Genomic DNA, 72,089 nt, shown 5'->3' on the forward strand with positions numbered 1-72,089 from the left:
AGTCAGAAGGATATAAAATATTAACATTTCATAAAACATGTTGTGCTGTTGTGACATGTTATTGCGATACTAGTAATCATTATCCACATACTACTCTCCCTTAGCCATAATACTTTAACCAGCATTGTTACAATATTTGACCCAAGTGACCTTGATCTTGATCATTAGCCATAAGCCATCAAGTGGTTAATGACAGTAAGTTTTAATAGTACGTCTATTTGAAGTCTAGTTGTCCCACAAAGGGTCAAGTGTCTGCAGTTGAATAAAATAAAGGGAAAAACGTTAATACATAATTAAATATAATAATACTACTGATCAAGTTTGACGGGGGATCAATATGCGTTTCATGAGAAGATGTCGTTTAAATGTACTTCCATTTAATGCTGTATGTCTGTATCAAACGGTTCACGTGAAGAAGTTGTACAAAGGTTTCCAAATTTTAGCCTTAGTGACCACTATAGGTAGCCAAGTATCCCCATATGAATAAAATTTGGTGAGGAATTTTTAGTAATGCTATAGACCAAGCTGTTTATGTTTAAAGTCTTTTTTTTCTATTTTGTAGCGTAAGCGGTCCTTTTAAGGGGCCCACTGCTGCCATAGGAGAGAATTCTACAAGAACGTCACACGCTAAGTTTGTTGTAGTTCATTCATAAATTATGAAAAGAGGTCGTTTAAATGTTTGTTCGCTGTTGATGTTTTCTCTCTTTTTTTAGCTGTAGTAGTTCCTAAAAGGGATTCCCATTTAAACAAAATTAGGAAAGAATCTCACACTGCTCTTCGTGATAAGAAGTAGTTTAAATGTATTTCCATGTTTGGTTCTACCAGACCCTTAAAGGGGACAGGATCACCCATTTGATCAAATTTGTGTGCGGACCTTAGAATGATGTTTCATGTCAAGACTTAAAATATAATCGTTTTTAAAGGTCTCCTCTAGCTGACGCCTCCCTACTTAAAAGGAGTCAAACAGAAAAAATTAGATAAATGTCATGAGAAATCTTTGCGAGAATGCTACACACCAAGTTTGGTACAATTCTGACCAGCATATGTATGAGTTGTGAACGATGAACGACGGACCTTCAGCATATACTAACAGAGCTAAGGGAGACAAGAATCTGCAGGAACCATTGTTAAAAGAAATTTATCGTTTTCAATATGTGCTTTTGAGTAAGAAGAGTGCTAGGGGGATATGATACAGGTAATTTAAACGCAAACATTAAATCTCCCCTATTGAATGTGCGCACACCTTGAGAGTACAATGAACAATTTATTAACAGGCGTTAATTCTCCCGTCGCATTGATTGTACAATTAATAATTATTTAATAGGCGACAGTGCGAGTGTTACAAGAGTGCGAGCCGCGTATTGGCGGGCAGGTTATTGAACAGTGACTTTATGCTCCCCGAAAGGAGAAGCATATAAGTCGCCGGTTCGTCCATTTGTTCGACCGTCCGTCCCTACGTCTATCTGTCCCGCATTCATGTCCGAAAGTATTTTTCATCAACTACTCTCTGGGAATGAGCGAAACTCCACAGGAAGCTCAAGTCTTAAGAGGAAATATGCATATTATCTTCTTGTTTCAATCAGATGACTCTTCATTGACTTATTGCCCTGTGATTATTCAACATTAATTTACTATAGCACATTTTATTGTGCAAAATATTCCTCAACAACTGTTGCTTGAATCTAATTGAACTTCATAGAAAGCCTTACTCTCAAGAGGAGCTGCGCATATTGTCTTCATATTTCGGTCGGGTAAGTTTACTGAGTTATTGCCCTTTGTTTATTTAACGTTAGTAAACTATAGTGACATCCTTGTCCGAAATATTTCTCAAAAATTCTTTTTCTGGAATCCAGCAAATATTCATAGTAAGCGTCACTCTCAAGAGGAGATGCACATATTATCCTAATATTCCGCTCAGATGATTTTTCATGGAGTAATTGCCCTTCCATTGTGCCACATTAGTACAATATAGCATCATTTCTTTTTCGGAGTATTTCTCAGCAGCCGCTGGTCGGAATTCAGCGAAACTTCATCGAAACGTCCATCCCTTGAGGAGATGTGCATATTTTCTTCATGTTCCGGTCAAATGATTTTTATTGAGTTACTACCCTTTGATAATTCAATATAAGTTTATTATAGCACAATTTCTTGTCTGCAGTTTTCATAAGCAACCGCTGGCTGAAATTCAGCAGAACTTAATATACGAAGTTTCACTCCCAAGAGAAAATGCGCATATTTATTTTCACCAACATTATATCGCCCCTTTGGATGTCCGCTAAAAGTTTAGGGTTAGGTTTAACATATGTTTACTAGTGTACATTCGATGCGTGCGTACACTTAATGCGGGAGAATTAATGCCAACCTATTAATTTCATGTTCTTGTCGTATGATTTAGCACTGAGTAATTGCCCTTGGATTATTCAACATAAGTATACTATAGTGCCATCCTTATACGTAGTAATTAACAGAAACCTTTGGCTGGAAGTCAGTGAAAATTCATAGGAAGCTTCTCTCTCAAAAGAAGATGGACATGTTGTCTTCATCCTCCTTTTATTAATCGACATTAGTAAACCATAGCGGCATCTGCAGTATTGAGAATTTCTCAATGAATTTCCATGTTTATGCTTTTTAAAGGCAATAACCATACATTTGGTGACATCCGTCAGTGTTACTGTTCACTTTGTGGTGGCCATATAGGTCTAAATTTAAGTGAAATATTTAAATTTTTGACAATACTTCAAATCTTCACGACTTAACGAAGTGCCAAAATGTACAGTATATTGGAAGATGTGAAAGAAATAAGTTTATCGCCTACACAAGTAATATACATGATCCTAAAAAAAAATCAGTATGATAGATCCGTCTTTGGGTGTCGATATGAATAGCAGGCACTTCCTGATATTTGATTAATTAAATTTGACAGTTGTAAACAAGCATTGTATGACCTACATTGGTTGTCGGCAAGATACTTATTTTCTTGTATAGCTGCCACATTGGCAGAGTACCAATGTATTTAATAGAATGGCTTACGCAGTATACTCCTATTAGACAAGGTTTGAGATCGTCAGAAAATTCTGAATGTCGTTATGTTGTTCCATACAACAAATGCAAAACATTCAATGATAGAAGTTTCTGTACTATTAGTCCAAAACTGTGGAATGAACTGCCGTTAGAACTACGCAAAAGTAAATCACTTGACACATTCAAAAAAATTCTTAAGACACTCTATTTCAGATACTTCATGTCATTGTTCTAAATTTTTCAATAACTGTTTTATATGCGATAGCAGCAGGTGATTGTTTTTAAATTTTTGTAAAAGGTTTTCATTTCAGCATATATATTTTCAAGGTTTGCTTAATTCAAAGTAATTGTTGGTACAGGCTCTATGGGTAGGGTAGTCTGTAGTATTTCTCTTTATTTTTAAATGGTCTGTGAGGTGATGGCATCATTAACCAGGGGCCTTTAACCTCTATATGTTGCCTGTCTGGGCGTACCATGTAAGGCTTTAAGCACTGGTATTCTCAATAGTGATAAAATAACCTCATCGGGAGGGGTGCGGTCATGGCTTTTTGTTTAAATAAGGCTGTTATGAGTTTCAGTTTCAATTGATTTCAAGCGATCATCGTTCTATTCATGCCTTGCAGGTCTATTTGTGCCTTACATGTCCATTCTGATTTATTTTTTAATTGATACCATGAAGCATAGTACAGTTTAGAAGAAAATGAGACAAGTAGAAGGAAAACATTACTATACTAGAGCGTCCTTATCTTATGAATTATCTCCTTTGCTGGTAAAACACATGCTTCTATTACGGCACTGATTATGGCAATTTCTTTACTGTTTTCCGTTACAAGAGAAGGGTTAAGAGTAATACACGCCATAACCTTTTGTTTTATAATCAGTTATAATATGAATAAGCTGTGCGTCAAACAAATTTATTACCTAGGCATGTTTAAGACATGCAATGATGTGACGATTTCTTTATTGGTTTTTGCTATACATTAGTCACAAATTTAATGTACCTCCGTTATTGTACTGTTATCATACATGGAAAGAGGCTGTAGAAGAATTGCTAGTACAGAATGAATGGCTCACGTGACTTCACATGGAAACATTGGTTTTACTGGAGGGAAAATCCAGTTCTAGGCTTGACTTCGGCTACGTAACACGTACTTTTCAAATTCGGAAAATATGTGAATATGTATACTTACATATATGTAAAGATTAGTAATTAGATGTACTCAGTTTACGAAAGTTATTTGCATACTCGGATAGAGTCCTATTTCTGATATTTTGAGGAATGAATTAGGTTTTATATGTTTTAGTTAAACCCTACGTGTATAAGCTACGGTCACACGTTTTGTTGTTTTTTGTTGTTTTTTTCTTTGCCTCACAGAGGATTTGGTTCGTTGGCGGCTCTCATTTCTGTGACGAATATCCGATGGGTTCTGCCATAGTTACCAGTGTATAGTTTATAGAAGCATAAAATAAAATTTTAACATAGGTTTTCTTCGGATCCAATCGAAGTATGCAATTTATAGTTATGGACGAACTTAATGTAATAGTTTTAAATAGAAGCAATATGTTTTCAACTTGCAAAATATGTTTGTTAAATTGGATAATCTTGTATCATGTGACCGCTCCTTCGTCCAAAATAAAAGTCTTGCCCACTGCAATTTGTGTTGATTTTGTTGTACGCAGGTGCGTTGAGACATACGCTCCTTTACCAGCGTTGAGTATCCACTACCGTTACTTCACATGAGAGATATGGAAATGTATTGTAATACTCGATCGATGCGTGGGAAGAGTAGTTGAGACACACTTTTATCCCTTAGACCAACTAGTACGGTACATGATCCTATAACATCGCTGACTGTGTCGGGGTATTTATTGGTTGTCGATATAGCCGTGTTAAGTATTAATCAAGCATTAAAAGTAGCCCTTACCTTTGTTAGAAAAGAAATTGTATCCCATTATTACAAAACATGACCCTTACCACTACTTGTGAAGACTTCTTAGTAAGTTGCCCATATGTATCACGCATATACTGTGCATATTCACTGGGATTTAAATAACAATAGAAATGTTGGACATGAACAAGTTTTATGTCCTAGGGCAGTACAACCCATAATTCTATAACAGTAGACATTGACCATTTCATCACTGGATGGGGCTTAACAATAGTGTAAATTTCACAACATGTAATTAATGTAATCTTTATGTTTCTGGGACATAAGCAACAATAAACAATCTGCACATGAAGTTATTTCACCTAAGCTAGTATTACACCTGATCTTATAACAGCACCGTCAGGATTGTTTCACTGACAGTGGGTATGAAAGAATTTATAGTATCCAACACACATTGAATGTATGCACTTATTTTTCATGGATATAAGCAACCATAAACAATTGGTACATGAAATCCCTTAGTACAACATATGATCCTATAACAGCATGGTCTGTCAGGATTTCTTCACTTTTCACTGACTGTAGGTATGAAGGGATTTACAATTTCCAGCAGACATTGAATGTACACATTTATTTGTCGTGGATATATATAATAATAAACAAATGGAACATGAAATGAGTTCATCAACATACTATCTTATAATAGCACCGTTTAATGCGATGTCTTCAATGGTTGAGGATATGCAACAGTTTACGGTATACAGCACGCATGAAATATACGTCCGTTTCTTATTTTTCAATATAATCAACAATGAATAAAAATCATGCGAAATAATTTTAACCCCTACCCTAGTAAAATGCATGAACCAATTCGACATTTTCCTGTGATGAGTTCTTGTGGATGCGACCAAGTGTCCTCAACGGCCATTTGTCTTTAACGATCACTTTGGATGGTGCCTTCGAGATAAGGAACCGTACAGTGGTAAGCGTATCTGTCCTTGTTTCACTTTTTGCTTACCATGCAGTCATTGTCGGTGTAAAGCAGGTTAACAATTTTGACTAGTCTTACTCATTTGGCTTATCGACTGGTTTATTTTATGGTTCTGATATTTTATAGTTGCCATCCCTACAAGCCGTGGAGGACAGCGATCATTCAAAATTTATAACGCTGTCCTAAACGTTCTATTTATTGGATTGAAGCTGTACATGATTCAATCTGACCCAAGAACCCTCATAACTAGTTTGGTTTCATATTTTAATATTAGGATTATTTATTGGAAGCTCTCATATTTTAAAAGAAACTGTTTGTTAGAAAGGTTCAGGGAACCAGAGAAACATTCAGATACAAGGAACCTGAGTTCTCAGTGTAAAGCAGCAGCAGACGCAATACCCTCTTTCCTTGGTAGAACCAGTAGTGGCCTATCATTTTGGTTGGGCATCTCGGAAAATTCCAGTGACAGGAACTTGAATATAAGTCTCAACCTGTCCATTGACATTAAAGCTTGATGTTTAAAGAAATATACATACGAAGAAAGGATCGGGAAAAAGTCAGTTTCCCCAGATGTTTAAACATTTTTGTATAACTAAATATTTTTCCAAAAAAAAGAAATTTTATTCAGTTTCGAAATGCCTAAACAGACATTTTGATTAAAAAAAAAAAAAAAACAACAGTTTTTACGAGTTACAAATTTATTTTTTGCCGTTGTTTACAAAAATCTATTAATTCTTAACTGAAAGCAGGTACCATCAATGAATGTAGAAAAAAACCCACACCTCTGCTGAATTTGACCAAGGCGGACTAAATCCACCCTAAGTGAAAAAAATAACTGAAACTTTAAAAGGGAAAAAATCATTTTTTTTAGATCATCCCCTATAAACGACTGTACTCCCCCTCTGGTAGTATAACAGATGAAACAAACAAGTAATGTTTACAAAATGCTGACAAAGTGTTGACTGATCACACTCATTGCATGGAAATTCACCCGACCAAGTCACAAAACTGATGAATAACATGTCAAATTTATGTGTATAATGTCATTTAATGTCGATTCCCTCGTGCTATGCATGTACAAAGCCATTGGGGGGGGGGGGGGGGGTGGGGGTGTTGGAGGGAGTGGGGGCGGGGGGGTGGAGTCTGTGACTCGCTGTCCTACCTTATTATATAATGCAATTGAATGCTTCAGAATCATTTACATGCAAGTATTCCGTGTTGGTTTTACAGACATATACTCTCATAAAATACAGAATTAGAAACCGAAAATATACACAGGGTCCTTAGTATGTCACGCAAGAAATTACCTTCGGAAGTCACGCGAAGAAATGTTTCCTGACGACTTCAAAAAGCCGATGAGGTGACACACGAAAAATGAACCGACCCTATTTTTGACATATGACCTCTAAGTGTGACCTTGACTTGGAGCTAGGGAACTGTGTCTTGTGCGCGACATATTGTCTCATGATGGTGAACGTTTATGCCAAGTTATTTCAGAATCCCTTAATGCATAAAGAAGTTATGGCACGGACAGGAAAAATGGACCCTTGTTTACCTTTGACCTCTTAAGGGTGACATTGACTTGAAAGAGAAAAGAAAAAGAAGAGGATGGATATTAACTAAATATTGCCTATGTGTGTGTGCGAAGTTTTAGAGAGGTAGATATAATAGTATTCAAGTAATTGCAGGACCAAATTTATGAGGACACACATACAAACAGACCGGACAGCCAGACCGCCGCATGGTGACTCCTATATACCCCCTCCTTTAAACTTCGTTTTCGGGTTATAGTTATGGAGCAAGGGAAAGCCGATATTAATAAATAAGTCAGTTGCTAAAAGGCATACAGTCTTTTATACGAAAGTTGCAAACATTTGTACAGTACTGCAAGCAAAACATACAGTAAATCCTCTTTCATTGGCGGTTTTAAACAAATTGGAGGTTTAAGCAGTGATATTTACTAGTATTGTGTCTTTATCCACGAAACAGTGGGATTTATATGTAGATCATTCTTTAAGCAAGAAAATATGTACTTCTGACGCCGACAATGTGCAGACAAAATCAGTGATCAATCGAGTTTTTTCTTTTTTTGTTTTTGCTATAATTTTACCTGTAATCAGACTAACACATTATATACAGAAACAAATCATGTTTAGCTTCCAATAAAATATAAATATACACACCAACAAGCAAATTAATCACTTAAAGATAGGTTTTCCAACTTTTAGCGGTCAGCTTATTGTTTTGATCGGTCGCAACAGGAAGAAGGGGAGTACAGCCGTTTATAGGGGCCGAAGATGATTATTATCAATTTTTAAATGGAACGGAGTAAATATTTGGATATAATTTTTTAAAAAATCAAAGGGGGGATTTTGTCAGAATGAGCAAGAAGGATTTAATCCTGGGGGATATTTAACTTATTCTACCCAAAAATAACTTTTCGTTATTATACGTCACGGCATAAATGTGATAACTAGTCAAAGAGCCATTACATTTGATGGAATAATTCTAAAAGCGATTTAAGGGACGATTTCCAACCCCATCATTGGAAAATAAGCGATCACATTGTTTCGGTGTAGCTTTGGTTTTATAACACAGTTTATATGCTGAGCCCAGAGAAACAAAACTTAGGAGAGATACGATTAACTCAGTAGGAGGAGCGCAAATCTACGGATCTCAGGATCGTATGATTAATACCCGGGTGAGGTGTATGTTTTCCATGACGACTGATAAAACGAATTGAGTCTGAAATCGTTCGTCCTTCACGTCTGATTCATATGGGGAAGTTGTCAGTTCTTGCGGAGAACAGGTTAGAACTGGTAAAGAATCCAGGAAAACTGGTTAGTTTTCTGCCCGCAGTTACATAACTAAAGTACCGTCGAAAAACGGCGCTAAACGCTAAGCAAACATTAAACAAATACAGCTGCACCTCCACATATTGATATTTATCTCGCCTTCTGCAAGTTTCTTTTATTTCTATTTGTCAATAGATGTCACGTGCAGACAGGATATATTCCATATCCTGTTTGTAGTTTTCCAATGTAGCACAATATCACAGTTATTTGCCCTTGGTTTACCACAATAAGGAAGTGGTTACGCGGAAAAGAGATCCACTATTTGATGGTGAATAGAGTGAAAGACCTGCAATAAATGGCATAATTGAATAGAGGAGATATGAAATAGTAGGAACATGTACCATGTTTGCAGAATGAGAATGTCAGAATATGCATAACATGACTTTTTGATAGGGCCAGTTTTGCCTGTTTGTGGCCATTTATAGAGTATTCTTCTCACGCATGTGATTTCGTTCAAAATTGTGGAAAAAGAGGCGGTCAGTCCCATGTTAACTGTGGCTGTAATGTTTTCTCTTGAAAATTCTTTTGAGTGCATTTATTTTCGGGGATTTTGAAAGCATGCAAAATTGCAATGGTGTCCAGTGTCTATATAGAACATATAGTAAACATAACTGTGATCTTAGACCATATGAATTTTGATTAAAACCAAATGGCTGCCGCATCGCTGGGGTTATCGAATCAAGTCAGATTATTAGCTCCTGTTATAGATGTCTTAGTGTGATTTTAACCTCTTACTTAGTTTAACGTGGCTCGCTACTTTCCTCACGGATTTTGGCACCATCTCAGATTGTGATGATTTTCGGCATAACTGAACATTAATGCATCCCCTTTCAAATGGTGCATTTTTTAAATAAATGTCTGATATAGTTTTGACGTCGAAGCGCCCCCTAGCGGCAACAGTAAATTTGCGTCTTTTTGGCGTTAAACGCTCATGGTTTTGACAATTTTTATCCGATTTCGCCGATAAAACGTTCATTTCACTCTACAGATATTCTATTTTATCACTGTATCTATTTTCCAATGACACGGTTACGTTGAACTCAGGAAAATAACTCAATTCCCATAGGCTTTCATTGTAATGCTTTGGGTTATGGCCTTTTCATGAAAATGCTATATTACTAAAACAAGCATATTTCTCAAACAAAATGCACCTTTCAATATTTTTTGCTCCATTTATCATGGATTAGAACTTCAAAACTTAAAAAAAAAAACGACAGGTTTCAGAGATATTCAACAGATATTTCACCAGTTGGAGACCATATTACATCTTAGATATTTGTCTTTGAATACCATATACTCTTTCCCTTAAAGGGTCTTGACTTAATCACTGTTAGTTAATTCCCTTTGTCATCGCAAAGTGGCAAAGGCTAGTTTCATATTGTGGCCCGAGTACGAAGTTTGAATAAAATAGGCAGATGTATTTTAAAAGCATTTATATCAACTGGTATTCATGATGTTTACAGAACTAAGGATTCCTGCTGTGTAAAATAAATAAATGCTCTAATCGATTTTCCTAGCTCCGTGTAGACGATCTTACCTGTGGTATCCATCTAGATTCAGCCCAATTTTGCGGAAAAAGTAAACGGTTAAGAGACACTTTTCTTACACCATAATTTTCGTCTGGTCAAATGCTTTAAAAATATACGTATGTTGTAGGTCAGACATTTGCAGATTATACGATACAGGCCGCGCAAGGTGTGCATTTTCGCCACAAAATTTAGTGTCCTAAAACCGGAGTTGTACTCGTTTTTATCATAGAAAAAAACCAAATCGACAGGCCGAAAATGTCACATGATGGAGTGCTAAGTATAAGCAATACATTCGTTCTAATTTCCCTGGCACTTCTCAAAATTGGATTTTTTGTTATTTTTTTCGCACTGGTATCGACGCAAATTTGTGGAATTTTCAAATTTACTGACCCTTGCCCCCATAAAGCAAAGAAATTAACTTATTTGGTACTCAACAGTTTGTTGTAGAATCATTTAATCTACGTGCAAGATAAAGGACAACGGGATGAAAGCCGAAGTTTCAAGACATTTCTGACATCGTGAAATCTGACGACTTTCAAAAGGATGGAACGTGAAAGTTTTTGTGTTTTTGAATAAAACCAGTTCATAATCTGTGTAAAAAAGCTTTTATGTTTCGTGCTTCAGTCAAAATGCAATCATTGTGCATTGTATGGCTGGTGTTAACTATAAACAAAATATGATGTCATAAACCAAACAAATTATGACTGCAGGATTCCAGTCTGCACTGTTAATAGCTTTGTTAATTTACAAAATGCGTCGATTATAACATTACCTATCAGTTTGAAAGTATTTAGCCTGTATCATTTTACGCCTACTTTCTGTTTGGTTGTCTAATTACGAGTTATTCAGCAAATATTGAAATATGAATAGTTGGCAAGATACTGGCCCCCAATTTCGCGAAAAAGACATAACTAATTATTTAATTAAGTATGTTATTTAAAAAGCGTGCTATTGCTTAAGTTATTGTTATCAAATGTTGATTTCTTCTATAACGATGTACATTTTTATAGCTAAATTATACTGTGGTTAGTAGTATTTGTCTGCAGTACCTATTTCAGTCACGCAAATATGATATTTTTATTTAAGCACGATATAACGAACTAAAGGAATTGCTTAAATATATTTCTTATTTATAAACTTCGTTTTCTGTAAAATTCAGAATTGCTTTGATCTATGAAATACATGTAGTTATTTACGGTTCTGATATAGATGAAACAGTCAACACTGAAGACGCATAAAGGGCAAAAACAAGCATTTGAAATAACAGACTTAGCTTAGCAATTACTTAAGTTTTTTCGTTAAATTGGAGCCTGACACGGTTTTTGTTTATTAAATTAATTAGTTTGTCAAAATTCATAAAATATGGAAGTAAATGGTAGTCGGCAAGACAAAATCATTACAGTGCTTGTTGGTGACAGGATACGGGAATCCTGTCACCAACAAGCAGTGTAACTAATAATACATTTATCTATATTTTAGTTATCATTACTACACTAACAAGTATGGTCCAGATAATGAAAAGAGATATAAATTAAAACTATCCATAGAGAATTATAATGTTTTTCTTCCTCATTTTCCTGATAAGCGTATGTACATCCAGCATAAAAATGTTTCCCTTTTCTTTTGAACCCATTAAAGGATTCACTGCAGAAGACGTACAGACCGTACTTTGTGACTGCTCCATATTCTTTATTTTTGTATAACTTGGCACAAAATTTAACTATCATGAGACGACACGCGGAAAGCAACACGCTGTCATATCAGTTGAAGTTCATACGGTGAAAGTAAGGGTCAGAAATAATACGTCGTGTCCATTCTATATATTTTCAATTCTTTAAAGGAATATTGAATAACCTTTTTCAAAGACAATATGCAGAGATTTTGGCTATATCAATTCAAGGTCAAGGTCACATGAATAGATCAATCGTCAACTAGGCATTGCTTCAAGTCCGTACTGTTTCCTATTAGTCTTAACATCTGGCACAAATTTTACAACACAAAACGCGACACAAGACAATTCTAGTTCATACGAGGTGATTGGTAAGATAGGCAGTGCTAGGTGTGGCACAAATTTTAACAATGATGAGGTTAAATGCAAAACTATGAAAGGTAATAAAAAGACGTCCGGGCAGTACTTTGTCTCTCTCTATGTTTTAACCCTGCTAAATTTCTATAATGAGCTTTTCCATCTTTTAGTTTGGACAGAACCATTAACTGCTTAAAGGGGTGCTTACCTAAAAGATACTGACTGAATGGTGAATAGTGCAGATCTTGATCAGACTGCACAGATGTGCAGGCTAATCATGATCTACACTGGTCGCAAAGGCAGAATTAGTTGTGTCCAGCATGATCAGTGTTTAAGCATGTACTTAACATATTTATTATTTGGTACAAATTTTAACGTGCACTAACTTTCAACAATTTCTATTCAAGGCAAACGTAATCCTTTTGCCGGAGTCTTTCTAAATTAAACGGTAAAGGACACTTTTATAAAAACAGTTATTCTCAAACTTTTCGAAATTGTTAAACATAAAGAAACATGAATCCAGCACTATCTGAGAAAGTAACTTCGTGTACATGAACTTGTGGCACCAGATACCGGGTGTGATGAGGTCGTTGCGACACTGGCAGTTTTCTGATAAAACCCTAGTTTTCTGATAAAACCCTTTAAACATTGCTCAGTAGTAAATTCTGCCCTCAATTCTCTTGCATGTCTGTTTGAATATAAATTTAGTAATCAGCCCTGTATGTTTGTGCAAATATTATCAATACCAAAAACTTATATATTACTTTTTATTTCAGTGATTATATGTACAAGAAATTCCAGGCTTTTACAACACAGTTAAATATTTTACATTGTACCAGTAATAATCAAGTCTTTGTACAAACGTAAACAATACATTCAAAGTAGTGCTTAATACTTAGTACAAACTTTATAAAACGTTATGATAGTACGTCATTATCATCATCATCATTACCATTATCATCATCTCAACCATCCCTGGCATAAGTATTTATTGTTATGCGGTAAATATAGCTGGAGGAAACTGCATTATATCACGAGGTAAGATACGTAGATTAAAACACGTAATTTTTCGGTATTTTGTAGAGGGAAAAAGGAGAAAGTATGCAATCATTTCTGTTAACACTGAACATTATATTCATGGAAAAATGTGGGCGCACCTCTACTGCCTAAGAAAAATTTCTTCATCAAAAAAAAAAAAGATAGCTGTTGTACTCACATAAGGTTCGCAACAAATTTGCACAATAAAAACAAATTACAGTTATAAAAGAATGCAATATTAATGAAAACACATTGATTTTGTAAAACAAACACATCATATTGCGCATATCGTAACAAAACTTTTGTTCATTTCGAAGCACTGACAGCGTTCTACTTTGCGGCAGCATCGACCATTTGTTTTGCCCTTTTTATGTCATACAAACTACGTGCTTTGTCGTACAACTGATCAAGATTGCTTCTAAGAGCAAGTTTGCAGTATCCAAAGAGAAGAGTATTCTCCTTTGACCATGTGAAGCAATCCTTGAAACGTTCCCATGTGCTTGCTTCGGCTCTCATAGCTGTTGGAGTTTTCATCGAGAGCTGTCCTTCGGACCCATACTGATCGAAAACAACTTTAAACTCTTGCATATTTGAGTCCGAGAGTGTTAGTATGTCCTTATTCTCAGCAAGAGTAACGTCATCGATATCAAACTGCTTCTGGTAAAACTTTATTTCGTCCTGAAATCTGCCTTTTTGTTCATATTCTCCTGAACTGGATGTTACGGCAAGCGCAATTTGAGATATTCGTCTCTCGAGAACTCTTTTCTTTTCTGCCATTACTTCTTTGGTTACTGCGGCTAAGGACAAAGCCATTGAATCTTTCTTCAATCCATCGCATGATGACAGCATCTCATTGTTAAGTTTGCCGAAGTCATATCTATCAGTCTTACGGTTATTGATCAGGAAAACCTTTGGGGCTCTCACTCCATTACCCATCAGCTCATCTTCTGTTTTCTTCCGTATAGCTTGAAGAACGTTTTCTTCATCGTGGGTATCTGGATTGTCCTCTCTGTCGTCCTCAATATCTTTATCGATATTTGAACGCACGAAGAAGAATCTCTTGTTCAGCTTTTGTACTTCAAGGGCCAACCACAAGTCGTTTTCTGTGAATCTGCTTCTACTCATAATGATAAAGAAGTCATATTTATCATACCCAACATTTTCTAAGTAACTATCCTTTGGAAACTTTGGTGTTCCAACGCCAGGAATGTCCCAGACAATGAAACTCTTGTTGTCTGGATGTTTGTATGGCACGCACGTGACGGTGGTTTCATTAACACCAACTTTTGCAGCCCCGGGATCTTTAGCTTTCAGGCCTCTAATTGAATTGATAAAAGAAGACTTTCCCGTCCCTGAATTTCCAACAACAGCTGTGTGAAGCTCGATTTCAGTCCAATTTTCCAAGTCTTTGTTAAGTAGCTCTTTTACCCCAGCAACCCCTTTATCATGTAATTCTTTTTTGTATTCCTCAACATTAATTTTACTACTAACCGGTGTACTTTCGCTTTCCTTTGTCCCAGCAAATTTCTCAAACAGCCTTCAAATGAAAAATATGCAAAATTGAAAAATCTTCATTATGTTTAAGGTACATATACTTAACTGGTGCAAACATTAAATGAAATCGCTCCTTTATTCTCGTAATCATTATCTGTAAGTTAACTGTCGAGGTTAATGATTTCTGCTTCCATTCAAGATGGTGACAGTGGCAGCTAACGTAAAGTTATTGTCTCACAAAAATGCCTAGTTTTGACACTAGGATTGCATTTGATCGGATCGCGAGAGCAAACTGCTATCAGGCACAGCACCCTGTTCTTGTAATCAGACTTTACTTCATTGGCTTAAGCAAGTATAAAGGATAAATCAGTTTCCTTCCATCATAGTTAATTTACATGCGGACATCTTTTCAGTTGTCGTACAAATGATCAAATGTATCTGATTTCAGCCTTACTTTCATTGTTCTCGTAAGTGCAATATATAACTTTCACCAAGATTTGATACAAAAAAATGTTTCTTATATGTGATTGAATCCACGTTGAAATCCTCTTACTAAAAATGTATAAGATAAAGGAAGATTTTATCAAACTGGGGATTTTTAACCTTAACGATTTACTATAATTGTTCTTATCTATTACTGTACCATTTCTGGCAATGTTGCTATCTACAATCTAAAGAAAGATCTAATTATTTTACTTTGTGTTTACAATGTAGTTTTTTTAGATCAGTTTAAATCCCTATACTATTTGGAACTTATATTTAACTTCAAGAGTAAGAAGAAAAAAAGACTTACCTCTCAAAGAAACCTCTTTTCTTTTGTACCGCCATGATGACGTTTTAGGTGTAGCCTGTAGAATAGCAGAATAGAAATATTTGGTAATACGTATGTAATATGAACTTTTGATTATTATTCCTCCAGCAGAAAACTAAAATTTTATTACGGTTTGTTTTAAATGCATTTAGCTAATAAAATGTTTATGGTTTGAAGTTGAAATAAATTTTAAAATAGTCCGAATGCAATGTACTTACTATGGTACGGAGCGATACTAGGTCTATGTGCTGAATCCGTTACGCAATGCGGTTAAATACTAACTGCGCAAGGATTCTACTTTCAGATTCTGCTAATGGCATGTGAAAGCGCACGTACACCTTCTTCTATTGTCTAAATCTTAGCTTTCAGTTTCGCTGAAAACGAAACTACATTTTCTACCCGTGTCTTATATCTGAATTTTCGAAAAAGATATTACAACTGATCATATTTCATACTCAAAATAATGTCAGGCCAGCCTAAATAAAATATGTTTCAGGATTTTGGTACAGTTTGAGAAAAAGTAAGGGATGGGAAAAGTATGTTAGTCTGTAATGACGAAATAGAAGTACTGTTATCAACGGAATTTTGTTCTACATTATAAATTGTATATATGATGGTTTTTATTTTTTCTTCTCGATATTAAAGAACTGTATTATTGTTATAAATACCCGCCGTATTAATATGACCCCCATCTATATGTAAATAATACAATTATATATGCAGTATTTGCTCCTTTTGGCACGTTGAAGTTTGCGTCCTAATGGACGTGACGTCGTGTGTATGTGTGTTAGGGGTGGGAGCAAGGACAAATGTCGCAGATAGTTAGGGGTGGGAGCAAGGACAGATGTCGCAGAAAGTAAGGGGTGGGAGCAAGGACAGATGTCGCAGAGAATGAGGAATGGGAGCAAGGACAGATGTCTCAGAGAGTGAGGGATGGGAGCAAGGACAGATGTCGCAGATAGTTAGGAGTGGGAGCAAGGACAGATGTCGCAGAGAGTGAAGGATGGGGGCAAGGACGAAAGTCCAACAGGAAAAGCCACATCAAAGTAAGAAGCATTGCATAAAAACAGAGGTACGCAACAATACGCTTAAATTTGCACCGATTGCGTACATGTATATGAAATAACAAATAATTTCAATAAAACGTAACAAGCAGCCATAACATACATGAAGATGGACAGCAGTATGGCCCTTTGAACAGCCGCAGCAGAGCACCATTTTGGAAGGTCAGTGGCAAAACCACTCCAAACAAGGAGTTTAACGAATTTTCTTGCGTCAGACACGGCCACTCTTTATGTTAAGCGGTATAAATAAAAAAACTCTTCTTTGAGCCGTAAATTATGTATTCTGTAATTTCATAGAAGCCAGAGCACCAAGAGAAATACAATTAATGACACGATGAAGCAGGGCAGGGGATGAGCCACAATAAATATAAAGAATCGGAAAGAACGACCTTGAATTTTTTTATTTAGTTTGTATTTTATCTTATAATAACAGGTCCTCTTCATACAACTCTTATTCGAAGGTTAAGTTCGTATAGTTGTTACATGTTCATGTACTATCATGTACTACTTCACACGACCCAGTATTACACTTCTATTGATTAGAAGGTCACAGTTTTAGTTACATTTCCGCTGCTTGTATCTAACTGTTATTGAAGAATTTAGTTTCTTTTTCGGTTTGAAGATAATGATATCAGTGTTTGTTTCCGTTTTATATTTGCAGAAGTATGCTGTTTTTTGTTCTTTTTTTCCCTATAGATTCAAATATTTTTAATCTTCCGCTATATCTTAAGAGTAAAAAACACAATGGTTAAAAAAATAAAAATTGGATATAAGACTGCAATGTTTTCGGCATTTTTAAAAATCTGTTTTTAAAGATCCTCATATTATATCCAATTAAATATACCAAGATAATTTAAGCACGACCAAGTGACCTACTTTTTTCACCCACAAAAACTTCATGAAAATCATTCTTATAATATACCGCTACAGGTTTTCAGGTGGACAATTAAGGCCCTTCCTGAATAAATGTGTTTTGACAACTTCATCTGCTAACTTATTCAGTCAATCTGTACATATACTTAGTAGATGAATAACTATCTTACACTTTAGAAACAAAATGTGATGGAAATTTAACTAAATACACTGATTTCTGTACATATTGCTACAGTAATTCAATAAAATGTTAAGATATTACACCCATTGTCTCAGTCTAATATATGTCACTGCCAATTTGTAACTATATACTAAGTCTTGTATATCTCTTTTTTTATGCAAATCATGTATAATTACCATCATGGAAATACAAAAGATACAGTTATTTTGTGGTGCGTCTTGAAATAAACATAATCTCATTACATAAAATAGACATAGGCTCGTCTACACTATTCAAGAAAACTTGCACAAGATATAAATCACAACAACTTTTAAGGCTCGTCTACACTATTCAAGAAAACTTGCACAAGATATAAATCACAGCAACTTGTATAGTGTAGACAGTACATTGTGTCCCCCATTAGTGTCTTTTTGAGTGGCAGTTTCCAGATAATTTTCAGCTACAAGATCTTGTAGCGTTTTGACTCATCCTATTTTTCTTGGATGGTAGTGCTGTCAAATGCTCTGATAAAGGGTTTTTGATGAGGAGCACCTGCCCAGTATGGTATTTCGTTTACATTTTTTCATTATTTAAATGTGTATTGAGATCATTGAATGTTTGGCTTTGATAATTTAACAATAAACATGACAGTGTGGACAGCAGAAAAAAATGATGTTTTAAGTGAATGACATGCTCAAAAGCCATATAATTATATATAATTCAATAATAAAATTATATCTAGTACTCCAGTGGAAGAGTAACATCAGCAAGTTCGGTGTTCTCAAAAAGTATTTTTTACATTATCAATGATGTTCCTCACAAGGTTACATATTAACAAAATATGACTGTTTTATCATATTTCTTGAAATAATATCTTTTAAGTAGCTTTGTTCTTCAACTGGATATGTATCACTTCAACTAGAGTTTTTCTCAATCAATGTACCAATGATTCATTTTTTAAATGTACAAATATTTGATCTTTATAAACACTTTGTACTGGTATCATTTCGGCCATCTTTTTAAATATTACTTGTCATGATTTCCCTCCATTTAAAATGAATGTGTCTTCCAAGTTCAAGAAATATTGCAAAGCACTAATTGCTTGTACAAGATATAAATTATCTAGTGATTTATGGGCCCTACAAGATTTTCTAATAGTGTGTAGACGGGACTTTATAGTGTAGATAGTACATTGTGTCCTACATTAGTGTCTTTTTGAGTGGCAGTTTTCAGATAATTTTCGGCTACAAGATCTTGTAGCGTTTAGAACTCATCCCATTTTTCTTGGATGGTAGTGCTGTCAAATGCTCTGATTAAGGGTTTTTGATGAGGAGCACCTGCCCAGTATGGTATTTTGTTTACATTTTTTCATTATTTAAATGTGTATTGAGATCATTGAATGTTTGGCTTTGATAATTTAACAATAAACATGGCAGTGTGGACAGCAGAAAAAAATGATGTTTTAAGTGAATGACATGCTCAAAAGCCATATAATTATATATAATTCAATAATAAAATTATATCTAGTACTCCAGTGGAAGAGTAACATCAGCAAGTTCGGTGTTCTCAAAAAGTATTTTTTACATTATCAATGATGTTCCTCACAAGGTGACATATTAACAAAATATGACTGTTTTATCATATTTCTTGAAATAATATCTTTTAAGTAGCTTTGTTCTTCAACTGGATATGTATCACTTCAACTAGAGTTTTTCTCAATCAATGTTTTCACCAATGATTCATTTTTTAAATGTACAAATATTTGATCTTTATAAACACTTTGTACTGGTATCATTTCGGCCATCTTTTAAATATTACTTGTCATGATTTCCCTCCATTTAAAATGAATGTGTCTTCCAAGTTCAAGAAATATTGCAAAGCACTAATTGCTTGTACAAGATATAAATTATCTAGTGATTTATGGGCTCTACAAGATTTTCTTATAGTGTGTAGACGGGACTTTATAGTGTAGATAGTACATTGTGTCCCACATTAGTGTCTTTTTGAGTGGCAGTTTTCAGATAATTTTCGGCTACAAGATCTTGTAGCGTTTAGAACTCATCCCATTTTTCTTGGATGGTAGTGCTGTCAAATACTCTGATAAAGGGTTTTTGATGAGGAGCACCTGCCCTGTACGGTATTTGTTTACATTTTTTCATTAAATGTGTATTGAGATCCAATAAAACCATCATTGAATGTTTGGCTTTGATAATTTAACAATAAACATGGCAGTGTGGACAGCAGAAAAAAAAGATGTTTTAATTGAATGACATGCTCAAAAGCCAAGTTTATATAATTCAATAATAAAACTAGAGATGCTTTTGAGAAAAGCGCATGTCTCCCACAACTGCCCCTTAGATGATGAATGTTAGTTTCTCTAGATGTTTAGACGAGTGGATCCAATTAGATGGTCTGGATAAGTGGATCCAATCAGTAATTCAAGGGCCATAAATGAAAAAAAATGCCTGGGCGGATTTGGCTAGTGATCGAACTTGGGTAAGGTCTTATGGCCAAACACATTTTGTTAAAGTTTGGTGAAGATCGGATGAGAAATGTTCGACTTAGAGAGCGGACAAGAGTAAACAGACGGATTTTTTCGGTAATTTAAGGGCCGTAACTCTAAAATGCCTGGACCGATTTGGCTAGTTATCGAACTTGGCCGAGGTCTCATGGTCAAACACATTTTGTTCAAGTTTGGTGAAGATCGGATGAGAAATGTTCGACTTAGAGTGCGGACAAGAGTAAAAAGACCAATTTTTCGATAATTCAAGGGCCGTAACTCCAAAATGCCTGGACCGATTTGGCTAGTTATCGAACTTGGCCGAGGTCTTATGGTCAAACACATTTTGTTCAAGTTTGGTGAAGATCGGATGAGAAATGTTTGATTAAGAGTGCGACATGAGTAAAAAGGCCAATTTTTCGATAATTCAAGGGCCGTAACTCCAAAATGCCTGGACCGATTTGGCTAGTTATCGAACTTGGCCGAGGTCTCATGATCAAACACATTTTGTTTAAGTTTGGTGAAGATTGGATGAGAAATATTCGAATTAGAGTGCGGACAAGAGTAAAAAGACCGATTTTTGGTAATTCAAGGGCCATAACTCCAAGACGCCTGGACCGATTTGGCTAGTTATCAAACTTGGCCGAGGTCTTATGGTCAAACACATTTTGTTCAAGTTTGGTGAAAATCGGATGAGAAATGTTCGACTTAGAGTGCGGACAAGCTTTGTGACAGACACACAGACACACAGACTGGAGTAAATCAATATGTCTCCCACACCACTGTGTGGTGGGAGACATAATTATATCTAGTAGTACTCCAGTGGAAGAGTAACATCAGCAAGTTCGGTGTTCTCAAAAAGTATATTACATTATCAATGATGTTTCTCACAAGGTTACATATTAACAAAATATGACTGTTTATCATATTTTCTGAAATAATATCTTTTAAGTAGCTTTGTTCTTCAACTGGATATGTATCACTTCAACTAGAGTTTTTCTCAATCAATGTTTTAACCAATGATTTATGTTTAAAATGTACAAATATTTCATCTTTATAAACACTTTGTACCGGTATCATTTTGGCCATCTTTTTTATTTACCTGTCATGATTTCCCTCCATTTAAAATTTATGTGTCTTCCAAGTTCAAGAAATATTGCAAAGCACTAATTGCTTGTACAAGATATAAATTATCTAGTGATTTATGGGCCCTACAAGATTTTCTTATAGTGTGTAGACGGGAGTTATGCTCACAAAAAGTACAAGCATATGACGCTGTGCAAAGATTACAAATCTAGACATGATCATTCAGATCTTTCTTAATTGTTTCAAATGAGGTGGTGTGGACTTTTATTTTGCTGAAAATTCAATTTGTGATATCTTAAATCATTTTATTATATCAATGAATGTATCTATATATAATTTCTATCTTATAATAGGTGTATATTCAGTAACTTTTTATCACATCTTTGACGTCGCGGGGACGAAATAAAGCCATAACATAAAATTGATAATACACTAGTGTAATAAAGCTTTGACGTTGACGTCGTTTATTGACGTTGGGCGAATTGACTTGTTTATAATAGTTAAAGAAAGTAGATTTTTTTTATGTTTTAGCAGGAAACGCGAACATGTGATAAAAAGAATATTGCATTTTTGACTTTCCACATTGGATTTATTAAACTCGTTGAATAAAATTGATAAAATGCTCGGCAGAACCTCGCATTTTATTTTTTTTTTCAACTCGTTTAATAACTTCAATATGAAAAGACACTCATGTAATATCCTCTATATAATCATCCTTGTATATTTGTGAGGTCAATGTAATGTTTTATCAACCCGGGAAAAGTGATATTGACAGGGTATAATTTCAAAGAACTCGATTTTAAATTCATCTAAATCTTTCTGTTTCGTTCAAAGATATTGTTTCCATAGGCTATGGCAGATGTTTCGTCCTAGGTGAGCTGCAAGCTGAATAAAGTATGAAAGTTTGCACGATACATAGACATTGCATGTCGCACATAATAGTCAGCGCCGCTAGTTTTGTGTTTTGCGTTTTATGTCGGGTATGACAGTGTGGTCTGTTGAATGAGGTCTTTTTTTCTTCAGAACACGATAATTTGTTCAGTTGATGTTCACTGACACTGTATTTATAATCATTTTCCGAAAACTGAGTAAGCTAGGTCTTCGTGGAAAATGTATTTTCGCTTTAGCTAGTAAAAACAAAACAGCTGGTAAATCGAAAGTAACAATAAATTGTCTTGATCTTCCTCTTATTTCTGTTAGGTAAATTTTATCAGACTGTTTTAAATGTATTGAAAGGATATTTCACGAAATATCCACACAAGTCTTTTTAAGAAAAAAAATCATGAACGTTATCATTTTATGTGACTACCTTAAACTGGTATGCTACATGACGTTAAATGTTACATTGTAAACAAATCATAAGGATTACCTGAGCCTGCCTAATTTTTATCAATTGTAAGCAGGGCACCAGATAATACAGCGGAAGTGAAAAGGAAGACCTTCGTTGACAGGTAACTTTATTTTTGTTTTAGGGGTTCTGCTAAAGTTAACTTTAAAATGGTTATAATACAAGTTAATGTAAAATAATATCACATGAAATTATATCTCGGTATTGATGACAACGAGATTTTGTCGATGTGTTATAATTGTAATGTTTTATTGTTAAAGAGAGGAGAACATTGTCCGTGTGAAATTGTTTGAGGAACTTTAATGTATTTCGCTATAACTGAGCCCTAATTAATGTACAGATCGTAGTCTTAATTTTGAAGGATCTGGACTATTTTATTGGTATCTAAAATTTGAAGAAAAAAGATATATGCTGAGTACATGTCTTAATTATCTATCTAGTAGGATATCTGTTTTGATTTATTAAGAAGCCAAAGAAATTTATATTATGTTCTATTTTCAAAATTTATATCAAGAGTGATCAAAAATGTTAGAAATCTTAAACACAATGTAAGAATTTTTGTATAAACATGAAGAAAACTATTTGGTGTCCTGTACAAATAGACCAAATGAGGTAATAAACAGTAAAAAAATAATTAAATTAATAACACTTTTAGCATGAAATAAACACTTAATGGCATTTGAATTTTGGTCAGTATTGTGCTTTTTGATTAAATTCACATGTTTCAATTTCGCTTTCATCTTTATTTTAGGATTTTGAGAAATTGCTAGGGATAAAGGACCACCCGTAATGTTGAAAAAGAAACCCACATGATGTAACTATAATTTCGGGGGACAACAAAACCAGAAATAGGTTTCAGAACTTTCTAGGGACAACTAAACCACAATACTTAGTATACATCAGAACTTTTTAGGGACAACCAAAACACAAGTATGCATTAGAACGTTCTAGGGACAACCAAACCACAAGTATAGAGCAGAACATTCTAGGGACAACCAAACCACAAGTATAGAGCAGAACATTCTAGGGACAACCAAACCACAAGTATACAGCAAAACTTTCTAGGGACAACCAAACCACAAGTAAACATTAGAACGTTCTAGGGACAACCAAACCACAAGTATACAGCAAAACTTTCTAGGGACAACCAAACCACAAGTATACAGCAAAACTTTCTAGGGACAACCAAACCACAAGTATACATCAGAACGTTCTAGGGACAACCAAACCACAAGTATACAGCAAAACTTTCTAGGGACAACCAACCCACAAGTATACAGCAAAACTTTCTAGGGACAACCAAACCACAAGTATACAGCAAAACTTTCTAGGGACAACCAAAACACAAGTATACAGGTATACAGCAGAACTTTCTAGGAACAACCAAACAACAAGTATACAGGTATACAGCAGAACTTTCTAGGGACAACCAAACCACAAGTATACATCAGAACTTTCTAGGGACTAATAAACCACAAGTATACATCAGAATTTCTAGGGACAACCAAACCACAAGTATACAGGTATACAGCAGAACTTTCTAGGGACAACCAAAACACAAGTATACAGGAATACAGCAGAACTTTCTAGGGACAACCAAACCACAAGTATACATCAGAACTTTCTAGGGACTAATAAACCACAAGTATACATCAGAACTTCTAGAGACTAATAAACCATCAGGGTATGGCAGAATTTTCTATGTACAAGGACACATAAAAACGTTATAACAGAAATTTCTGAGTACAAAGAAACCTCCAAGGTACTCTAGAATATCTTGGGGACACAAAATCCCTAGCACTGTAAAAAAATAGAAATGCACAGTTATATAAAACAACTGTTTGATAAATGTCTTACAGAATTTAATGAGAATCTACGTAGATGCATTGATACTAACATAGCGGTTGTTGGAAATTCAGGGACAGGGAAGTCTTCATTTATCAATTCAATTAGAGGCTTGAAGGCTAAAGATCCCGGGGCTGCAGAAGTTGGTGTTAACGAAACCACCGTCACGTGCGTTCCATACAAACATCCTCTGAATAATAGTTTCATTGTGTGGGATATTCCTGGCGTCGGAACACCAAAGTTTCCAAAACATACATACTTACAAAAGGTCGGGTATGATAAATATGACTTCTTTATCATTATGAGCAGAAGCAGGTTTACAGAAAATGACCTGTGGTTAGCTCTTGAAGTACAAAAGCTGAACAAAAAATTTTTCTTTGTGCGTTCAAATATTGATAAAGATGTTGAGAACGACAGAGAGGACGATCCAGATAACCACAATGAAGAGAAGGTTCTCCAAACTATACGACAGAAAACAGAAGATGAGCTGAAGAGTAATGGAGTGAAAACACCTGAAATTTTTTTAATAAACAATCGTCGTAGAGACAAATACGACTTCGAAAAACTTAACAGTGATTTGCTTTCATTATTTGCTACTTAATTTAGTAACTTTAAAAATGAAATCTAGGAACAGCTGCAGATAGCATGAGAATAAGCCATCTTTTTGGCTTACGTATGGTGGGTGGTTCTTATTTTGGAATTATCTAAAAAGTGTAGCTACATAGGCATCTTATTGTATTCATACATGTTTTAGTGTTGAAAGTATCCAATACTGTGTTGGTACAGGCACCAATATCTCTCCCCAACCTCCACACAGACGTATGCAGGAGTTTAAACTCATCCTCGGTAACCCAGGCCATTCATTACGTATACACTTCATTGAATAGAGAGTAACGGAATGGATTGGCCAGTTGGAAACAGTGAAATCAAGAAATCATGAAATCGTGAAGTTTAATGGTGAAATCGCGAAATCGTGAATTCGTGAAGTGGAAATCGTGAAATCAAGAAATCATGAAATCGTGAAAGTTTAACCGTGAAATCGTGGGATCAAGAAATTGTGAAATCGTGAAGTTTAATCTTGAAATCGTGAATTCGTGAAGTCATGAATTCGTGAAGTGGAATCGTGAAATCAGGAAGCAGAAATCGTGAATTCGTGATTTCACGAAGTGGAAATCGTGAAATCATGAAGCAGAAAGCGTGAAATAATGAAGTTGGGTCTTTCGTACCTCAATTAAGTATGTGAGACTTCAACTCTATACAATACATTTCCATTCATCACAGTTTCGACACAATCCGGTTCAACTATAGAACCGTGGAAAATCTCTGGAAAGTCCAGAATGCAAAACCACTGAAATACACTTAAATCATGACTGAAAATTAGAGTCAATGTTAACTTGTATTGTTAAGTCTATGCTCCATTCATGCTTTGTTACGATGATTACTAGTATATATATACTAGTATATACTTATATACTATATATACTTTCATTTTGACCGACTAAATTATAAAAGGGTACCTACTCAGGTATTTTATTGTATCACACGAGTTTGTCTTCGTGTATTCAGGGCGAAGGCATGAGAGAACAATAAACTGCCGAAGACAAGACAAAGAGGATTAATATCCGACGATGGTATTGCCATGGAATATTTTGAGTGACACGAGGGGACAAGAAGACAAGACAAATCAGCAGTTTTTGTCTTCGCCCTGTAGATACAATGACACAAAATGGAAGATGTCAGCAATCAGATGTTACATAATATTATATTTCATATGAATTTTTATTAGCTTATAAATTTTGTATTAACAGTTACAAATGAAGACTAAACAACATACGTCATGTTGCTTTTTTGCTTTTTGTCACAAAGTGAGAAAAATGTACAGGTAATCCTTGGACTCCGCTTTCAGGGCGGGTGTTCTACTTACTGAGCTTCTAGGCATCCTCGTACCTGTTCTTCCCTAATGTGACTATGTATGTACCATCGCATTGTTCCAATGAATTTGGGAACAAAACCCTTACATTTGTAAAATCAATCGCAATAAGTGGGATAACAAGATTTTAACTATGCTTATTCAACTTCAAACATATTTATGATATGTAAAAAAAAGTAGTTAAATGCATTTTTGATTAATTGCTCCAAGAGTAACTATACTTCAGCAGTTACCCGAGAATACCGTTTATCAGGATTATATAGTATCATTTACCTGTCAGGTATCGTAACGATTTTGAGTAACTGAACAGTTCATTATTGCCTATACTTGTTCGTTCTAACAAATCTTTGAAAGCATAGTACTTTCCACAAGAGTTTCTATATTGATATTTTAGTTGCATTTTATTTCATGTATTATATAATAATAATTACTTTCCAATTTATTTTTCTTATATATACATGTATATCAGTTTAATAAGGGCCCGGCTAAAAGAGTCACCCTCTTATTATGTACTTATATGTCCTCATCACTACAACTTGTGTTAGATTGAGACGATATAAATCCAAGATCAATGTTTTATAACATATTTGTTAAAAAGATCAACAAGACATTTTTCACTCTAAGGACTAACTTCCGATGTCCGGGTCTTGTCCAGTGATGTATCGCGATAATTAGATGTTGATTCGCTTATAAAAGTGATAAATAATTACTTATAAACAACACTTATCTGGACGCATTTCAATTGCAATCGTTAGCAATGGCTACTATTGAAATATCGGGGAATAACTGCTACACAGACCTCCATATTTATACGGACGCTTACGCATTACCTGGGAGTAACGAGCATTACTATAATTCGCTACAGCATACAAAAGCCCCGGCGCCAGCATCGCACAGTCGAAAAATTTGCTAAGAGGTAACTTTTTCAAAAATTCTAAATTATTAGCTGGTTTAGTTGCGGGTGTAGTTTTGGTACTGTTAGTTTGCAGTTTATCTGCAGGATATGTAAGAGGAAAAGGTGCGTGTGAAAAACGTGAAAGACAGCGCTTAGAATACCAGGACGCGACGAGATTTAGAACAATTACGGGGCAGCCATTGTCGACAACTTTCGAAAGTGTCACATCTTATATGTGGAAGAGAACAACTGAGATGAGCATATCTACCTATAGGACAGTAATTACAACTGGCAGAATCTCCACCGTAATAGGTATTGGTTGATTAAGTCACCATATTCAAATTTTTTTGTATTATCTTTAAAAGATGAAGTAGCCGTATTGGTGAGCTAAGTTGGGATAATTCTCAACTTTTCATTTAATATGTCATATCTTTGGGCGAATACTCTCCTTTACGATTCGCATTAGACAACAAGGTATTTGTTTCCTAAGTAGACAGTTACTGGCGAAGAACAAGTTGTTACTGGTAAGAAACCCAGAAACAACAATACTACCATACATTTTCAAAGTGTGAAAAGGGTGATAAAATTTGAGAAATTAATTTCAAAGTCACCTTAACAACTAATAATCTTTACGAACGTGTTAATTATATAGATAAATAGCTTTTTGCGGAAATTGGTATACTTGTGATAGCAACTAACGACAACTCTTGTCATAGGTTATAGTTATCAATTCATACTTACTTTGACAACAAGTTCATACTTTTAAACGTATTCGATTTGAAAATAATTCTTTGGACGAATTTAGGGAGAAGTCACAATAAAGTGTTGGTCTAAATCCTATACATTTAAAAACATTTGATGTTTAATCTGTTGTGATAAAAAGGACATACAATGACTAATTTGAAAGTTATCTTCTCTTTTTTTGAGATCACATGCTTCATCCATTTTGTGCGGACAGAGAATTTAAGTGACAAAATTCAACGGTAGGTAACATGTTAATGTATTAAGTAAACTTAGTCTTTGTGGATAATGTTTCTGTCATTAATTCAGATATGATGAAATATTTGTCAATAAAAGTATGTATTGCTCGTTTCAGTTTTCGTATTTTTTTTACTGAATATACGAAGAATAATAAGACAGATTTTATTTCCACATGTTGGCGTCAATTTTATCAAATTTTGACGTTACTTGAGGTTCTCTAGTATCGCACGCGACGTCGAAACGGTATTTTATTTATGGACTTGTGTTGTTATTGTCGAGAAGAACGACATACCCGTAATATATTACAGAGCCATTATTGAAAAAAAATAAGGGGCCTCTGTGGCCGAGTGGTTAAGGTCACTGACTTCAAATCACTTGCCCCTCACCGGTGTGAGCTCAAGCCAAAATTCTTCATGTGAGGAAACAGCTGGCTTACGGAATGTCGGTGGCTCTACACAGGTACCCGGCTGTGATGAAATAATCCCCCACCCCGAGGGTCAACTGGGGTCTTCCTCTACCATGAAATGCTTGAGAGTCGCCATATGAACCATAATTGTGTCGGTGTGACGTTAACCCTAAATAAATTATAAATGCTGTAAATCATAAGGTACACACATAGGAAGCATTATTATTATTACAGCTAACTTGGACGGGAAAACGTTCAGAATTTACCGGCTAACAGACCAGAAACACTGGCATTATGACGGATGCTGCAATAAATTTGTTTCCGGGATATGGCAGCCAAAGGACATGTACACCCTTTTCAAATTTATCAAAATGTCTGACGGCTCCTTCAAAATTCAGGTTAGTATGTTACACCTTTGGTTTTTTAAGTCTAAAGGGTAATAATAAAAATAAACCATATTTTGGTTTTACTTGTTCTATTCGGAATTGATAGTGATTGTTCGCTTTTCATTTATAGAAACAGTGCAACTTCTATTCTGTTATATACCTCATTTTCACTTTTTATTTAGAATAGCATTTCCAGTATTTTGGCACAAACAGTTAACAATAAAAACACATGTGCCGCGAGCATGACAAAAACTCTCTGTCTCACTCTTTTTTCTTTAGTCTACGCATAAAAAAGTTCTTTTCCGGACAAGACATTTTGCCATTGTACCCCTGTGTGCAAATCATCATCTTGTTATGGTAAGGCTGTGTGTTGGATGGCCATAAATGGCAAACTAATTGGCCAGAAAATAGAATGACCTCATTGACAACTAAATTCTAATTTGACTTTTGGGTCTTATGCGCGGCACACTGTATTATTCTTATGAATATCTAGAGGGGCGCAAATCTTTAGTCCCCGAAACTGGTTTTCAGCCAATACGGGACTAATCAAAGACAATTTTTCAGACTTCTATAAAGTTTTCACTGACTTGTACCCTTTTCAGTTCCACAAAGTCTCATTTACCTTAGCAACGACGTGCATTTTCTTCTCAACCTTGACGTTTTCCCTAGCGACATTGACTTCCTCCTTACTAGTGTAGAGTTGTATCATTTAGTTTTCTAACCCTTACATTATTTGATAAAGTTTGTGTCTTATTTCATTTGAGAATTTCATGTCTGATTTAATTGTATATTGATTGACCTGTTTACAGTCAGGACCTAGGCGAGTGTACATGTTTGATGGCCATGGTGTTAAGGGAGCACGGTCCACTTATTTGAATGGAATGGACAACATTGATGATGATCACATGCGTTTTCTCGTTACTATGGAGACTTTAGACACTTGTAGAATCCGCACTTAAGCAACAGGGCGCTACCTCAGGATGGATAATAATCTACATGTGACATCAATTTTGAATATCAAGGACAGAAATTCTTTATTTCGTTTAGACGAAGTTCAATGAACGTTTCTATTTATTTACACATAAGGACCACAGCGAGCATTTATTTATCAGAACTATTGCCGATAGCAGCCACAACGTTAAATCATCAAGTCCGGTTAAACATAGGCACCAAAAATGTGACAACACTGCATCTTATGAATTCTTTTTCATGTTGTATTGCAATGTTCTTTGTATTGTTATTTTTACAAACCCATTTTATTTTGTACTAGATTCTGGGGCGGTACGATTTCGATTTGCACTGCAATTGTTAACCTTTTTATTCAGGATTCACCTTTCGATAAAATCGCAATACTATTGATTTTGCTAATTAATTGTCTCTGAATTTCTCCTTTTTACTTTAAATAGTATTTGCTTACTATAGAACAAATGTAAAATATGTGTATAAAACTAATTCATGTAGATAGTTATGTAACAAAAATGTGTATTACCTTTGCATCGAGAAATATGCACTCGTCCTTTAAGAATACTACATTTTGTATTGTGATCCAATAGTCGCTACCGCAATATTTCCGCTGCCGAACTCGTGCAAGCTTCTCGATGCAAAGCAAAAAGACCTATAAATACATATCGATTTTATACACACACGCAGATGATGACATGTTTACGCTGTTGGTTGTTTGCAATAGGAATTAAATTACTGTGCCTTGTTGCCAACAACGACCTTGTCCTTGGGCATGAACGGATCATCTATAATTCATTAGAAGTTCTTTAAGTAGTGAAGCTGTAATAACAGGTTTAGTATGATTGCGTATTCTCGTTATGCAGTTCGGCGTTCTTCGGACGTAGGCGTAGTTGAACGTGCACACGACGTTCCGTAAACCCTGAGGAGAACCGAAATTGCATACGGAAAATACGTTAATTTTTGAATGTCATTTCAGGTCCAATTACTTAAAGCAACCAACTTGTGGCAGATTTACACACCACTGATTCTGCCTTTGCGACCAGTGCAGATCATGATCCGCCTGCACAATCATGCAGTCTGATTATGATCTGCACTGTTCGTCATTCAGTCAGTAACTTTTTGGTTTGCACCTCTTTATAGCAGTTAATGGTACTGTCCAAATTTAAAGATGGACAGGTTCATTATAGAAATTTAGCAGGTTTAAGAAATGTCCGGAATTTTGTTATATACTTATTTAACCTACAAATAGCAATGTCCTCATTTTGTCTGTTTTAACGTCACACTCTATGACGCAATCAAAGGTAATATGCCGACTTTCCAACTTTTTATGGTGGAAGCAGACCTCATATGCCCTCGTATTTTTTCCCAGTGAACAGATGTATCGTGCTGTATAGATTGTTTTTAGATATTAATTCTGCAAGAACTTGTGATACATATATATAGAATTTCTGCTCGCAATAACTTTAGTTGTGGTTTAAATTGCTTGCTATACTTTCTGTACTCCTGAATAAACGTATTTTAACCAAAACATCTTCCCACTCTACACAAGTCCCTTCCCCCTCATCCTCCCGAAGCCTTACTCTGCAGAACACAAAATGCAAAGAGAACATAATTTTGCAAAAACTCGATGGTGGATAATAGTTTAGTTTAATCATATTTTATTGCATATCTTCACTATATACATAAAATATACATATCTAATACAAAAGTGTGAAAATAGCAAATGGGTTGGACTTTATATTATACTAACAATGTACAACAGCCCTTCCCACAGCGTCTGATAATTTGTAGATAAAAACTAATGGCGGTTTTATAGTTTAAAGAAATGAAGAAAAACACCTAGATAATGTTTCAATTACACAACGAAAAAAAAAGAGAAAAAGAAATAAATAAAAATAGAAATAAAAAGGAAAAATTGACTAAATTAAACTGTGGTTGTACTTCTATTACAATGTCACCGACGCGACCGACCGCCCCTCCCCCCACCCCTCCCCCGATGTTCGATCCTCTGCTGAGCTAGATACTACATGTATTCTGTGACCAGGAAGCGCTATAATTATACTCGTTAATAGAATCGTCCTGTATTTTTTATGTATACTTGACGTCATTAAAAATCTGTTCATTTTGTGAGTCAGTCAAATTATCTGCACCAAAAAGAAGTTTGAGTGAGCTTAAGGGAAAGAGCGAATACTTTGAAAGAGTTGTAGCCTTGCATTTCGAAACCGGTTACATATGAAAAAGAAATGTTCTGCATCTTCAACTTCATTTCCACATGCGCAAACAGGATCATCTCTGAGATGGTTTGTAAAAAGGTCAAAATTTAAGTTGCTGCACCTATTTCTCATGCGTGCGTGATGAACTGAATGTAATCTTTCTCCGTATAAAAAGTATTAAGGTGCATTTGGTGGTTTGGAGATATTTTTTAACTGGGATTTGAAAGAAGCAAGTGTCGGTGAATCGCGGATATCATTATCGAGTTCATTCTATAGATTCAGTGATGACGAGATGATAGATTTAGAGTACATTTCAGTACGCCTTGGTAGAGGATAATAGTTATTGCTATCTAACGAATTTCTGTCGCAAAATGATTTAAATACTTGAAAGGGAACAGAAAAAGAGACATAATATAAACGATGAAATTATTCAAATTATAATAATTCTTGTAACGCTTTGCATTTCGCTTTTTGTCATTGTTATGTCATTTTTACAGACAATTCCAAAGTTACCATCCGGACAATTACACCAATAAGATAGAACAATATATTTAAAGAGTAAACGTATTAGAGAAACGTTGCGATTTTCGCGCCCTGTGTTTTCTCTTTTAGCCTAAAGTTCGCTTTTCTGGAGAAAATAAGAGATTCCAATATCTAAATATAACATTGCATGAAAGTTTTGGACCATGGTAACTTTCGGTTTCATAAGCATTAACCTATTTAATTAACCAGTGGTAAAACACAGTGATAAAGGACAAAGTTACTCATATTGCAATTAGGTTTCCCACGTATGTTTCAGGTAACTTTCGGTTTCATATCTTTCAGTACATTCAACTGTAAGATTATATCAGTTTCTTAATGAACGATTTTCTATTACCTTCGGTAAAACTGGTCAGGTAGCTTATCCTACGAATATTTCACAGATATCAGACAGGAGGTCTTTTCACAAAAGCTGGTGAGTTATCACTTTTTCTGAAATATCTTTTGATATATGTATTTTTGAAGTTCCAGTGCTAAAAAGATAAACATATTAAAATATTGCAATTTGAAACTTTTGAATCATTTTAAGGTCGTATGTATATTTTTACTCCATACGAAATTAATAAAAAACTGACTTTTAACTAATGTAGATTAAGGTTAATATACGGTAAAGTAGTCAGGTTTAAAAATATCAAAGTTCATGTAATATATTAGGATGACTCATGATTTATAAAAAGAATGCATTTGACATTATTTCGTTACTAATGTTCCATAAGCTGTTGAGATAGATACTGGTAAAATCCAAATAGAAAAAACTGGTGTTTACTGGTAAAAAATCTACTATGTGAGCTTGGTTTTATTGATGCATGGTTGTTCCAAACGGTGGGAAATGTTGATATATTTCTATGTAATGTTAAACAAAGAATTAAAGACCAATTCGTCCAAAATTGGCAAGGTAGATTGAATGAGTCGTCTAGAGCACTCTTCTATAGACATATTGCTAATTTTCAATTTCAACCATACTTATGTTCAGTTGTCATTAAGAAATTTTGTGTTAGTATGTCACGCTTACGTATGTCATCACATAGATTATCTATTGAAACTGGCAGATGGAATCAGCCAAGTATACCTGTTAATGATCGTAAATGTTCAGAGTGTGATGCTTTAGAGGATGAATATCATTTTGTGATACAATGTAGATTATACAATGATTTAAGGAGACAATTAATACCACCTTATTACTGGAGATCTCCCAATATGTACAAGTTCATAGAACTGATAAATTCAGAAAATGCAAGAACGGTTAAGCGTCTAGCGTGTTACATAGAAAAGGCATTTAAAATCAGATCGAATGCATCATACAATGCCAGACAATAATAATAAAATGTTGACATATATCACTGATGTATAGACCTATAAGGCTAGTTGAATGATATGTGCATTCCAAATATCTTGACAGAGCTTTAAATTATCAGTACATCGTATACATTTTTATTACACATTTTGGTTTGGTGCGTACCGTTTTTATTGTATATAAATGGAAATTACCAATAATACCTTATTTATCCCAGTACATTACGTTATAACAAGTGATGCAATATCATAAAATTATATATGTCATACAGCAAACTATGCAGCAATATAGTACATGATATTAGGGCTCGATTACATGCTGATCTATTTGTAACTTAGTTTTAAGTATTAATGTCCCATGCATGTTTCCGTATATGTGTAGGGGAAGCTTCTATACAACAACCATGTGATCGCAATCCACTTGTCAACCTTGTCAACTTTTTTTTTTTCGGACAAGATAGACATTAAAGTGGACACCGACACATTATTCTTATCAATATCTTAGTATATTTAAATAGCAAATGTTCCAAAACATTATGATGCTCCAGTGGTCAACCTTGAGCTATCCAAGGAAGACAACAGTGGATGCACAATTTCATCGCTATTTATTAATGGGAATGACATTTATAATGCTAAAGTTTCTTTGTTGTTGTATAAAACCATTTCAAAATTAAATCGGTTGTGTAATAGATGTATAAAAATGCTATAATATATCCATGTAAGTGTATCATACCGGCAATGAAAGTAAATATTTTGTTGTACAGGGGAACAGAATTTCAAGTCTCAGTCTGCTCATTCCCTCCCTTTGTATAATAATTGTATCACTTGATTCGCTATTGATTTGTGATATTTAGTATGGTCATGTTCTAAAAAAAAAAATTGCAAGAATAACTATGCACGGTATATATATATATATGTAAACGTATGATTTTATTAGTAATGACAAGTGCAATTTATAATATGGTTTAAGGGAAACTATACGTTTTCTGTTGAGCTGATTTTTATTAATGACAGTGCTAGCTTTGATATAACTTTCTGCTATTGTCTTCATTAGCCATTGCTATTTCGTATTTTGGAAATATTATTACAACTTTGTATTATATTGAACACCTCATGTGCAATTGTACGCCATATTATTATCATGTAAATGTTGCCTCATGGGTCTTATGACCTTCTGGTTGTTTATAAAATAAACTCTTGAAACTCTTGGTAATGACGAAAATTGATATATTGTTTCACTAGTTTTGTTTCAAAGACGTGTGAAGATGTGAACTATTAACAAATGTCGACCTTCAGATAAAGAATCTATTTGGAGAAACACTTTTTATTCGAATTTCTGGAATATTCATTGATTTCTTCTACAACTTAGAAATAGTTTTTAAAATAATCTCTAAAAAGGATGAGTCCAAAAATCAGAATAAGTGTATCTCTGTTTACTTTTTATCACTTCATTTTAGATTTTGTTTTTGTTTAAATAAACATGTACTTTAAAGCAAACATTGGATGTACGCACATATTGAGTGTTTTATATAACGAGTTAGGTTTAAGCTAAGTTTAATAGTGTTTATTCAATGCATGTGTATATTCAGTGTGAGAGAATTAATGTCGAACATATTCTTGAACAGTGCCACTTTTGATATTACCAATGTCTACTTTCTATTGGAAAACTGAAAATATAGAAATGCTTCTTTCATTAAACATTTGATGCGAGATACTTTCGATTTGAGAATAATAAGAAAATTTGAAATCATCTACTGTCAATGTTTTCTGTAATGAAATTTAAAATCTGCTGCTTTTCGTTTGAAAATATTAACTCAACTGAAAAAGGCTAAGGCAGTTGAATAAAGGATATCAACAATTGAACTTATAATGAAATTATTGATTTTGCAGCAGGGATTTTTCTTTAATATTATGAAACAGTATTTTAATAAATACTTCTGGTATTATTGCTAGAAATGGGTGCTTCAAGTTCAAGCTCAAGTAATTCTGGCAGTAGCAGTGGTACTAAAAAGGGAGAAGACTGGACCTTTAAGATATATTTTGACCCTGATGCAGACAAAAGCTCAGGAGCATTCTATGAAATTGAGGATTCTGAACTGATTGAAAAACTAACTGATCTTGTAGATGCCGACGAAGATATAATCAACATCCGTGCATATAAGCAAAAGCTGTGGTCGTGGCAACTTACGCAACTTTTGTTCTGTCATATGTTTATTATGTTTGAAACAGACGATTGGTGGTGGTCAATTGAAAAGAACTCTGAAGGAATTACCATACAAAGAAGTAAAAAGATAGAAGCTGTGAAGGAACAATACAGGCGAACGAAACGGAATACCATAAAACTGATGGAAGAGGATAAAGGAAGAAAAAGTATGCTGGATTTGATTAAATGGCTTTACAAAGAAAACGAACTGAACAAAAAGTACGATTATCTGTCAAGCAATTGCAAACATTTTGCCAAGGCGGTTTTTGATCATGTAGCTAAGAATAAATTTTTGTAAATATGTGCATTTAGATGTTGTGTGAATTAGAAAACAGTTCATATTACTTAATACATAGCTTGGCATTTCGATTTATCAATATGAAAATTCGACTTACTTTCTAGCCATGAAGTTGAAATTTCGAGTTACAGAATCGAAATTTCTTGTTAGTAAGTCGGAATTTTGAGTCAATGAAAAATACGCACCTGGTCGTATGGTCTTCCGCCAAACAATGATAAACACCATGCATGAGGAAACGAAATGATTTTAACTTAAAGATATGAAATTATAATGAATGAAATTCGATTGGTACAGTCGGAAGTACGGATAAAGCGTTCGTGTGTGTAGTTTATCAACCGAAACATGTAATTATAGATTTACACGTTTGGCGGCAAAATTTTAAGTCGCGCGCAGTCTGCGAAAGTATTTGCCACACCCTTTAACAAGTTTACTAGTTATACTCGTTTGAATTGCTGCACACAGACCTAAGATTGAAACATGTGTCACGCATGAACACCAGATGCATTTCTTTCGCGAGTGGCAAATATCTAAAATATTTTAAATCAAACTGGTAAAACATATATTTGGATGCACCAAGGAACAATAAATTTGACTCATACGGAAAAAATGTTAAGAGAACACTTATTGACCAGTTTATTCAGAAATGGCACGGGCAACTTGCAAATTCTTCAAAAGTTCTTAACTACAGACTACTCAAAAGGTGAAATTAAATTTAAACAATATTTAAGTATACTTCCAGACAACCTACGTTACTCACTTTTTCATTTTAGGACGGGAAATCATAGGTTCCCTGTAGTAACGGGTCGGTGGCGTAACTCAAACCTCCCATATGAAGCCCGTAAATGTAATCTGTGCAGTCTAAATGAAGTTGGCGATGTGTTTCACTACCTCTTTGTATGCCCATTTTTTTTGCATCCAAAGAAAACGCTATATACCAAGTTACTACAACAAGAGGCCGAATACTTTGAAATTTAAGGAATTGATTTCAAGAGGACACTTACCTCTCCTTAGAAATATAGCACTATTTGTACGTTGTATTATGCATCATTTAAATTGTAAGTTAGGTAGAATAGAAAATTGAAAGTGTATTTATATTTCAACTCACCCGAACATATGTATGTAATCCAAATTAAGAATATTGTCTTCAAAGAATTAGCACTTTTCCTTTCATAAAGCATTCCCAGGAAATGGTCTCTTTTTGTTTTGCTATAGTTTTACTATATTGTTTTGAAGTGAGCGTAACTCTTGACACACTTTTGTGCTATTTCAATCACGACCGAGAATGTCATTCATAATCTCCGCAGTAAGCGAGATTTTCATGCAAAAGTACTATCGTAGTACGGTTGTAGATTTTTTCCCACGATAACTGACCGTATTTTCGCATGGTCCGCGCATGTGTATTCAATATTGCTGTGTATACAATGTACCTGTATTTTAGTGAGGAACTGTTATTTTTTCTTTTACCTTTCTCTTATCTTAACTGTTTTGACATCTGTAATTATCTATAATTTTAAGGCGATTAGGCTGTATTTATTTGCAAAATAATTCCATCTATCTGTAAACATTAACAATATGCTTTGTTGATGACAAAATAACTGTCCCCATATTCATTACAGAAAACTATCTAATTGTATTATTGCTAAGAAAAACCCACACATTATTTGCTTTATTCAGTCATATATACCGTTACATTATGTGACCTGACTTAAATAAAAGTAATTGTTGTTGTTGTTGGCACAGCCATGAGTGAATATGTAAGATAATAAGATATGGCGTCATGAATTAAAGATATTTTGATTTTACATGTAAAAAAAAAAAAGGAATTTCTTTTCATTTCATGTCTGGACTAAATTTACCCACCAGTGAAAAATACAATTGATACGTTTCGCTTTGAATATATGAGATATATTTTACTCTAGTATTTCGACATTTCACTAAATAGAAAAACATGCAATAAAATTGCTGAGTACATAATCGTGGTATGAAAATATAGCTAATACATTATTTAGAGAAAATGAAAAGAAAGTGCAAACAAGTCTTGTAGCATTTCTATTTTGTTATGCATAACAAATAATTTTATTTTATTATTTGTAACAACTCTTGTTTTGTATGCCGCAATGAATATCACAAGTGATGTTTCTATTGTTTCTATTCAAATAGAACAGAACAGAACAAAAGTTTATTCAGTAATTTGTACATATAGTACCTCATTACATAATATACATTTACATATAAGATATGATCATGTGGCAAAGTTATTGAAAATTTAAAATTTAAAATGGAGAACGGATCGTAACAAGCCGTAACGGGCTGATCTTTTTACCCCAAGACACCCTAGAACACCCCAAAACATAGCAACCACCATGACACCCAGCATCAAAATAACTGTGAGTGGATAACTATATAACATGATAACTCAAGGGGAACAATCCAAAACCGCTTAACTGTAAATAAAGATGTTGCAGTTATTTCCCTTTCAATTGGTGCAATTTGACAGACAAACAAACCTAAAAATGTACACTGGGAGGTCCCGGGGCAAAAAGACCCGCGAATCGTAACGGTCTTGAAAATAAAGATGATGATGTTGCGAATGAACACAAAAAACGTTACAATAACAACATCAGTGATTACTATTCAATATTGATATGGTAACATAAACTGTCTGAAAGAATGAACTATGTATAATTCACTATGACAAAAAAATAACTAGTTGTTAGTACTGCTGGTATTAATGTTTCCATGCAGGTATAATTGTCAATACTTTTATGCAATGTGGGATGAACACAATTAATAATTTCAATTACCGTATACACATGAAACAATCATATCAACACTACAAATAGAGCTGCTTTTGAGAAAAGGGAATGCCTCCCACAACTGCCTAGTCATTTAAATTGCAAGTCAAGTCTTTATATACAGATTACTCACAACAATTCAAGGGCCCAAACTCCGCTTTGGCTCATTATCGAACTTGTCCGAGGTCTTACTGTCAAACACATTGTATACAAATTTGGCGAAGATCGTATTGGAATATTCAAATTAGAGTGCTGACAACAGCAAAAGAGCCGATTTTTCGGTAATTCAAGGGCCATAACTCCAAAATGCCTGAACCGATTTGGCTAGGTATTCAACTTGGCCCTTTATGGTCAAACACATTTCGTTCAAGTTTGGTGGAGATCGGATAAGAAATGTTCGGCTTAAATTGCGGACAAGAGCAACAAGGCCGATGTTTCGGTAAATCAATGGCCGTTACTCCAATATACCTGGACCGGTTTAGCTAGTTATCGTTGACTTAAAGTGCGGACAAGCTTTGTGACAGACAGACAGACAGACAGACACACACTATTCAAATATATTACATATAATATGTCATTATATCAATGAAAAATGCCACATTAACTTTGTATTTGTTATTGTGTACGCTATTAAGAATAATTTGTGAATGATAATTTTGTACAGAAGTTGTGAAAATAAAAACACTGAATATCATGCCATTGTGTGTTATAAAGCTGGTCAGTCAGCAAATATACTAAATTAAAATTTGCCCTCATTTCTATCTTACTTTGGAAGCTTCCAGCCTTAAGCTATCGCATTTAGTCATTCCATTTTGGCTGCTTAATGCACGTTTTATTGTTTATTGTAATTAAAAATGTTATAATGTTACGAATGTTGTGCTTGTGCCGAAAGCACCCTTGTTATCCGGATAATACGAAATGATGTGATAATTCCAAAATGCTACAAACTGGAGGAAATTTCAAACTTGGTATGGACATTGTTTTTATCAATATTTTCTAATTATTTATTCTGATTGTTAAAAGTATTATAACTGATTCAACATAGTTTAGAAGCTGTACCATTTGCACTAAACAATTTGCATATGGGATATAATGTTCAGTATGGAGAGCCCTAAACAATGTGTACATTTTGCTTTTGAGAATGAGTTTGGCGATTCAAAGCGTTGTCAGCCTCATTTAATGGACTTTCGGTAATGAATATTACTTTGTATTATTCAGTTATTATATAAACAATGATATGAACATGTTCAAAAGTTTTTATTTTAGATCAAATAACCCACATTGACAAATATATAAGCATATGTAGTAGTCGATGGATACTGTCCCAAGGGTTCATAGAAATTACGAAGATAAAGTCCGAAATGCTATGAGGATAATAGCCAATATTGTCGTTTGAAATTTTGCATATGCTGTTCTAAAGGTACCGATTGTTGTATATTAAAGAAGTATACTAATAAAATGTGGTAACTAATGGCTGTAGCATACCCAAGGTAATGTTTTATACACATGGTCAGTACCAGATGTTCCTGAAACATTTTATCAAAAGGGTAAATGTCTATATCTTTGTAAAACTCTGTTTTAAAACTCAGTTCCGCTGACTGAAGGTTCTAAAGCTTACACGCCTGTATCTTTTCTGCTAGATTTTGGCAAACATTTAAACAAGTCAGAACAGGTAAGTTTAAAGCAGCGTGCCTCCAGATCGTTCGACATCTTGAAATAAATGCTATATAAAGAAGGCTTTAAAACTTAATTACTGACTAACTTTATGTTACGGAAACACTTGAGAATTTGCTTTTTTTACTACTTTTTACGATGAAAATTGAAAAGCTTTTATCACGCTTTTACTCCAGGTAAACTGTCTCGATTATAAATATCTATATTTTGGAGTCAATATTCACTACTTCAGCTATAGCGCTATTGGTTACGACGACGGGAAAATGTCTTTATTGCCGCGGCGGTCCGGGGTTCGATTCCCGACACGGTCATCTTTTTTTCTTGATTTGGAAGTTTTGAAATATGTTAGAAACAAAAATTCATATTCTAATGTTCGTTATATGATCGAACTTCAATTTGAAAGAAAGATTATTTTTTATCCAAATCTGGAGGCATGCTGCTTTAACACCTGAATCTAAATGTGCTGAGATTTCACAGGGGGAGTGGGTACACCCATATTTAGAAATTAAGTATGCTAGTGGTCTGTTAGCATTTTAAGAGTGTGAAAATTATGGCACTTTAGCAGGTCAGTTTTGCTGGACTATGTTGAATCATAGAAGAAGTACATTCCCTTAACTGATAATAGTTTGATACTGAACTTGATAATTTAGTACACTTGTTAACTTTTCCATACAAAGTTGTCCCCCTTAGAATGTTTTCCCTACCAAAATTTCATCTGCAATACAAGACTAACATACATTTCTATACTGAAATATAAAGAGTTGGTCCCAGTGTATAGGAATAACTTAATATTTGTTCAAAATCTCCTCCCCTCTTCTTCTGTAAGTTCAATACATTAAGCTGGTGTTATGAGTTGAAATTGAGATCATATTTTTTTTGCTTTGTTCCTTGGGCTATAATAATGGTATTTTGACTGCTGCTGTTCAAAATCTGTGGTATGTTTTGTGGTGTTGAAATCCTGGGCATTTTTGAAGACCGTATTATACGTCTCGTAGATCTTGGTGGGTTGAAGATAACCTCAAGCTAAACTCCAAAGTAATTTCTAAAGGAGCCAGAGATCTGTACAGGTCGACTACTGGGTACCTCCCACCATCACTGAAACAAGCGCCAATATATGGCCATATATTTTCAGCATTCTTTATTGGGTCTTTATACAAAGTCATCATTCGGACTATCTCTGTAATTGTAAGAATTACATTCATAGATAGAGAGTGTTAAAATTTCTTTCCGATAACATGCGAGGCAAAAACTCTTAATCTGCGATTGGTTTCATATGCTCTACTTATTAGGTTGCTGTGCCTGTTACCAGTATAAAAATCGTTAACAGGTTCATATCATCATGTTGTTACAAACTCATTCACCAAAACGTGTCCACACACACAAAACTGGTCAATGTGTAATGGAATGTAAATAAAAGAAGTCAATGACGGCTATTATCCACTTTCAAAGACAACACATGTAGGGCATTATCCATGGTCATTTTCGGCTATTATCCATTTTTCACACAAGGATCAATATAAATGGTTTTGACATAAAAACGGCAAAAGTAAACAACTTACTCTAAACTGTGTCAGATAGTGAAATGGTAGAGCTGTATATACAGTGAATTACAAGCATAAAAAAAACAACTCTAAACATTTTTTACGAATTTTCAAACTAAATTTACATGGATTTTGTAAACTATTTAACATATCGTGTATAGTATTCACAAAAATAAAGTAAAATAGTTTGAGTTCCATGGAAAAAAATCACCATTCGTTCTTTTTGCAACATCTGGTGGTTACAATCTCTCATCAAGCCTAAGCAACTTACCGAAAAACCTGAAAGTTTCAAAAGCGTTCATCTGTCATTTTGTAGCATTTTGGAATTATCACAGCATTTCGTATTATCCGGATAACAAGGGTGGGAGACGTACTTCAAATATTTATAATTTCATTTTAATATGCGTCTGTCATGTCAAAAGTGAATCATTTTAAGCTATTTACACACTGTAGCCGTAATATCCATCGTGCTTCAGTAATTCTGTTATATAAATTAAAATCATGAAAGTAAACCAATTTATAGTCTGAAACCGATTTCAACGCGGCAAGTATTTGAGAAACGTGTGGAGAAAAAAAGCTTGCCGCCGTAAGACATTGTAAGTTGAAAGAACATGTCCCCCATGCTTTTTAGTTTGTTTCTCTCTCAGAAATTTAATCCACAGTACATTCTCGTCCTTTACTCGTCTAAATGTTTGACAACATAACTTGCATGATATTTGTCTGGTAACGTTAAAGAAGCAACATTTTAGATATAACTAGCATGGAGGCAGAAAGTGTAAATTGAAACCAATTCAGATTTGCCTATCAATTTATCAAATGTTACACTTAGATGCAAAATACTTGAGCTGCTTTGACCAGCTCAGTTTTGTTTAAAAGTCAATATATACAAACGCAATTTGATTAACGGTATGTAGCCGGAAATTGCTATACATGCAAAATCACTCATTTAAGAATGGCGAAGCGAAGGTAAGTGTATAGGAATACGCAACTTGGCGTATAAAGCCAAGAGACACACATTTATATTCTAGGTTTTGTCTACCAACTTGTTAATTTTATGTAACATAAACTATATATAGACATTGGTTACCTGTTCAAATATCAAATTTGGGTTTATTATACCTTTGCAATTTCGTAACTCTTATAATGGAAAGTGCATGTTCCTTTAAGCGTGAATTTTGAAGTGAAAACTGTTGTGCATGGCCTCAAAATTCTGCACTGCATTTATTCCCATGAAAATAACACGGGGGAGGAACTGTTACACGAGACTCGGTTGTGGAGGATATCATGTTACAGATTTAGGATGCTACTGTTACAGTATTCCTGGATAACGTTACAGCATTCGCAGGATAATAATGGCTGTCGATATTTTGTTTGCCAAAGAAATGGTAAAGATTTATCTTTTTTCTGCAAAAAATAAAAATTGTATTTCTAGATCAATGGTATACACGTCTTTTGAGACATGGTTTAACCTGCGAAACATAGTATATTATGTCAATCAAGCGTTTTATGACAAAATTCGAAATTTTGATAGAAAATTATCTAAAAGAAATTGATTAAAAGATATTCCAACCGTATTCCATGCTCATTTGTATTGATTAAAACCCTCTTCAGGCATGGACTTACAATACGAGGTAGAAAAATTACTGTTGGTTTAATTATTCGTGGTTTTATAGAATGTTGAAGTTTAGCTGGATATGTTACAGTTGTAGGGTGCTGCTTCTGAATGTGTTACAGATTTAGGATGATACTTTTCTTCTTCTTCAGGATTCTGTTGTTAGATGTAAATACTGCTAAACAACATTTATTTTGTCATTTGAGGCAATCAGACATGTACTAGAGAGGTGTTGGTGTAACGACGTTTAAAAATACAGGAAAGAAAAACTAGAACATTCCACCTAACGGGAATTCTTCATGTGAGGAAGCCATCCAGCTGGCTTACGGAAGGTCGGTGGTTCTACCCAGGTGCCCGCTCGTGATGAAATAATGCACGGAGGGGCACCTGGGGTCTTCCTCCACCATCAAAAAGCTGGAAAGTCGCCATATGACCTATAATTGTGTCGGTGCGACGTTAAACCCAACAAAATAAATAAATAAATCCACCTAACGGGAGAAGATGTCGGTCGTGATATGTCAAGAATCACATATGATGAACAATTGATGATACAAGTTATGCAGAGCAAATCTCCTATCCCTTTTCCATGCAAATTGACCGGTCATTTGAACAATCTCTAAATACATCTGTTGTTAAATTTTTTCATAACCTCAAAATAAATCACCAGCGACATCGCGGAGCGATGTCGAAAACTGTTCTAAGTGTTTCTTTATTTATATTCACATAGATTACTTTCGTTCAAATCTAAGAAGACAGCGGGTTACTGTGGTTATAAGGTAACAACTAATTTTTGAACAACCCGAATTTAATGCGCTCTTGCTCGCGTTTACACAATGCCAGATGGTGGGCATTACAGTCCTGAGACATGCCTTCGAATGGCGCACAGTCCTGAAAAGCCCTTGACACCGGTATATATACAAAGACAAAGACGCATATATTTTTAGATGAAAATCCTGAAACATTATACATTTTAACTATGAGTTGCGTACAAAATCCTCTGTTAAATGCAAGTTATGCAGAGCAAATCTCCTATCCCTTTTCCATGCAAATTGACCGGTCATTTGAACAATTTCTAAATACATCGGTTGTTAAATTTTTTCATAACCTCAAAATAAATCACCAGCGACATCGCGGAGCGATGTCGAAAACTGTTCTAAGTGTTTCTTTATTTATATTCACATAGATTACTTTCGTTCAAATCTAAGAAGACAGCGGGTTACTGTGGTTATAAGGTAACAACTAATTTTTGAACAACCCGAATTTAATGCGCTCTTGCTCGCGTTTACACAATGCCAGATGGTGGGCATTACAGTCCTGAGACATGCCTTCGAATGGCGCACAGTCCTGAAAAGCCCTTGACACCGGTATATATACAAAGACAAAGACGCATATATTTTTAGATGAAAATCCTGAAACATTATACATTTTAACTATGAGTTGCGTACAAAATCCTCTGTTAAATGATATAGGCTCCTAACTGTGACCAAACAGATTCAATGCTTCAGATTAGCCAATTTAATTGTGCATGTTTGCCAGAACTTCATTGCGCAGATGCATATCTGCTTGTAGGCAGCTACGCGCCTGCAAGCAGACTATGATTCGATGGTTGTTCCAACAGTAAATACGTATACATGTTTAAAAAAAAAGAATCTTTTGTTGTTTGAAATAAAGTTTTATTGCACATGTGCGAGTTGTCGTTAGAAAAGCCAATTAATTTCTTAAGTTCTCCATTACCGATTTCGAGGGGATATTTTCTTTTAAGCATATTAGTAATTGAAATCGTTGTTAAAGACACGCATTGCCAAGCTCTTCTGAAGCTAGGACATGTAGCATAAACATGTACTATTTATAAAAGATCAGCCTATCAAAGTGCAAACGACGATTCAATGCGAATCGGTGATTATGGTACTTATATACATTGGATATAGAACACTAGCTTTCCATTGAAAATGTTTATATCATTTTATTGTATATTGATGTTGATTTACAATTTCGAAATTAGAAAAAAAAATGCACTTGGTATAATATATTTGTTACATCTTACAAAAAAAATCCCGCATAATTCATGATATCTAAATTTTATTTACTTCCCTGGTATTGTATATTGTCAAAATGTATTCCAAAAAGTATCATCCTAAATCTGTAACACATCCAGAATTAGCATCCCACAACTGTAACATATCCAGCTAAACTGTAACATTTTATAAAACCACGAAAAATTAGACCCACAGTGATTTTTCTACCTCGTATTATAAGTGCATGCCTAAAGAGGGTTTCTATCGTTGCAAATGAGCATAAAATATGGTTGAAATGTATTCTAATCAACTTCTTTTATATAGTTTTCTATCAAAATTTCGGATTTTGTCATTAAATGCTTGATAGACATCAATATACTATGTTTCGCAGATTAAACAATGTCTCAACAGATGTACATACCATTGATCTAGAAAAACAATTTTTACTTTTGCAAAAAAGAGATAAATCATTACCATTTCTTTGGCAAACAAAACACCGACAGCGATTATTATCCTCCGAATGCTGTAACGTTATCCAGGAATACTGTAACAGTAGCATCCTAAATCTGTAACATGATATCCTCCACAACCGAGTCTCGTGTAACAGATCCTCCCCCGTGAATAAGTAAATCCACAAATACCGTGTGAAAAGTATTTATAATCCGTAGGGTTATGATGTGAACATCTTTAAAGATTAAGAAGTAAAGAACGGCTCGGTACAATAATAAGCTAACGTGGGTAATTATGTAAGAAAGATTAACTACGTGTGTGCACGTATCAATGTATTTATTCTAGGTTTAAAGTAATCGAGATTTTACTGTATTGAAAAGTTATTGAAGTGTTGGTTGCACGATTATTTCGTGCAAATTTCAGTTGGTATATAGCTGAGTTGAATAGTCAGTTAAATCATTCGAGGTTGTCTGCATTGCTTAACACAACACACACAACTTACATGTATACAAACTGGATTATAATGGCTGGTGAACAAACGACCACATGGGAATTCGGTAGCAAATTTAGTTGCAGTGGAGCCGAAAAAACTTTGATTCCGGTGAAAGGGTTTAACCAGCTTCAGTGAACATTCTCAAGAAATTGAATGGCAGCTAATGCTCGTCAACATTTACATATCAGCTAGATGTTTGTGAAAAATTGCATGTTTTAGAGTTTGATCTACCCAAAGTTGTAACAAAGACTGTCACAGTGGTAAACTTGTCGAAATTGCTGATGAAATCAGTAGACAAGAACTCGGTACATCAGTATGATAGTCAAAGATGAGAAGATGAGAAATAATTTACGGCGAGTCAAGTGTCGGACACCGTCTAAACAGAGAGTAAGGAGACATAGGCTGACCGACGACAAATTTATCCATATGGTTCAGAGAGAGGCTTAACGTTATGTAAAAGATGAGTATTGTTTTTACGATTTATGTAATTTAAGTTTAAGATGCGATTAGACTAAGCAGCCCGACGTCAATGAAGAGCGGCGTATGCTGAGGGTGGATATTTATAGTTTTATTATGCTAAACCGATGGAAAAGAGTGAGATTGATGGTTCTATAGGTATTTTGTAAAATTTTATCGCAATTGCACTATCCATATTTACATGATTATGATTTAGCAAGTATATAGTTGTATGACGCCAAGCCGAGGGCAAAGGCAAACGCCAATGGCCGAGATTTAAAGGTCTATTAGTCAAGCCGATGGGAAAGAGCGAGATTTATGGTTCTATAGTTATTTTGTCAATTTTATCGCAGTTGCAGTACCCATATTTATAAGATTATGATTTAGCAAATATATAGTTGTATTACGCCAAGTCGAGGGCAAGGGAAACCTCCAATGGGCGAGATTTATTGTTGTATTACATCAATCCGATGGACAAGGACGAGGTTTAGGGTTCTATAGTTATTTGTCAATTTGTATCGCAATTCCACTATCAATATTAATAAGATTATGATTTAGCAAATATATAGTTGTATGACGCAAAGTCGAGGGAAAGGTAATCCTCCAATGGGCGAGATTTATTGTTGTATTACATCAATCCGATGGACAAGGACGAGGTTTAGGGTTCTATAGTTATTTGTCAATTTGTATCGCAATTCCACTATCAATATTAATAAGATTATGATTTAGCAAATATATAGTTGTATGACGCAAAGTCGAGGGAAAGGTAATCCTCCAATGGGCGAGATTTATTGTTGTATTACGTCAAGCCGATAGACAAGGGCGAGATTTATGGTTTTATAGTTATTTGTCAATTTTTATCGTATTTGCACTACCCATATTTATAGATTATGATTTAGCAAATATGTAGTTGTATGACGCAAAGTCGAGGGCAAGGGAATCCTCCAATGGGCGAGGTTTATTTTTGTATTACATCAAGCTGATGGGCAAGGGCGAGCTTTTAGTTCTATAGTTATTTCGTCATTTTTATCGCAATTGCACTATCCGTATTTATAATATTATGATTTAGCAAATATATAGTTGTATGACGTCAAGCCGAGGACAAGGGCAAGCGCCAATGGACGAGATTTATAGTTGTATTACGTCAAGCTGATGGGCAAGGGTGTGATTCATGGTTCTATAGTTATTTTGTCAATTTTTATCGCAATTGTACTATATGATTTAGCAAATATTTAGTTGTATTACGCCAAGCCGAGGGTAAGGGTAAGCAGCGATGGGCGAGATTTATTGTTGTATTACGTCAAGCCGATGGGCAAGGGCGAGATTCATGGTTCTATAGTTATTTTGTGAATTTTTATCGCAATTACGCTATCCATATTTATAAGATTATGATTGAGCAAATATATAGCTGTATTACGCCAAGCCGAGGGCAAGGGCGAGCGCCGATGGGCGAGATTTATGGTTGTATTACGCCAAGCCGATGGGCAAGGGTGAGATTCATGGTTCCATAGTTATTTTGTCAATTCTTATCGCAACTGCACTATCCATATTTATATAGATTATGATTTAGCAAATATTTAGTTGTATTACGCCAAGCCGAGGGCAAGGGCGAACGCCAATGGGCGAGATTTATTGTTGTATTACGCCAAGCCGAGGGGCAAGGGCGAGTTGTATGGTTCTATAGTTATTTTGTCAATTTTTATCGCAATTGCACTACCCATATTTATAAGATTATAATTTAGCAAATATATAGTTGTATTACGCCAAGCTGAGGGCAAGGGCGAGCGCCAATGGGCAAGATTTATTGTTGTATTACGCCAAGCCGATGGGCAAGGGCGCGATTTATGGTCCTATTGTTATTCTGTCAATTTTTATCTCAATTGTACGGTCCATATTTATAAGATTATGATTTAGCAAATATAAAGTTGTATTTCGCCAAGACGATGGGCAAGAACAAGCGCCAAGGCCCGAGATTTATAGTTGTATTACGGCAAGCCGATGGGCAAGGGCTATATTCACGGGTTCTATAGTTATTTTGTCAATGTTTATCGCAATTACACTATCTTTGTTTATAAGATTATGATATAGTAAAAGAAAAACGTTTTTATGCAAACACATTTATTTCTAAATCATATTATTTTCAACGTATCAGACAATGTCATAGTCTGTTTGATAGTGGGGTTATCTCCCTTGTTCAGATATTTTCACACACGTATTATTTAGATTTTCAGTTGCATCAATATTTCCAACATTATATCATTTATCTGGGTATCTTTTGAATATTGAATATACTTGATTAGCACAATGGCTTCTTATAATCACGATATGTTCTAAAAGGCCTCGCATATACTATCTATTAAGATAATTGAACACAAAATAACACTTGTATCATTTCCTAAAGATGCATAAGGGTATTTGTTCTGCACTTCATGCAGTCAGTAAATTGGCTATTTGTTAAATCTTTGTTCAGTGTTCAAAGGCAGTCATGTATGCAAAGAGCAAAAGTCATTCAAAATGTTACGTCTGTATACAATTTCTGACATTGACTTTTCTTAAGGCCTATGTTATTCTGAAATTATGAATTAGGTGGGTGGGGTACATGATATTATTTCTGAGAAATTTCGAAGTTATTGTAAAACAAATTTTATTCCAGTGTAACAATACATTAAAACCATGCCATGCTGAACTCTTACTTTAATTAAAAGACTAAAGTGGGAAAAGTTATCAGTATGTTCGGGTCACAATTTTCGGGGTAAGTATTCTATATCATCAAGCATAAATGCGAAAAAGTATAACATACATAGTAAAGCTGAACTATCCGTGTAAATGAGCTGAGAGCTATTTTTCTATTTCCATTTATTACTTTTCTAAAAAAACACATTAAAATTAACCAGGTGTGGGTAAAATTTGTCATTTTTGTGCACATGCCTTTACACATTAAAGAAGTCCCAACTATAAGTATGGTGTGCGAGAAGGGCCTGAGCGCTTGTACGTAGTGCGCATTTACAGGGAGTGTATTGCTCAAATTAATATATTAAATATATATTTGACTTTATCGTAAGTCCGAAAAGTGCACCAAAAATAGCAGTATTAATTTTGTAATAATATTATTTATTTACAAGCGTAGCCTATCTGACAAATGACATCGAGAATTCTAACTAGCCTTTTAGAAAGCTGCATTTTCAAGTACCTGATATTTTCCACTTTGGTTAAAAAGCATTTTTTACAATACATTTTTGTAGATAGTGACTGGCTACAGAAGGAATATCACGGAAATAAAAATACGCTGGACCAACGGAATGCTACAACCTACTAAACTTCAAAGTTTAAATTTTTGCTTTAATAAAAAGTGAAAAATAAACTAGAACTCTATGATAAAAATCAAATAGATCGTTTCGGAAGTGTTAGAGAGTGAGAAAGCAAACATATCCTACGTAGTATTTAGCATGGATGATTTTGCACTGGGGTCATGGGACTCGTCCCGAAAAGGCCGGTCCGTCAGCCGCGAGTTAGTTGAATGAATGGTTACAGATTTCTATCCGCATGGCGCCTGGCAAAGTGGTAGGAGTTGGGAGGTAGTTGGCTAGCACAATAAAGGTGTCTCATAAGCCAATTTGGCTGGCCCTTTCAATAAGGGTGACACTATAATAAAAAATAAAAAGAGACCTTTACCTTTATACAGTAGGGATATGTTTGTTTTACATGTAACATCAAAGCATTAACCCCTCGTGAAAATATTATGCTTTCGGCGTTCACTGTATATGTATAATTATAATATTATACTTTGACGTTACACTGATACAAACAAACACCCTTTTGCATATTCATTTATATAAAAATAAAAACAAGCAAACAAACAAACAACTATGGGGAAAATGTTTATCTTTTTTATTTTGTTGTGTTTAGAGTAACATCAAAACGATACAATTAACTTTTTCCATTTTTTTTTTTTTTTTTTTTTTGGTGGGGAAAACCTCCAGGTGCCCCTCCAAACATTTTTGGGGCTCAGTTGAGTACCAGATAGAGGCAGAGACCTTCGAAAAGTCAGCTGGTGGCTTCCTTACACCATCCCATGCCGGTGGCAAGGAATTCAAAGTCAGCGACCTTGGCCATCCGGTCATGGAGGCATCTATAGAAGTAATGTTTGAAATATTTACCATTATTCAATTCTCACGCTGATTTTCATTCCTGTGAAGTGAACAATTATGTCTACGTTTTTCTTTTGCAACTATTAAACTTATATATTCAATTAAATCCCGATAATATAAATGATACTGGCAATGATATTTACCGCCTGAAATTACAAATGGTTTGTCGAATACACCATACTTTTAATTACAAAAATTTACACACCACGAGGGTCGAAAAGCACGAAATTTACGTTCTTCAATGTATATATGAAACGTCATGCTTGAAATGTAAATAAAGGAATAAAAATAATTTTTAAATGTTCGTGGAAAAGATCGAACTGTGATTGTCGATGTTTCCGGTACAGAATATATATGAACGTATATATACGAGCCGTTTCATCTTATGGGACTTACAGGAACATTGTAAGCGATTGTTTATTTATTTTATTTATGTTCTAGTAACCTTTGACACTGATTTCGAGGACAAGCCGTATTTGTGACACATACATGTCTATTGTTGGACTGTAAAAAGATAGATCCAAAATTTAAACTAAAAGCTATATTGCATAACTTCTTCGTCATTTCTGTGCATAGAATTCGGTTGCTATTTCGTTAGAATATCAGAAAATTACTGAAAATAAAACATATCTTTGAAAAAGTCCCGATCTTTCATCATTTATTTGGTTGGCGTATGTTTACAAATTTCATGTTAGTAGGCCGTCATGTCCAAGAAGCCGTGTAAAGTGATAATTTTGATGACACATTGGTTTTATTTTGTAATTGTGAGTGATCGTTACGTGATCAGAAAGATCGGACAGTGGAATGTTATAAAAAAGTGATACTTTATTTAGATTAGAAAGTGAATCGCACTATACAATAAGGAATTCTAAGGTAAAATAATCCTTTTACTTCGTTCACTGAAGAAAACATGGCGGACATATTTTTGTAAAATATTGGTGCACGTATGATTTGTGTAACCCAGTTTAACGACGTTTTCTTAGAAAACTAACGCTCAGCTCATTTACACTGACATATCCTTGATTGATGAATATATATATTGTATAGATATAAGAGACTTACGGTACCAAATACTTACCCCGAAAATTCCTGTGCATTTTCCTCTTGTGCACTGTTGGAACATGTTTTTGAGTGTCATTGATACTTTATAATTTACTCGGAGATACATTTTTTATTATTATTAGTTTCTCTTTGAACCCCGAGCATTTCTCGCGTTGTAACGACAATCTCAGTTTTACGTAGGAATTTTGCACTGTCAAAATAGCATAGTCCTTAACATCATTTGCATGTGTATCAATAATGCATTCCGACAACTTAAGTTTTTCTTGAACATCTCAGTTTTACTAACATCAGGAAATATACGTGTTCTGTACTTTTAGGACATTCTGATATATTTTATGAATATAATGACGGCTATGAAGTCGATATTTACTGTATAGGATGTCAATTGTGCAGTGAAAATGAGGTCGATTTAGGTTTAGAAACGATTAAAAGTTATCAGAAGTGTAACAATAGTTGCATCTTACATTAAAATTATAATATAATCCCTTTCCTTCTTTGTTGTTCGATACATGACAATGCAGACAACAAATCCTAAAATGCATTTATGTATTTGTTCTCCTTTGTTCCCTCGATTTAATTTGATTATGGGATAAATAATTTATTTACGTTTGAGCGTAGCGAATTAGGAAATAACACGTGTTCTCTATTATTTACCATCATCTGATTTTCCTGTTGTTTTTGATAGGTTTTCCCTGTACAAGTTAAATAATAAGATAAAATAATAAGTGTATTTAATTTACTATTTGAAACATAATTTGGGATAAAGATACGGTATGAAACATTTTATAATATAAACGACGAGTACTTTTCTCCATCAAAGGTCTGATTCTCTTGTGTATCCGTATGCCAATATTTACTAAATATTTCTGTGCTGGTATAAAAAAAATCAAAAATAAAGTGACTCAACGAAATTATCGCAATATGAACATTATTAGCTCGGGCTACACTTGATAATTCTTTGATAAGAGTAATTATTTTCTACATCATAATAAGGAGTTCAAACGACATTGTAAGGATGAACTTCCGTAGTCCGGGTGATGATGACGAACGACATTGTAAGGATGAACTTCCGTAGTCCGGTTGGTGATAACGAACGACATTGTAAGGATGAACTTCCGTAGTCCTGTTGGTGATAACGAACGACATTGTAAGGATGAACATCCGTAGTCCGGTTGGTGATAACGAACGACATTGTAAGGATGAACTTCCGTAGTCCGGTAGGTGATAACGAACGACATTGTAAGGATGAACTTCCGTAGTCCTGTTGGTGATAACGAACGACATTGTAAGGATGAACTTCCGTAGTCCTGTTGGTGATAACGAACGACATTGTAAGGATGAACTTCCGTAGTCCGGTTGGTGATAATGAAGGACATTGTAAGGATGAACTTCCGTAGTCCGGGTGCTGATGACGAACGACATTGTAAGGATGAACTTCCGTAGTCCGGTTGGTGATGACGAACGACATTGCAAGGATGAACTTCCGTAGTTCGGGTGATGATGACGAACGACATTGTAAGGATGAACTTCCGTAGTCCGGATGATGTTAAGTGATGTATAATGATAATTACATCGTTGAACAAATTTTCAATTGGAATATCGGGCAATCATGGCTATAAAAATACTTCAGTTTCTGAGGTCATCGATGTTTTATCAAACGATCTGTTATCGGAAAATTGGCGTTTATTTCCATTGCTGTAAAGTTGTAAAATATAATCGGGAATCCGAAAAATCTGAAATATTATACAACACGTTTGTAATTGTTATACTCCGAATAATCGGAAATAGCATACAAATATGAATATTTATTCCGAAAATACCGCTAATAATGCAACAGCATAATTGTGTACTCCAGAATTTCTAAGCATTTTATACACACCGGATATCGGAAGTATAGTACATAATATATACTATGTAATAGTTATAGTATGTGTGAGAGTGTGTTACCAGGATATATCAGAGCTAGGGGTACATCGAGGGTATTATTCTCTGCACATATCGTCGAGGCCGGTAGGCCGAGACAGATATGTGCAGAGAAAAATACTGAGAATTTCATATATTTCATGTATTTCTGAATTTGGCGATAACTCTTGAGTTTTTGAAATATTTTAGTTTATTTATTCTTTTACTTTATAAATGTAGGTGTTTGTGATAATACTTTCTCTGTGAAATGTAAATTGGAGCTAAAATCATCTTTTCTTTGAAAGGAAAAAATTATACTCCCTCAATAGGACCTCGATAGAGAAAAAGTGTTGCGATATATATCAACACAGATCAAAGGAAAATTGCCGCACTGTGCGATAAGAATTAAAAACAGACAAAATGGTAACAATTGGTTTTAAAGTAAGCAGTAAATATACATTTACTATGATGGCATATTTCTACCAACCTCATATCCACTTATTTATCTCAAAATATTTCGTAAAAATGTCGCTTATTCAGTTATTATCTGGCAAGTGACAAAACTGCTTTTTATCTACTTAAGTATTTTAACAGTACAAAACTGCTTGTTAGTGCCCACTACTGCCATCCACATATTCACTTACGTTAACTAGGTATAGTGATTTTTGTCAGTTAGTCTGTTATGATTGGCAATATGCCGTAATCGTCCCCTATCATTACGGAACAAATAATAACATAACAATTATGCAAATTTATAATTCCAAATCATATCTATAGGCATATACCATTAGGGGTGATGGTAGGGGATAAGGTGGATATACACTCATTCATTTTGTCTAAGGGTGAGAAAAATGTAAAGCCAGACCGAGACTCGAACCCGAGTCCTCGGAATACCGTTCCGGTAATCTACCGACTGAGCTACCCGACCGCCTACACGTTCTCTCCCGTTTCAATATTCTAGTTCTTTACCCTGACATATTTCCCCACCATTATGAAATTCGTTCTCGAATTTCAGCAGGTACTTTATAAATCAAGCAATCACAGGCGTCGGAGACTAACCAGTGTAATGCCGTCACGGCTTCATGTTGGGCGCCAAATGTCACAGGATGAGAAAAATGTGCAGCCAGACCGAGACTCGAACCAGGGGCCTCGGAATACCGTTCCAAAGCTCTACCAAATGAGCTACCCGGCCGCCTATACATTTTCTGCCCGTTTCAATATTCTATACCGTGTTAATTCCTTGAAGGTGACAAAAGTATAACTGTTAATCGCTAATTTGGGTACGAATATTAACTGGATATCATGAAAACTTTCACAATAATATGTGGTTGGGCAGAAATATGCCACCATAAGTTAGTCAGTTATGATTGGCAATATCCCGTAATCGTCCCCTATCAGTACGGAATAAATAAAACTACGTAAAGGAGCATACCAATTACGCAAATTTATCATTCCAAATCCTATCTATCGGCACAAACCATTAGGGGTTGTGGTAAGGGATGAGGCGGATATACACTCATTTATTCTGTCACAGGGTGAGAAAAATGTGAAGCCAGACCGAGACTCGAACCCGGGGCCTCGGAATACCGTTCTGATAATCTACGGACTGAGCTACCTGACCGCCTACACATTTTCTCCCCGTTTAAATATTCAAGTCCTATACCGTGACATATTTCCCCACCATTTTGAATTTCGTCCTCGAATTTCAGCGGGTACTTAATTAATTGAGCCATTACAGGCGTCGGAGACTAACCAGTGTAATGCCGTCAATGTCCCAACTTGGGTGCCGAGTATCTCAGGATGAGAAAAATGTGCAGCCAGACCGGGACTCGACCCCGAGGCAATGGAATACCGTTCCAATGCTGTTCCGATTGAGCTACCTGGCCACCTATACATTTTCTCCCCGTTTCAATATTCAAATTCTATACCGTGACAATTCCGTATAGGGGACGAAAAGTCTAACCGTTAATCGCCAATTTGGGTACGAATATTTACTGGATATCAAGAAAATTTTCACACTAACCACTTATTCATTTGAATATGTGGATGGCAGAAGTGGGCACTAACCGGCAGTTTTGTCCTGTTAACATAATTATCTGGATAACACGCAAGTTTGCCACTTGCTAGATAATAACTGGATATGTGACATTTTTAGAGAAAACTGTCTACATAAATAAGTGGATATGTGGTTGGCAGAAATATGCCACCATAATTTACTAATCAAATTAGCGATTAGTGAAGTTACATGTTTTCCATACTCAAAAAAGAGCTATGTGAAGTTAACTTATTTCAAAATAAGAATAAAAACCTAGTAAAGGTACAATAAATTTATTTCGGTAACAACATGTGTCTGTAGGGTCAGCAAATGTTCCTAAAGCTGCTTTTGTCTAATGTCACAACGACACAATTATAGGTCATCACGTTTGCCTAGGAATAAAGTGATAATACTCGATATTGCAGAAGCCCTCTGGAATGTTTGTGATCGGGACTAAAGGTCGAGGTCGAGGTCACAAACATATAACAAGGGTTCTGCAGACGTTAAAATTCCGGTACTACATTTTCTAGTTACCATTCTGTTGTTTTTAGTAGCGGTAAACATGTTTTAAATATCTATATCCAGGGCCGAGAAATCAACACTCGCGATTCTTATACTTCACGGTTTAACGCTTACCCTTACGTTTTGAGACAAAAAACAACTCCAAATCATAGAAAGAAAGAGTTGTTTCACATGAAAATTGAACAACCTGTAAAACATGTATATTACTCTACAAAACAACTGTCAGTATACTGAAATAAGCATTGAATTCCGGCCGAAAAAGGACTGTCTAAAGGGTCCCACTTCCTGACAGTCAAACGCCTTTAAAAACTCATCATTTTTAAAGAACTGTTACATATGTTCGTTTTGATGTATTTGCAATAGCGTACGAGTGTTGACATTTCACATAATTATGTGGAACACAGTTTTCGGCAATTGTTTATTTTCATTTCTTTACAAATGGCATTCATTTTCAAAGGGTGACAACTTTTCCGGAATATTTTAAGTATCCTTCGTATGGGACAGTACGGCAGAACATGTAATGGTCAGGTAAGATATTGGTAAACATATTGTTCGTTTATCAAATATTTCTGTGATTTGGTGATTTACTCCTAAACCTTAACAAAAATCGACATCGATTTTGAAAAGAGGAGTCAACATGGGGAGAAGCGAGTATGTGCCTTTTTACTTATTTATTTTTCTTTCTTGGGTGGATCGGGGGGTGGGGGAGGGGGCAGTGCGTTTGGGGTTGGTACAGCAAAACATACTATGGATTAGATTGCATCTTTTATGCTACAAGAAGATGTTTTCATGGAAGAAACAACACAAAAATGTCAATCTGCGCAGAAATACATACACGTCCTTGGCAAAGCCTCGTGTATTAACAGCACGTGAATTGCCTTGTTTGCTCGTTAATACATCATAGGCGGATCAAGTGGAAAAAGGTGTTTTTTTATGCAAGACTGTAAATATTTATCGGTTGTATTGGAATGTATCGTTTGAGAGAAAGTTGAAAATAAAAATTAAAAATTAAACAAGCAGTAGTATAATGAAACAAAACAAGAAAGATCATCTTGAATTTGTGATTTTTTAAATTACGAACAGAGTTGTCTGCCTTTCGGATAACTAAATTGTTTAGTAGCGTTAAATGAAATCGTGAAAAATGAAATGATATAGATGTTTGTGGCGTATTGTAATATCTTTTTTTTTTAGATAATTTTGAATGATCTAATGGTATACAGTCATGTGCAAGTAATATGATCACCTTATGATTGTGTCCAGTACTTGACGAAAAAAGGCACGTGCCTGTCCGGCATTGTATCTGTTGACTTCTACTCGAATCCACTACCATACTGTCGATGGGCCGGTGGTCTAGTGCCAATCCAGAGGTTCGAATCCCGGTCCAGGAACTGGAAATTTCTGAGATGCTCTTGAGTGTGTCCCACCTGGCTAAGAGGCCTGTACTGGTGGTTCTTCCAAGGAAAGACGGCTTCGCGTGTATCGGTGCTATACACCAGATACGTTAAAGAACAAGACTCTCTATTCGCAAAGAGCTAGGCTAAGATAGCCAGACAGGCCTGTATCTCTCTCTCTCTCTCTCTCTCTCTCCCTCTGTTCTCTCTGTCTGTTCTGGGGGCTTTATCTCACTCTGTCCCTCTGGTCAGATCGCTGTCTGCACTAGCAGAGGATGAATTTCGCGCCCTCTGTGGATGCGTTTGATATATGTAAAGCGCCTTTGAACGTGTTTATCATGAAAATGGCGCTTTATAAATCTAGTATAATAATAATAATAATAATAATTAATATATAATATACCGTTGATGAATCGTAATGCATTATATTTTGAACTGAAATGATTTGTACATAACAATCGTGAAGAACAAGAGCTCAGTCCAATGGGACATTATATGCCCGTTTGTAGGACAGTAATGTGAGCATTACCTGGTTCGAGGGCAACTATTTAGGCGTTGACGAGTCAAGTCTCTGCCGCGTTACCGTTTAAACAGTTACATAAGAACCAGATATTTCCATTCGCACCTTTTGCTGTCATAGTTTCATTTTTCTACACGTGTGGTGTAATAAAACGATTATTACTCAGCTATATCAAAACCAACTGTCCGGCATTGTATCTGTTGACTTCTACTCGAATCCACTACAATACTGTCGTGGGCCGGTGGTCTAGTGCAATCCAGAGGTTCGAATCCCGGTCAGGACTGGAAATTTCCTGAGATGCTTTGAGTGTGTCCCACTGGCTAGGGCATGTATGGTGTTCTCCAAGAAGACGGCTTCGCGTGTATCGGCTATACACCAGAAACGTTAAAGAACAAGACTCTCTATCGCAAAGAGCTAGCTAGAATAGCCAGAAGGCTGTGATCTCTCTCTCCTCTCTCTCTCTCTCTCTCTCTCTCTCTCTCTCTCTCTCTCCCTCTGTTCTCTCTGTCTGTTCTGGGGGCTTTATCTCACTCTGTCCCTCTGGTCAGATCGCTGTCTGCACTAGCAGAGGATGAATTTCGCGCCCTCTGTGGATGCGTTTGATATATGTAAAGCGCCTTTGAACGTGTTCATCATGAAAATGGCGCTTTATAAATCTAGTATAATAATAATAATAATAATAATTAATATATAATATACCGTTGATGAATCGTAATGCATTATATTTTGAACTGAAATGATTTGTACATAACAATCGTGAAGAACAAGAGCTCAGTCCAATGGGACATTATATGCCCGTTTGTAGGACAGTAATGTGAGCATTACCTGGTTCGAGGGCAACTATTTAGGCGTTGACGAGTCAAGTCTCTGCCGCGTTACCGTTTAAACAGTTACATAAGAACCAGATATTTCCATTCGCACCTTTTGCTGTCATAGTTTCATTTTTCTACACGTGTGGTGTAATAAAACGATTATTACTCAGCTATATCAAAACCAACTATATTAAGATTTTCAGTGTACGTAGCTATTGAAACTCTCTCGAAGTCCATAAAAAAGATCGTGCTTGTAAAGGAAAAGTTTCTTGTTTAACGTGGGTAGTCGACGAAAGTCCCCACCTGGAATGGATGGAGCCGAGCCCACGGCAGGCATTATATTTACCTCCCCAGCATCCAGTCTAGGCCGATACTGCTGGAAACAGTGCCAATGTAAGCAAATTACAATGCACTGAACACTAGTCGGGACATCAGCCCCGAGCGGGAATCGAACCCAGACCACTGACGTTGAAGTCCAACCTGCTAACCACTGCTACACCGACTCCCTAAAAGACTACCAGAGAACATTTTCTGAACTCCCCTCGTAAGATAAACGCGTTGCTTGTTTACGACAGAAAAAAAGCGTATAAAACGTATGTAAGAAGTAACGCCGTGTAAAATGGCATACAATGTTTGCATCGACATTGTGATCACTTTCCAAAACAATATTTCTTCCAAATTGATGAACACCGAATCGACATTTATAAAATTATTTATTTACCAGTTGTGGGAAACTGAACAACTGACGGCAGTTTCCGTCCACTCCTCGTAATATGCTCTGCAATTAAAGACAAAAGTACAATTGAACCGTGACATGGGAAAACCAACATAGTGGCTTTGCGACCAGCATGGATCCAGACCAGCCTGCGCAGTCAGGATCCATGCTGTTCGCTAACGGTTTCTCTAATTGTTATAGGCTTTGAAAGCGAACAGCATGGATCCTGACCAGACTGCACTATGTTGGTTTTCTCATGGTGAGGCTCGATTATATGCGTTCGCAAAATGACTAAAATATGGAAAGCACCTTTAAAAGGCGTTAGCAATATAATGTTTGTTTTACATGTAAAACAGATAAATTATGTTCTGTCATTCTTTAACACTGTAGTTTATTTTCGTCTCTTGTAAAATGTTTATCACTGGATAAAAAAAAACGAAATGTATTTTATCTTATGTACATTGAATCAAACAAGTCTACATCCTTTATAAATATCAATGTCTAGCCTTACTTACACCCTTAGTATGATACAAGGTCATGATTAAGTCCGTTACATGGACAGTGATACTAATGTTTATAGCTGAGCCGTGCCATGGGAAAACCAACATAGTGGCTTTGCGACCAGCATGGATCCAGGCCAGCCTGCGCTACCGCGCAGTCTGGTCAGGATCCATGCTGTTCGCTAACGGTTTCCCTAATTGTTATAGGCTTTGAAAGCGAACAGCATGGATCCTGACCAGACTGCGCGGATGCGCAGGCTGGTCTGGATCCATGCTGGCCGCAAAAGTACAATTGAGCCGTGACATGGGAAAACCAACATAGTGGCTTTGCGACCAGCATGGATCCAGACCAGCCTGCGCAGTCAGGATCCATGCTGTTCGCTAACGGTTTCTCTAATTGTTATAGGCTTTGAAAGCGAACAGCATGGATCCTGACCAGACTGCGCGGATGCGCAGGCTGGTCTGGATCCATGCTGTTCGCAAAGCCACTATGTTGGTTTTCTCATGGCGTGGCTCAATTATATGCGTTCGCAAAATGACTAAAATGTGGAAAGCACCTTTAAAAGGCGTTAGCAAAATATAATGTTTGTTTTACATGTAAAACAGATAAATTATGATCTGTCATTCTTCAACAATATAGTTTATTTTCGTCACTTGTAATATGTTTTATCTAATGATCACTGGATAAAATCTTACATTGAATCAAATAAATCTACATCCTTTATAAATATCAATTCAGCCTTACGTACACCTTTAGTATGATACAACAAGATCATGATTAAGTCCGTTACAAGATAATGAATAGTGATACTAATGTTTATATAAATAATTCATATTGTACACATCCATATGTACGTTTTATCAAAATGTCGGTGAGCGAAAATGATCCACTAATCGTGAATAATAAAGAGTTGAAAATTAAAACAATAAATTGTAGACACTTTCTTTTACTTCCTGTGGCTATGCTTTTGTTTTTTGGATTTGTAGTGCAGTTCTATGTTATTTCTCAATGGATACAATATGTCATAAAAAGGGAAGCACAACTTGAAGATGTTGGGAGTACTTCTGGGTGTTTACTAAGTAACACCAGTGACCCTAGATATAAGTCATTTCAAAATGTCGAGAAAAAGACGGCCTTATGGCAACTGTATTATATGCTGTCTTCCATACCGGCATTCTTTGTAACAGCAGTACTTCCGTCACATATTCGGATACGTTCGGAAGGCGAATTCTATTTGTTATTGCCTATAGTATGATGCTTTTAAAATTCAGTCTCTGTAGTCTCATCATTTTTATGAATGGGATCTGATTTGGATATTACTCGCTTTTTCTTTAGAAGGAATAAGCGGGTCTTATTTTACTGTCTTTTCCGGATGTTACTCCTTCATAGCAGATTTGACAAAACCTGGACGTCAGCGAACGCTCTTTATTACATGTTTTGATGGCATTCAGTTACTCAGTATAACAGCAGCAGGTTTTGTTTCGGGCTATTTCATAGAATCTCAGGGATATTTTGTTCCGATGGCATCATGTACTTTAATACTTTTCTGCGCATGGGCAATGGCTATCCTATTTCTTCCGGAAACTCTTCAGAAGGAGAATAGTTCTGACGTAATATCCGCTTTTACTAATTTAAAAAGAACTGTTGACTTTTATAAAAGTAAAACATTTTCAGGCAAAAAAGCCGCTTATACGCTTCTAGTTTTGTCAATTTTCACGGCAGAAATGGCCGGGAGCAACCGTGGGTCAATTGAAATGCTGTATCAGTTGGGAAAACCATTCTGTTGGCCATCGCAGAAGATTGGACTATTTAGTGCTGCAAGACATGCGGCACAGGGTTTTGCAGGTATCGCGTTGATAACGCCTTTAAAGAAATGTTTGTCTGAAGTTAGTATCGCTATATTGAACAATTTTGTAAATGCTGGCTCCATTGTACTCTAAGCGTTTGCAAGAACAAATCTGATGCTTTACCTTGGTAGGTATTAATTTCACAATTTAAATTCTGTAAGCCTAATTAGAACTGATACATTTATTTCATTCAATATTATATAAGGTTGTGAGTACGATGTCAAGTCTCTTGTCTGACATCCCGAATGTAATATTGAAATATCGTCCCCTAACCCAGAGTGATAGTTGTTTTCACTGCTCTCTATATGGCAAATAAACAAGTGTCTTACTGACCAAACTAATTTCTGAATATCCAAAATAAGTAAGTCTTGTTCTAAAACTAGTTAGAAGGCTATGTAACTGTGAGTAAAATCAACAGTTCTTCCTTAAGAGGCCTGCGATAGGTGAATATAGTTACGCCCGTCTGCAATACCTCGTAATTTTCTTTTTCTTTTTGGAAAGTGTTTTAAATTGTCTATCACCTCAAAAGTAATTGATAATAATTGCTAGAAAAGGTCATCGGAGCCAAACGTGGATATAATTCTATTTGGCTAGCTAATTAAAAGTCAAAAAGTCAGTGCTTTTACCAAGGGACCACCCGTGCAAGAAAGTACGTGTGGAGTGACATCTTAGGTCTTACTATACCGTTCTACGTTGAAAATTCCATCTGATCATTAGTCCTCGTCCCCCCCCCCACCCCCCCCCCACCCCCCTCACAATAATAACGACCTTTTTAGGACAAATATGTATTTTCAGATTTTCAGTGCCAGTTCCAGCTCTGTTAGGGCGCCTGACAGTGTCGATGTCTAAAAGTATTATGTCTTCTATGACAGACGCCGACAAGCAAGATAATAATATATGAAATTCAAACAAAGAGCTCCTTGTTTCCTTTCACCTTTATTTTGAAAATAATTACTGTTACGTGCTAAAATTGTTAAAATGCGAAGGTCTTTGCATGTGTCTTTTAGCAACTTTATTGTTACGCTAAACAAGATATATAATGCAATGTCAGCATCTATAAGAAGACCCCATGAAAGCGCAGATCGCAACCATACGGAATAATTCCAGACTCGGTTTGATTTTGTTTTCTTCATTAGTAGTCAAGAAAATGAAAAATACAACATTATTATTGATCAAAAATAATGCCGACACTGAGACTGTGTATTAGAGGTAATGAAAAGTACAACAGTCTTCAGGACTTTTCAATCGGCGGAATTCTATCATTGAGAAACATTGCATGAACTCCACACAGCACAGAAAGACCACTAGGTTTCATCACTTCTCATGAAAATACTCAGCCCAGCTAAACCGTCTCTTGTTTTGATATGCTGCATTCTGTGCTACCAAAGGATTCCAATTAGATTTTGTTAGTAGAAATAGTGAATACAAATTGTAAATAGTAGATCTGATTAACCGCCTTCGCCATAGCGTGAGATGTCTGCAGCTTTAAGTCTTTTAGCAATGCTAGTAGAATTGATCGCAAGTTTAGTAAGAAATGTACATAGCAAAAATTATTTTCTCTATAACTTCCGTTCTTCGGGATCATTATTTGCAAGCATTACAGCTATGATAAGCATATGTGGCTCTACAGCACCTTTTCTAAACAACGCCGTTTATGCTGCCACTGTTTCCTTTTTTAACGGTTTCATTTTCCTCGTTCTGGCTGGCTTCTGCGGACTTGGTTTTACTTTACTATTGTAAGTAATAAATATCTAGTGTTATGTATGTTAGAGGTAGATGTAACATAACAAGTTACCTAATTAGTAATTGAGATACAGCATAATGTTATAGATATAATTATGTAAAAATATCACGCGACAAAATTCATTGATTTGAGTGAGATACAGAGTAGATCTACTGCGACTTTGTGACCGATTTTGTGAGATATAATATTTATGAAATCACGTGACAGAGTACTATGATTGTGGTACCGCATTAAATAATTGTTTGGAATAAAATCTGCCAGATCCATAAAAGACGGAAATGGCGGAAAATCATAATATTGACCACAGCTTTGGTTAACATCTAAATTTGTGTAAACATAGCAATCAGTAAATTTCATAATGTTTTGTACCTAAAGTATCTAAGGTCATTACTAACACCCAGATAAAAAGGCGGGCACCAATGTATTGTTATAAACTGCTGCGAAGTCCTGCGTTAGAAGTGAAAAATAAAGACTTTAAAAATTGGTTCAGTAAGTTCTATATAGACAGTATTTATTGATGCTTAGCCTCCTATAAAAGGAAAATAAAATGTCTTACCGCGTAAGTCACGCAGTAATAATCAGCTGAAAAAAAAAATCGAAGAAATTTAGCTCTACTTTTTAGCATCTCAGATAGTATTGTTTTATGATTTTTCCAGAACTACTTTCTGAATGAAAACTTCGAAAATGAGGGGAGTTCCTTTAATAAAGATACTGATGTTGTTGTTTTTTTTCTCTATTTTCAGGATATATGCAAAAACACAGACATTCAAGGATGACATGCCAAAAATTGAAACAATCATCACCAATGGTTAGATAGTCACATACGGACATCAATTAAAGATAAAATGTTTGTTAAATAATATTATGTTTTCCAACATAGCTTTTAAGGCTACTAATTCTCGATCCTAATATCCTGATCACTTGAAGTAAAATCTTTCTTGTTGGTGTACACTCACATGCAAAGCAGTAGGTATATAAAGGAAACAGCAGGCCTGTGAATTCGTATTCAAAAGCAAGACTATTCATTTTGTTGTAAAAAGTGTAATGGATGTGTGGGTGCCACACGTTTTATATTGAAAAAAATATTTCAACCAACGTCTACTTTTCCTCTTATTTTCCATTTTACCCTAATCGTTTACATATAGGAGAGATCGTGTTTGTATACAAACTTGATGTTGTTTTCTATTTTAGTACATGTAACTGATAAGACAGTCATCGGGTGGGCAGACGCCGAACATCCATGTTTCTTGTAAACAGTGATGTTATTCTAACGGCCTAAACTTTCTTCAAACACAAATTATATCAATAATACTTTTATCAATGGAAAGGTTGTAAAACAAGTAGTTTATTAATTATTTTTAATCGTTATTTCGAAATAAAATGGATTAGTTATGAACGCTTAACTTACAGTTCCTTTAGAAAAATTCTGAACATCGCTACGCCGCTATTAAGATAATATGTCATTTAAAACGGTTATTCATTTTAAAAAGATATATAAATATGAAAATATGAAAATTGTCAGTTTTTCAAAACGTTTTGAATTTTGATAATCCATAAATGAGTGAAAAAAGTTATTACAAACTAAAAATTCCGATCCCATACACAAACAATATAAAACATTTGTTTTGCCCACCAGTAGATAAACAGATGTTAAAGTGTGACGTCACGGCGATCTCTCCTATTGCAAAATACATAAATTACCTGTCTATCATACATGGTAAAAGGATCAAAACCACAAAATTGATAATGACTGACACGATACAAATTATAGTCTATTACATATCAGGTCTAATCAATGACAAATCTAGACTTAAGTGCTAAAGTGATTGTAGATTTTTGTAAAAGCTAGCAGTTGCTGTGTAATTATAATTATTTAACTTCTCGGTTTATCTTTGGGATTTTCAACTCGTTCAATGTTCAAGTGTTTTCAAATTTGCTGTATAAAATTATGATTTGATTTGATTTTGATAAACAATCAATTATATGATTCAATAAGTGTCTTTAGATTTCGACCCAGTCGCGAATTTAAGTATGTCGATATATAAATATGCAATCCCAACCAACTTGTAGACGCAAGTATTGACACTAAAGAACAAAAAAAGAAACGAATAATCTTGGATCAAACAACACTAAACGCATGCCAGAATAGGAATAGTCTCAACTTATGATATATGTACCACTGTAGCTCTACCTATTTTGCTCGTTTTTTGAGATTACCGTTATTTGCATAAGCCAGGGATAAACTCCGCCCCGCCAGGTCAAATAAAACGCACTATAGTTAAATGCCATGCAGTAACAATTGTTTAGTAAAACAAACTTCCAGTCCTTTACAGGTAGTACAAACTTGAACCTGTTAATACATAATGATAAAACCTTATAATTTGATGTTTACATAAACTATGTGTAATAATTGTTCATATTTTTAAATATGAAATTCAGTTCTAAAGTCTGTCCCACCTATCTGGTTAACATCATTTTTAAAATTATGATATGTGTTATGATGCCCTTAAATATGTTTTTATATAGCGCAGATCCATATCTCTAGGCACTTTTTTCATTTTTCAAAAAAAAATTTTTTTGAAGTTGATATGTTCAATTTTGTATTTTTCTCCATAGACCGTAATGCTAAATGACGTCGCGTCGCTTCTTGTATATAAACAATATGGCGGCGCCCTGTCGTACTTTTTTTAGGGGACAACTCAAAATTATCGACGTTTAAATGTATTAGAAAATAAAGCTCGGCCGAGTTCACACTGTATTGCTAAAAAAAGTCTCACTGTTGTTTTATGAATTCAAATAAATGTTATTAATAAAAGATGATACGGGGAACAACTGGCAATGCTTAACTTCCAGTGTTACAGAGTAATTTAAACATATTTTTGATGTTTGAGTATTAATCGTTAGTAGACCAAAATGTTTTTTAAGAGCTTCCCTAACTTTGGGTCGATTTGAAGATTAATGTTACCCGTAAATCAGAAAAAGGTAGAATATCTTACCCTTTCTCATGCCCAGCTTAATTTTCCCTTGCGTAACTGGGATATTTAAAAAAAAAAAAGAAGACAAAAACAAAAGGAAGGCGGTACACGATGTTATAAGTTCAGACTTTGATAATGAAAAGCCGAACCTAAGATGATAAAAAGTCCAAAATACACTGATGAAAAGTCGAAAGTATGCTGGTGAAAACTCGAAAATACGATGATGAAAATTCGAAACTACGATAGTGAAAAGTCGAAACTAAAATGCTAAAAAGTCGAAACCGCAAAACCACAATGGTGATAATACGAAATGATTTCGACTTTCAGCATCATAGTTTCGTGGTTTCGACTTTTAAACATCGTAGTCTCGTTCTTACGTTGCTTCGAGCTCACATACGTTATGTGACGATGGCCCTACCGGAACACCGCGAGTAAACATCATGCGCGGATCCAGCCATTTTTCTCAAGTGGTGTTCCGACCAAACTCTTACCATGGCAAACATGTGTCTGTTTATATTGAATAATTTGAGGTTATTTATGTGGATGTTAGCCGTTTACAAATAAAGAGTTGTCAATAAGTATTTGTTGAACATGCTAAAAGAGGAAATAGCGGGGCATACTCCCCCTGAATACTAGTATTTTGAAATTCAGCGCTTCATTTCCTGCATTCTGGGAAGTTTTAGAAGCATTTAATAACATCTTTTCCATTCCCATTGTATATACAATATACCCCTTATTTTCACATTTTTATGAGCTCACCTGTTAAATCAAAAGGAAGATTTATTCGTATCTTTGAGATAATATATATATAAACATAAATATGAATTAGCGCTCTACGTGCAGCAGCCTCATGTATACACTTTGAATGCAGTCCCTAATGTTGCCTTTTCGAAAAATCATTTTCTTTCTTTCTTCTCATATTTCCTTTTTTAAGGATTTTCCAAAGGTACGGAGCACCGGACCCTCCCCCTCTGGATCCGCGCATGGTTCAGCTTACCATTTTTACCATAAAAACAAAATTTCGGCTCCATTTAAACATTTTGGTAAAATAATTTCTTTTCGAAATTGTGATTTTAGAGCGGTATTTACACAAGAAAAAAAATGACAATATTAAAACTATAAAATTATAAATTCTTTTAAACTTTCAAAACCCTTAGAGATGTTTAAATGATGTAGATCTACATTCTAAATCGATCTGGCTCTATAACATTTGACCCGCGATTCACGCTCTGAACATTACGGATTTATAGTTGACAGGAGCGTAGCTGGCTTTTTCATCCTGAACAAAAGTTTGTGCATAAAAAAATCTGAACCACGGGAAGACGTAGCCATAGGCCTTTGCTTTTTTATCGTTAAATTTGTTTTATCAGTTGTCACAAGTTCAAACGAAGATGGAATGCAGACAGAGAGAACTTTGCTTGAATATAGCTTTAAGTCACGATCTAGTATCTCAAATGTGAAGCCGTTGATCCCATCTTATTTGTAAATAAACTTTATGTGTGTGTTTTTATCACGTTTCTTTAAAAACTCTTTCGATTTCGCTAATGCACGGGATCCCTCTCAGTCGGCGAAATTTGCCTCTTTGTCACACAGGATCTCTCTTAACTCCCTTCACCCGGCACGGGAACCCTCTCTGACACAATTTTCTATAGCACCGGCGCCCTCTCAATTTAACTTCAATGTTAGAATTATGAGATTGTATTCGTATTTTTTTTAAAGTTGCACAATAATGTAGACTTACAAGTGTGGCCCCTCTTTGTATCAAATCAAATTATACAAAATCTAGTTTAAGTGATTTAAGTATCATTCTAAAATATTTTTAACATTTTCTTTTTATAAACTTATAAACAAAGAAGGATTTAACCGTGTAGTGTTTGCTGATTAAACATGTTTCACAAAATGACCTGCTTTTGGTAATGCGTCCCTTTACGCCTAAAAAGGGTTCCAGATTGAAATCCCTTCAATGGAAATAGATTTTAGTTTTGCGTGCTTTGTGGGCAAATACAACTTTTTTTTTCGTTTATATGCGTCGTAATTAGGCCCTAATCATCTCTCTTATCTCATTGGTCAGGATAAGGCGGACCGATGATGCCATTTTCAAATTTGGTGCCAAAATATTTAGTGCAGGGTTAAAAGCGCTTATAAAATGTTAACTACAAGCTGCAAGCAATGTCTATTTTCCGACATTAACAAAGTTGCAGGGCGATATTTTGCGGGGCCGTGGTATACGAGCGAGATAATTGTTAAACTACTGGTATCTGTTTTTATCAATCATGGAAATAAAATTAATAAGCTCTTATTACATGTTCAATACGGATGTTTAGATTACCATAAGCTCCTATAGCCTTACCCTCCCCCTTACCATTCCATTTTTATTTCATATTTAGCATTTTAATTTTTCGTTTTCTCTGATATCTGGAGGCCCAAGCCTGCAGTGCCTTATAGAAGCTACGCCACTGGTTGGATGAACAGTAAGGCAAGTCTACTGTGACGTCATTCAGTTTTATGTCATTTGTGATGTCACTTTCAAATCGGACGCGATAGAAAAGTGTAGTGTGTTTTCAAAGCAGTAGTTTTATGGAAATTAATTTTGGAAAGGGTGATATATCGAGGATAAATCTTTAAAATACATTCAATGGGAAGGAAGGATTTTTAAATCGTAGAATACAGGTTATTTTTTGAGCCATGCGTATGAAAAATGGTGTAATCAACGCATTGTTTCATATGTATGGAGCAACTGGTGCCTGAATATCATCTGCTCATGATCTAGAGTGTGTAGTTGTTCGACATAAAACAAAAATAAAGTTGTATTCCGACTGGACGGTGGAAAAATAAATGGGGAATTGATAATTTGTAAATCGGACCTTGGGATACAGCATACAGTTAACTTGGAATTTGCAAGTTGCATGTGAGTAAATTTGTCTTTCTTGCATTTGAAATTTGTTTTTGAATATACAAACTGTTCAATCTGTTGATCTTTCAAGGTTTTTCAGTACAAAACGACGATTATTCACTTTAAAATCCATTTTGAGTTGCTCCCCAAGTAATTCACGTGAACTTCCATGTACTCCTCCTTTTTAGAGAGTAAACGCCAATGGCGGCCGATTTTTAACAACAGTGAGCTGCCGTTGGAAAAATATATGCGGTATTCATTTAGAAGTTCGAGTACTTAGAGAAAAATCCTTGAAATTCTCGAGGGTGACTTTTCTGTAGTTTAACTAACGCCATTTACTTTACCAATAGCTGCACCAGTTTTGCCACCGTGCATCCAAGTTGATGTTAACCGATGGGATGGGACAGACATTAGTATACCTTTAAAAAAAGAAACGAATCATGTATTTTGAGAAATGAGACAGGTCACATTACTACATATGACAACTTTCGGCAACATATTTTGTAGTTCCTATACTTGGATTAAAAGTCATTATCATATTTCAGTTTTTCATTTCTAAGGCAATTAGTGTATCCGGCATATACAAAATTCCTTCCCACTGCGTTGCTCTTGTGTCAATTTCACCATGATAAATTCTTTGGGAAGGGCTGACTTCTAATGTTGCAATAACTTGTAGCCCAACCCATTTGCTTTTGTTACTTATTATGTATATGTGCTATGTATTATGTGTTCAGAAGCAATAAAATATGATTAAATCAATTAAATACAAAATTCCTAATCAGTCAGTTTATATTGTATTATTATTTTGTTACTAATGCGTGTATTTACATGAAATTTAACATACTTACATTTGAATAGGTACTGCAGCCAATTATTGGTTTATTTTTGGCCGACTCACGGCCAACGTAACCTCGTTAGGCGTTTTTTACCAATATAGAATATTTTGCACGTGCAGGGCATGTGCACCAACATGCACGTGTTCATGAACACTTTTAGCATCACTGACGAAAGTCCTACTAGAAAAACATATATCATCGTGAAACTGACACAAAACCAACGCGCCCGGGCTGTATCGGAATTTTACAACAAAATTCAAAATCGGTCACTTTAGTGAATTGTACATGGGGTTAAATTCCGCCGAAAGAGCGCGGATGGTAGATAACCAACGATTGAAGATTCCTGTAAACGGAAAAAGGTTAAAAATGACCATAACCATCAAAGTAACAGCTACAAACAAATTATATCAAAATTATTTACGTGTCGTAAACGTCTCGCTGCTGGAAACATTCCGACAGCACGATCGCGTTGCTCTTGTGTCAACTTCACCATGATAATTATGTGTTTTTCT

At 35.2% G+C, this 72,089-nt stretch overlaps 2 protein-coding genes and 1 pseudogene across 6 annotated transcripts; 2 read left to right on the top strand and 1 right to left on the bottom strand.

Annotated features, from left to right (window-relative positions):
* Positions 1 to 13,064: 13,064 nt before the first annotated feature.
* LOC128556508 (interferon-inducible GTPase 1-like) lies at positions 13,065 to 15,980 on the bottom strand. The gene is made up of 3 exons (XM_053541920.1): positions 15,873 to 15,980; positions 15,637 to 15,691; positions 13,065 to 14,886 (listed from the first exon to the last, which is right to left on the bottom strand). Exons 2-3 carry the CDS (start codon positions 15,669 to 15,671, stop codon positions 13,680 to 13,682), a joined length of 1,242 nt encoding a protein of 413 aa, XP_053397895.1. The 5' UTR covers positions 15,672 to 15,691; positions 15,873 to 15,980; the 3' UTR covers positions 13,065 to 13,679.
* A 6,454-nt stretch (positions 15,981 to 22,434) lies between these two features.
* On the top strand, positions 22,435 to 40,127 carry LOC128556509 (interferon-inducible GTPase 1-like). 5 transcript variants are annotated; one of them, XR_008370726.1, is made up of 6 exons: positions 22,438 to 22,788; positions 23,437 to 27,667; positions 28,283 to 28,338; positions 28,977 to 29,140; positions 29,938 to 33,259; positions 36,091 to 40,127. XR_008370726.1 is itself a non-coding variant. In XM_053541922.1 (2 exons), exon 2 carries the CDS (start codon positions 24,502 to 24,504, stop codon positions 25,129 to 25,131), a length of 630 nt encoding a protein of 209 aa, XP_053397897.1. In that variant the 5' UTR covers positions 22,456 to 22,788; positions 23,437 to 24,501; the 3' UTR covers positions 25,132 to 26,363. The 5 variants fall into 5 exon arrangements, 1 of the variants encoding a protein (XP_053397897.1); XR_008370728.1 differs by having other exon boundaries at positions 22,435 to 22,788; positions 23,437 to 28,338; positions 36,262 to 40,127; XR_008370725.1 differs by having other exon boundaries at positions 22,436 to 22,788; positions 23,437 to 28,338.
* Positions 40,128 to 62,435: 22,308 nt separating this feature from the next.
* Positions 62,436 to 65,649, top strand: LOC128556694 (uncharacterized; annotated as a pseudogene).
* The last annotated feature ends 6,440 nt before the right edge of the window (positions 65,650 to 72,089 follow it).

The sequence above is a fragment of the Mercenaria mercenaria genome, chromosome 4, assembly GCF_021730395.1.
Source record: "Mercenaria mercenaria strain notata chromosome 4, MADL_Memer_1, whole genome shotgun sequence".
Lineage (NCBI taxonomy): Eukaryota > Metazoa > Mollusca > Bivalvia > Venerida > Veneridae > Mercenaria > Mercenaria mercenaria.

Bases quoted from the DNA above. Each gene is read 5' to 3' on its own strand.
- LOC128556508 (XM_053541920.1), bottom strand. From the start codon at position 15,671: ATGGCGGTACAAAAGAAAAGAGGTTTCTTTGAGAG. The intron at 14,887-15,636 runs GTAAGTCTTTTT...TTTCATTTGAAG, and splicing joins AAAAGAGGTTTCTTTGAGAG to GCTGTTTGAGAAATTTGCTG.
- LOC128556509 (XM_053541922.1), top strand. From the start codon at position 24,502: ATGCACAGTTATATAAAACAACTGTTTGATAAATGTCTTACAGAATTT.